The following is a 54,343-nucleotide window of genomic DNA, read 5'->3' as shown; positions in this document are numbered from 1 at the left end:
TGTGCACATGCATTGTCCCAATCCCCCAAAAACACACGCACACACACACACACAAAACATACACACACACACACACACACACACACACACACACACACACACACACACAACACACACACACACACAAAAAACATACACACACATAAACACACACACACACGAGACACTTTGCCATGGCCTATCATCATTCGCATCACCTCCGCTGAGGAGGTTACGTTCTTGCCGGCGTTTGTTATTTGTTTCTTTGTTTGTGTACTTTACAAAATAATTCAAAAAAAGTTAGGAACGGATTTGGATGAAATTTTCAGGGAAAATTTTCAGGGAAAATTGATAGTGATACAAGTAACAGATGATTACAATTTGGCAGTGATCCAGATCATCGTCTGGATCCAGGGTTGTTCCCTTTTCATTTTTTGTAGGATTCTTTATCATTGGGAAATATGGCCATTTTCAGCATAATGTCAATAAAACTGCACAATAAATAGATTACTTGGCATCACCATCACTCTTTTGTACACTGTATCATGATGATGACCATTAATTATCTTTTATTACACAGTGAGAACGTACGATTGTGATTATCAAGTGTGGAAATCACAATAACGGTGAAAATGAGGTGCTTGGAGGAGGTCTGCGCTCTCCAAGTGTTCTTCTGTACGATTGTAATATATTCATTACAGACATGATAGAGGCACTGTGGTATAATATTTAAAGCCTCTGCGATATTGAATTGAGATAATCTGATGTTCCTTACGGCGCAGATGTAAGAATAAGTAAGCCTAGCTGGTAACATTTTGGTAATGATCATGACAAAGCTTTGCAGATGAGCAGAGCTAGGGGGCTGAACTGCGTACACGCAACCTGATGATATCTCCAGTAAAAAAAACCAACAACAACAACAAAAAACAGTAAAACAAAGTATGCACTGTTAGCTCACTACTATAGCATAACACTGCAATGTCATCTGCGCAGTTTAATTCGTTGTTGTATCTGTTAGAATTCTAAAATTTGTGTCAGACGCAATGAACCAGTTTTTATAACCGTAGATAATCAGTTTTTCCAACATATGAAACAAACATGATGATGCATTTGAATTGTTCCTTAGGCCCCATTCCACTGACTATCGGAGGCTCATCTGATCCCCAAAATGCAAATATTTTGGCCTAACGACGAGTTCCAATGAAATCTGACCCGACAAGCTTCAGAGACTCGCACCAAGACTCACCGAGGGTGATACCAATGCCAGAAGATCCCCAGAACCAAGACTCAGGCCCTAATCAACCTACCAACCTACACTTAACAGTTATCGGACACCGGCTGGACACTCCCGTTGGCCACACAACACAAATCTGACACACATCCAACTAACCTGGCACTCACCGGACTTGACTCAACACTTATCCGACACTGCCTCGACTTGCGACTGCAAATGGCGCCGATGGCGAACTAAGCTCTGAGCTTGGTTCCTTCATCGGACGATCTCGCTTCGCCGACATGTCTGACACTGACCTGATAGTTGACCAACACAAGTTGGATTCATCAGACTGTGATTGGATAGAGGCTTACTTCGTCTGAAGCAACAAATTTTGCTTCAGACGAGTGACCGGTGAGAAAAATTTCTGTGGACCTGGCATGCCTGGGTTATTACAACATCTTCTCTGCGAACCATCATCACACGTATGGTCTTTCGACAGTCTAAATATTTACAATCATTCTCCTGGCTATAACCGTTTTTCATTGTAACAAATCAGCTTGCCTTTATCAACAATTCTCGAAAAAGAAAAGAATGAAAATGTCGCTATGACGACTGGTATGCCTCCGCCACATCGAATTATTCTCCCACAGGCTGATAGTGCATCTTGACAGTGTGAGACGACAGTTGAGTTGACGACATATTTGAAAGTGTGATGGCACAACACCAAATGTATTCAGTGTTAATACATGACTCGAACCAGATTTCACTTCTGATTGCTTCAGATTTTTCAGAAAGCAAGTATACGGGAATTTGAATATCTTCACTTGACCAGTGACTCTTGCCCTTTGACCCCAAGGCCCAGGTCTTTCTTCACAATAATAACTAACTGGTAATATCCAATTTACATTACAACATTTTTGAGCTACTGTCAAAACACGGTAAAAATGGTGGCATTTTCACACTATCATTGAACCTTTGACACCATGGCCCAATTTTTTCCCTTTTAGAATATGTATGTATTATGGTGTTATTTCAGCATCAACAATTTTTCTGATTTTCACTTGACCTTTGATCATTAACCTTTGACCCCATGACCCAAGAATTCTCAAGAGAAGGCATTGTCACGCAGTACATGCATGTATAAAAAGTTTCATGAAGATCACATGAGCGATGTCTAAGATATGGAAAAATGGCATTTTATCCTTTTCACTTGACCTTTGACCTTTGACCTTTGACCCCATAGTCTAAAACTCTCCCCAGTGGTTGTTTGTATATCATGGTATTCCATGCATTCACTAAGTTTCATGAAAACACCGTCAGACGTTGCAGAGATTTGGGGGAAATAGCTAAATCAATTTTTAAGAATTTGACCTTGACCTTTGACCTTGATTGTGTGCATTCAAAAGTTGTTAGGCAGAACTTCATCCACTCATACATACATATTATGCCAAGTTTCATTCGGATACCTTCAACATTTCTCATATCACACTGTCCACAAAATTGATTACAGACGGAAGGACTGACTGACGGACGGATCGACGAACGGACAACCTGACAACATTTAAAATACCTCCGACGACACTGGGTGGAGGAGCCATAAGAAAAACAGAAATTTCACAGTCACAAGGAAAGACGAGATGTTTACGATGAAAATGAAAATTAAACAGGGGAATAACGTACATCTTGTAAAAACAAAGAAAGAGTAATTTTACAATGTGACTGTACAATCATTAATTTTTATTTGGTATAAAGATGGGTCGCGTATGGAACTATGTATAAGCACTACACTCATTGGTATTATAATGTGATATTGCCCAAGAGGACCGCTACACGAACATATTGGTGTTTAAATGCACAAACACTCACCTGTTTATGTTACACTTACACCATGTGCTCTAGTGCATTATATGGTCCCTGTTTCCAAAATGAAACACGGAATCTGACCGTTAAGTATCTCTGTGATTTGAGAAGCTTGAGAGTGAGTGCCGTGCCACTGAGTCGGACGAGACGAGATAATTTCTAAACTTCGCCCACCTCAAGAGGTCGAGAAGACGACATCTCATGTCTCGCCTTCATGTTTTCTAGAACCCGAGCAGTCAGGAGGACGAAATCTCCGGATCTGAACTTTCTCCAACCCTTAAAAAAAATGAGAACGTGCGGAATCATCTCGTCGTCCTCTCGGTGGTACCTTGTACCTTAAAGATTAACGCATACTGTGTATCACCCAGCAAAAAGTGTTGCACTGAACTTTGTGATGATTGAAGATTCCGATTATTGCCATTCCCCACATCACGAACCATTACGGTATGAACTGTTGATGACATTCGTGTAACTGCGTTAAAACTGGTTCTAAAAGGAGTAATCCCTTTTTAACCACGACAAATGACATAACTGTATGCATGTACAATGCACTGATGAAAGAGGTTAAAGGGATCGTATAGTTTTGGTTAATACCTAATTTCACATTTCTAACATTTTTGGTGAGATAACGAGAAACCTTTAATGAAATATAAAAGAACATGTAATTCCCAAAGGAATTCACCATTCATTTGATGGAAATTGGTTTTGAAATGGCTGAGATATCTAAAACAGAGTGATTCGAATAAAAGGTGGGATCCACCTTTTATTACGATTGCTATGTATTACTTTGTTTTTAGATGTTTCAGCCATTCCAAAACCAATTTTCATCAAATAAATTTTGAATTCCATTTAGAATGGTATGCTTTGTACTATTTCATTAGTGGTTTCTTCGGGTATCTCGCAAAAATTTAAAGCCCAATCCTCATCTCCGCCAATACTATACTATCTTTTTAATGTTGGGAGAGCTTTGTGACTCATGTGACACGCACACTGTATCCTATGAGGAGTTACACAGACAAAATAAACGTGTACAAGTTGAACCATCGCAAATGATGACAGCACTTCTAGTAAGGTCATACTCTACTAAAACTGTCTCCTTTCTATAACTATTTGCTTTTACATCAAAGGAAAAAATAATAATTTGGAGTTAGGTGTCACAAAACTCTTGCATAAGTTGTTGTTTATCAAAGATGGCCCAAGGCGTTATTTGAGTCTATGTCCATAACTATCTCCTATTATATACTTGTAAAATCACGTGGTCACCAAAGTTTTGCCGATAATGTTGTGCAACATCACCTTGAAGATTGTATGATGTCATTCCTGTCTAAGTAATGCACTGACGGATTAAATCATAATGTGTAACACTGTTGGTGTATTCTGGCATACTTGTCCACATTTTGACACTGCTTTAGTAAATCATAGTTTTGCAATGAGAGTGAATGTGTGTAATATATGTATACATTCATATATATATATATATATATATATATATATATATATATATACATATATACATTGATGCACATACACATATACATATATGTATACATGATATGCAGAAACATATATGTAACTTGCTTGCTGTGATATAATGGTTTTAAGTTTACTTCACGGCACATGCAAAGCCATGCATGATGTACATCTGAACTACCACTAGTGACACATCGCAAGCTCACAAACAGAATCTTAGTAATATAAGGAGACAACTACAAAAATTAAATATATACAGTGTGGGTATATATATATATATATATACACTTGGTGATTCTATCCTTCTATGAATAGTGCTCGATATCCTCAAAGGAAGAGCTTTAGACAGAAGTATTGGAACAAGTTCACTCGGTTGACAGCAGGTTCATCTGTATTTATTGCTACTCGGAGTTTCATGTCACCTCCATGAGGCGCAATCATCACATTTTTGATTGCCTGATGATTGCGCCTCATGGAGGTGACATGAAACTCCGAGTAGCAATAAATGCAGATGAACCTGCTGTCAACCGAGTGAACTTGTTCCAATACTTATATATATGTATATATATATATATATATATATATATATATATATATATATATATATATTGAGTAAATTGTCCACATGTTGGTGCAACAATAACATCAAAAATAAAACTGAAACCAAGTTCATCCTGAAATCACCAACAGTTTCTTTCGGCACACACATTTTTGAGCGATTCGCTCTTTCTCAAGTGTTCTTGATACTGAGAGATTGTTCTCACAGTATCAGGGTTACTTGAGAAAAAGCAAACCGCTCATAAATTTGTGTGCCAAAATAAACTGTTGGTGATTACAGCATGAGCTTGGTTTCAGTTTTTATTTTTGATGTTATTACGTATAAGTACACATATATGTTATAAACATATACAGTATAATGTATATATATACTGTATATGTATATGTACATATCCTGTATTTATATACAATCTGCAAGGAATAATTGTCCACATGTCAGGGCTTTTGCTGTATTACAAATTATGCAGTAACTAAGTATAAGTTTATTTCAGCTCTTTATTGAAAACTGTACAAAATGGTAGGATGCATTCATACATTAATGACATTTGCTTTCCTTACATATATAACATTGAGGTTTTAACAAAAACTGAATGATGCGACATACTCCATGATATTTGGGAAATCTCTGGATATTCTAAAAACCCTGAACTCCTGGATTGATTTACTCCTAATACCGTATTCTCCGGTGACAAAGCCGCACCTCCGCACAGGCCGCACCCCAACTTTGGCGACAAAAAGAAGCAAAAAAAAATTTAAAAATTAAAAAAATCTCCCCCACATTGGCAAGGAAACAAAAGCGGTTAGTAGGTGATGACAATAGAAACAAAAAATACAAGTTGTCAACTGATTGCAGAACATTGCGTTATTGTCTATAAGATTGATTGAATCACTGTATGACATGGAGGTGCTCATTGGCACATTGCATAGTCCCTTACATGATTACTGTGTTGGTTCAGCAGCTTATTGGCTAGGTTGAACAGGCCACGATTTGGTTGTGCTGGCATATAGGCCGCACCCCAAGTTTTTTTGTTTCTTTTCTGTGAAAATTAGTGCGGCCTTATTGCTGGAGAATACACTATTCACCTCTTTTTTCCTTCCTTTTTGTTCCTACTGTCCTGTCATTTCTTCATTGTGATTTTTCTGAATAGTGCACCCCTGGTACACTGAACACAGTTAAAACAAAAATTTTAGAACAACAAAGTAAAAATTCAGGCTGCGAAAGTACTATTTATATACATGTATCTTTATATACTTTATTTGTTCAGCTATTCTAAAATTTCGAAATAACGAAAGAAAACTACCGCTCCTGAGGCCTTTGTAAATAACAGGAGTAGCCTGTAACTTTGATTCATGTTATGTTTGTTTGTTATCATTAAAGTCATGGTCTTGCTGAAAACCTATTCACATTTGACTGCAGGGATTTAATCATGAATACACAAATAAACAGACAAACAAACAAACCAAATGGCTCTACAAACCACATTAAATTGCCAGGGACTTGCCACTTCTGGACATAGTACAGAAACAAGACTAGTAAACATGGCATAGCGTGTGTGTGTGTGTGTGTGTGTGTGTGTGTGTGTGTGGGTGTGTCATTCACATGTTGTCCACACACTGATATTCGACACGGTTGCGCATAAAACTCCCCCTCCCCCCCCCCCCAATAATAGAAGTGACAGATACGAAATTGATGTCTACATAGCACAATCGACTGATCCTTTTAAAAAAATGTAGTTTCCAACATTTTACCACCATCTCATCTGTGAAAGATAACTTTCCCCACAAAATTAACTCTAAAGGTGCTCCTTTAGAAATGACGAAGAGAGAATATTTTCATACTTGGCCAGGAAACTCCAGAAAACTTACAACGACTCACAAGTTAGATGGAGAAGAATCATCATGTGAGCTTTACCAAATATCGGAGAATGCTCACATGAGAGCACTTTCTCTATGAATCGATCTATTTTTTTTTTTGGTTCAACATGAAGTTACTTTCACATGGAGATGCCTTGATGTGCACGGAGGCACAATGCCAAGATGTGTTCATAAAAGTGTTGGGGGGGGGGGGGTCTGCACTAGGGGGACTTGGTCAACTTTTATGCAAAGAGTGAAAATATGAGTGTTCTGCCATTTTCTGCTGGAAACACCACATAGCATAGTTACAACAGTGAGTGTACAGCAACGGGATTACAAACAAGAGAATGCATTCGTTGACAGACTCACAGATCTACTGATGTTCCTTCATGATTTGCTCTGTGCAAATTATCCCCATATGTTTGCAAGTGTGAGTAAAATCTTTCTCTCATACCTGTCAACTCAAGGTGAGTTCATTGATGTATGCACAGTTTAATAGTTCATGTCTTTATGATCAGATCTCCTGATCATTCAAGTTGAAGCTCATCTGTACTGGTATTTCACTTGAAATTGGTGCTAAATTTCTTATCTTAATGCATACTATTTATCTCTGGCATTTTCAGTTGCTACCGCTACAGCTTTCATCAGCTGGCTGACCCGTCTTTGCCTTGATAGTGATCACATGGCAGTCAATGAGCAGGTAGTAGACTTTCGGACAATTAAATCACCCTTCATCTTTGTTGAGAGATAAATAGTGTGTCGAGATCAAAAGTTTAACTCCAACTTTCCGTCTCTTGATCAGTTTAGTCAAATTCAGGAAAAAACTAAGAAGCACAAAAAGCTGCTGAAAACTGCTTATCCAATAGAGGTGAGCCAATGGAGTAAAATGGAGTCAAAAGGGGCCTGAGCTTTCGGTCCTAGCAGAATCTTTGTCAGAGGCAAAAGAAAATCTTTCTTTTTGTATGAGAAAATCATTTTTTGAAAAAAAAAAAAATCCTTTTTTTTAATTTGCTTCTGACGAAGATTCTGCTAGGATCATAAGCTTAGTCCCTTTTTGACTCTAAAAAAATGAGTAAATATATAAATAAAGAATTATCTTGTGAAAAGGGAAAGAAACATATGGGGAGATTTTAGTGAATTCAGTTGTCAGAAGAAGAAAACTTTTGAAAATGAAGCCAGTCGTTTCCTGAGATTCTACCATAAATACCAATGCTCCTCTTGACTGATGTTTCTTTCTACCTGAAGGAAGAAGTTTCAACATCATAGGCTGGTCACACTTTAAATCCTTGGGATTCAGATCACATAGAAGGTGTCTGCTTCTGATGTGGTATAAATTCAATAGTCTACTTCAAAGTTTGTGGTGCAGGAGGTCCATGTTGTGGAGCCTTCTGCTCCTGCTGTGCCTGTCTTATTGCTGATATCAAGTGCTGCTGCTGCTGTTGTTGTGGCGGCTGTGGTTGTGGTTGCTGCTGTGATGTGTGAGATTGCTGCTGCTGCTGCTGTTGTTGTTGCTGCTGTTGTTGTTGCTGCTGCTGCTGTGGTTGTTGCTGCTGATGTTGTGAGTGGTGCTGAGGTGGCAGGGGTGCCTGCATCAGGCCCGCTCCGCTGGGCTGGGCCGGTGCCACACCTGGTGCCCCGCCCGCTGCACCTGTTGCCCCTGCCCCTGCCCCTGCCCCGCCCTGCTGTTGTGGTTGCTGTTGTTGTTGCTGTTGTTGCTGCTGTTGTTGTTGTTGTTGCTGTTGTTGTTGGCTCTCCAGGTGTGACTGTTGCAGTCGCATCCGTCGGCGAGTGTAGTGCTGCCAGTGTAGAAGCTGCTGGTCTTCAATAAACTTGACACACTGGGCATTGGCTAATTCCCTCCTGAAGTGCTCATACTGCAGGAGCTCCAGGAAGTGAAGACACTGGGGAAATCTAAAGAACATAAAGATACGAGCGTACACTCTTGTCTTTCATGTCAGTCACATCTTACAATGAGACATCTATTTAAAGTGATTCAAAGTGCACGAAAGCCAATGATACTGTATCTAAATGACATATTGAAATGAGGACGCACCTGAGTAACTGAATATGCACAAAAGCCTAAAATGTAAGTTACATCTTATATTCAGAATGCCAATGAGTAAAGTGATCACGCACAAAAGAAATCTTTGCAAGTTATGATGGTTAAGGCTACAAAAATGTTGGCAAAGCATCAAATACAGCTTCTAAAAACAACCTCAAAACTGCACCAGAGCAATAATGTGGTGGGGATGTCTCTTTTCCATTTTGTTTTTTGGAACATAATTATTCCAGTTTCAAGAGAAATAAAAGTTTATATTGAAGATGTATGTTCAAATAAAACATTATATGTATTGAGTGTCTTGTAATCCTTAATTCCACATATATCATATCTGGAATAAATGCTCAAAACCTAAACAGGCCACACACTTTTTGGTTTTTGTTGGTTATTGGTAGTGACATAAATTCTCAGTAGCCAATATCAATCTATGCTTAAGCTGCTCATATATTTTACCACGAAACAACAAAAAGCAGTTAACAGCATTGTTAAAATATGATACAAAGTCTTACTTGAGATATTTGGCATATATGGGCTCCTTCCAGTATTGTAAGTACTGCAGATAATTGACAAACTTCTTTTCTTTTAAGTACCCTCTTTGAGCAAGAACTGCAAACAAAATGATACAAAAGAAAACATACACAACTGATTAATTTCCAAGGAAGAGAAATATACAGATTCATTGGCACATAACTTCCAACTACCAGTATAACACAAAGCATTTCAGTTCATTACAAGTTTTTGTATGAGATCATAGAGGAACCAAAACAAAGTTTTCACTAATTAGCAGTCATGTCTATATGTGACCCTGCACCTCAAAACAAACAAAAAGTCGCAAGACATGAATTTTCAGTTAAGACCATATTCTAAAAGAGCAGACTTTACGCTTTAAAATGATGTATAACTCAAATCAAATGGACTCTCCTAACCTATCTAAATATTGGAAAGAAAGCACAAACTCAGGAAAAGTGTGAACTGAGAAAAGAGGCTCTGAAGTACAGTGTCTATTCAAGCGCTTAATCTTTACCAAACCGTGCTGGCTGTGCCATGAATGGGACAAAAAAGAGGAAGTAAACCACCAGAGTAACAACAATGAAGGGATTATCAACTTAAACTGAAATTAAGCATGCCTCATTAACACATTCTGTCCATAATTAATGCCAACTTTCAAAGCAGTAGCACTATCCTTTCAAAAGTTATTAGAGTTGAAAGTGAAGAGTGTGTACAAGGTTTTTCAGAAATGAAAAAGGGATTCTAAAGACACACCCAATCACACTATTCTACCAAAAATGTTCGAGATAAACTGCTAAAAAACACACTTTCCTGCCCGTTTTATGATACCAAATTTTAGCATAATGTAAAAGAAGACTCGCTCTTTCAGAAAATATGAAAAAGTCAAGTTCGGCTAGGTTGACCCATTTCACTTATTTTCAGTCCTCACGTAAAATCAGTGTGTGCGACTTTATGTTCGTTTTGAGGTGCACGGTCACATATATCAATACAAATTTAAACTTTGGCATATCAACACATTTCTTTTAATATGGGTAGCAAGGTTCTGCAGAGCATAGGTGTTAGGGAAGTATATAGTTTGCCCTTCTCAACAGATTTTATGTAAATGATGTACAAATATGCAGACGTAAATTACAAAAGCCAAATCATTGGGATGCATAACTCCATGGCAGATGTGAGATCTCTTCATGCAATATGATAAGACAAGAAATGTATCATGCCACAATGTCTGGCTGCCTCACAAACGACACTGGTATCACGGAATGTGAGAGCATGTCTCTTGATCTCTTTCTCTGAACCGTATCGTATCTGGAGATCCTAATCACTTTAGGATGCTATCTTCACAGTAAAGATGTATGTATTGTGCAATTCTTGTACATCATATTAAAGTATTTTAGCTAAAGCTGACATAATCAGAACACACAGTGCATGTTTAGATATCCATAGAGCAAATCAAACTCACTTCACTGTCTAAGGAACAAGTGCATTATGTAGTTTATCCATCGAGTCATTTTCTTCTTTGACAAGGATTTACATCTTCATGAAATTAGTAATGACTGGTGATCTATTAAAAGTAAAAATATTTATAACTTCCAGAGTAAATTTATGGTATACACATCATTGTGCACTCCAAGCTGTATAACACAGTTGTGAGAATGTCATACTACACAATTCTTTGCAGGGAGTAACCTCTAGAGGTAACATGTACATAATGTTTGATGCTGAATAATGCATGTTGAAAAAAAAAACAAACAAACAAACAAACAAAGCACTCACAGTTGAGATAATGAGGGTTTGCCAGACACTGGACAAATTCCAGTTCCACCTGAAATCGAATTTGCTCCGGATCTTGTAGAGAATCCATTCCTTTGAAGACAGAGTCAGAGAAGAAACAGACATGAGTGGTAACACTCTGAAGGACCTATCACAACAAATCAACAGAAAGTCAATATCTGATACATGCTCATCCTGTGAACAAGAAAGAGCACTGAGATCATGTATCATAAAGAATATTGCTTGGATGCTCTACTCTCAAAACACTGAATGGTGAATAGTTTGTAAGCTCAGATTCATTTACTCATTGCATGTAGCTATCATTTCTTTAACCCAATGAGGATGGGCTGATTTTGCTACAACAAGCACTTCCCATAGACACCTGCCTGAGTATACTTGAGACTTGTCCTCAACGGGTTAAAATCATACACTTATCAATAAAAAGGAACATGCTACTCCTTGTTCAAGTTGAAGTTGACTTAAAAAGACTCGGAAATCAAACAAACAAAACAGAATTTATTCTAGTAAAATCAGATATAAAACAAGGAACTTGTGAATGTTGAATGCGATGGCATGCTAGGAGACAATTTTAATATCAAATTCTCGATCCTGTATAAAAAGTCCATTTGCAGAATAACATTAAATGATGCTGATGATGAATAAAAGCATCAAGTATTCCAATCAGTCCCCAATCCCTTAAAAACGGCCCAAAATTTTCCCCTCTCTCCTTTACTCAATGTCATTCAACTGTTACATTCCAGTAGATCTGATTTATTAATTCAAGTTCAACTAAACATCTTATTTTATTCATTGCAATTTAAACCTCACACAGGTTCTAGACTCTTAAAAAAAAACACAAGGCAATCAATTCAATCTGGCACAAGATAGTTTTCAGTCGACAGAGCAGAGCAGAGAGAGGGTCTGGGGAGCATGATCAATGATCTACAACAAGTTAAATACTCTGAGCTTTGAGTCACTTTGAATATTAAAGGGATTGTACAGAGTCAGCCGAGATGGGGTTTAGGTCTAGACTCTAGGTTTCCAATGTTTTTCATGAGATTTTTTTTTAGAAAGACCGAATAATAAACCTCTTATTTTAGTCTTAGGAAAAGTTAAAGAGAATATAGATTTAATTCCAAGAGGAGTCCTAAGTTTATTGGATAAAAATTAATTTTGAAATGGCTGAGATATCCAGAACAAAGCGATCCTTTGTTTTACTTTGTTTTTTAATATCTCTGCTATTTCAACACCGATTTTCATCAATCAATGTAGACCCCTATGCTCATAAACATTTCTTAAATTGGTTTCTATAAAAGTAGGCTGATTTTTAGTCATTCTATTTCTAGATACCTGACTCTGAGTGGTACTGCAATATTGGTAGGCTAGTATTTATAGTAAGATTCTACTTCCCAAAAAGTAATAAAAGCTGATCAGAATCCTCACCTTAACCAATACTAATTACTATACCATCCCCTTAATTCACAGGTAGACTAGAAGATTCAAGACACCTAAGAGCCTATGACTAACGTTACGTGTATGATAGTAAACCTTACACTTTACTGTGCTGAGTAAAATTAACACCTTTAAATATAAAGTTAGACATTTCCACGCACGCATAAATTTATAGGTGGGACCGAGGCTTGACCATGTACGAAAAAGATATCCAAGTTTTCACCATCAAATAGCAGCAATTGATGTCGGGCATACCTGCAACATTGCAAATACACAATTTATATAGCACAAGACCTTGAAACGGTGAATGATATAGAAAATCTGGACACAAACCTTGATTTTGTTGCTGTGAATTCACGGACATTGTCGACAAAAGAAATTACTCAAAAATACTGTAGCGCCATCTACGTTGAAATATAGAATAACTTGACAGAAAGTGACGCGGGCCCAAGCATGTTTACAAAATATTTTCAATAATTTTGACGGAATCTGTGGTGAAAATTGATGATAAGATCGTAATATTCAAGCTCCATCAGAGTTCTTGTGAACTGAGAAGATGAAGCTGCTCAAACCACCTTGGGTTAATCATGGAGGTGAGTTGAATACGAGATTTTATCATTCATTGAAACCTTGGCCTTTGCATGCATTTTATACCCCGAATTCACAGTCCCATTCAGTAAATATGCTGTTCTTACCTTGTAAGCCCTAATGCAGCATGAAACATGCAGACACATAACCCAGGCCACGGCCACGGGCCACCCACCAGCACAGACACGGTACACACTCGCACACGCGCACAGCTTGCCTTGACAGAATAATGATTAATCATACTGTACGCTCCACAGATCGTAGTGGATGGAGGCCGGAGGTTGCGTAACAGTCAGTCCGCAGCCATGGCAGCGTGTGCGATAATGAGGCACGAACAACAATTTTATTCAGAATCACGTTTACGCAGTTTGTGCCCTTGAGACTGACGAGATTTCGCGATACTTTGCGAGAGTTTTTGCAGAGGTCGCAACAGCACTAACTGCGACCAGCCCCAACACGCAGTGTTGGGGCTGCGCATTGTAGCAGACATGATCATGACAGGCGAAGTATAGCGCCTAAAAATCAATATGAAATCGCAAAAATTCTGCAATATGAAGACTTACAGGTGAAGATGTAATGTTGAAGACTGACTGCGTTCAACTTTTGGTTCTGGCAATAGTCCCTTTCTGCTCGGTTTGATGAGTTAAATGCGACTCGGTCGAGAGGAACTCGGGAGAACTACATCTTATACAGTCAATGAATTTGAGATTTGTGCGCATGCGCTGGCCGTCAAGTCGTGTAGCTTTGTGGCAAGGCCTTATCATACGGTTGGCAAACCCTCTTGCTGTATATTGCGTTGCTTTCTGGGTGGGTGCGCGCGCGCAGGCCTTGTCAGAAGGCTAAACGCATTGCGACTCCGCCAGCACATGAATATTTACGTGCGCAGTGTACTGCATACTGATTTCGAAAATGGTGAATGGGATGGGGAGCTAGGACTACGGACCCGTATATGGCCGTGAAAAAAACGTTTTTTCAGGATCATTGGACCAGTGTGAACAAGAACAAGGTGAACGAAGGGTATTAATTAGATAAGAATCTTATGTATACTATAAAAGTACGTTTTTTCCTCGTGATATTCGAAACTTACGGAGGTGCGAAAATCTTTGACAGACTGTGTATGTTTTTCAAGCTTACCGATATAGCACTCTATTGACTCAGGACGCTCCCACAGTGTGTAACTGTGTATACGGGAGCGTCCCGGGGTTACAACAGCACTAGCTTTCATAGCTTTCGCAGTGCATTGTTTGATCCAGGATGGTTAGGTAAGTTATAGAGCTGATTATGCACATTAATTTGATACCTAATTTCCCTATTTTTGATGTCAATATAGTAGTCCATTTTAGCATCAAAGTAAACAATTATTTTGCCAATGTTCAAGAAGCTTTTAGATCATAGTTTGATGTTTTGCTAGTTCCTGACTGGTATTGAAAATAGATCTCCGTAATTTCTTCGATTTCACAATCGTGAAACTTGAGCGAGTATGATCAATTAAAAAACGAAGAGGGGCACCATTTTTAAGGTTGTGAATTTTCCTGTTGAAAACAAGGCAAATTACGTTTTCTTACTGGAAGTGGGGTAGTGAATGAACACGCGTGGAATGTGTTGTTGATACCCAGACAATGGTCGTGGACAATGGCCAGGATTGGAATGTTTCATGAGGAATTCCACTATCGCAGCTAGTCTCTGTTCATTCTGAAATAAGTGGTGTGTGCAAGCACATGGAAACATGTGCTTACTTCTTTCATGTGCATGCATTTCACCCTGTGTCAAGAATTCAGACTAGCAGTGCTCGGGGCAATCCACATGAATAATTGATTAAGCATTCATGTGCCTTGCAGCAGAGCTCGGGACAGGTGGCAGCCAGGTCCATTGTTCAGGGTCATTGTAAGTTCACACTCACATACACATCATTGGTTCCTGTGTAAAGTTCAAGTTTTGTATAGAGAGTGAAAATTCGATCACAATCTGGAACCTAACATTTAAAACTCACAGCATTGAGTCAGCAGCCAATGGATACTACGCAATGCGACACGCCGCGTCTTGCGACAGATTTCGACCAATCACAGACCCGGAATTCCGGTGCGAATGCGAGGATAATCTTTTTAAACTCGACGCTAGACATGTCTCTGAATTTTGCTAGTTCCTGACCCGTATTGAAATGAAGATGGGAAAACGTGCCCTTATTGTGATACTATATACTTTAGCGGACATAGTCTTCACCATATTTTAGAGGGGCATGAAAGATTACAGGTTATTTTTTTAGCGTCAAACGTGAAGGAATATTTTTGAATACAATACCGAACGTCGAGAGGGATTTTGATATTCTATATTCCTCTTTTCTGTTTATTTTGATCATGAGCATATTTGCTTATGTTTTCTCTTTCAGTCGATACTAAAAGTGTCGAAAACTGACGAGAAATACTCATTCTACACGGATTTATTCATGACCATGTATCTGCTCATTACGTATGCAAGCACCGCTCAGCCGTGCATAATACGACTTGAATAAATACGTGCGTTTTCGCTCGCGCTGCGGACTGACTGCTAACAAATTCACGATCCAAAGTCAACTTCATCATGTTCATGGGTCTATAGTATTTGTAATCTTGAGTCTATGAGAGGTTTATTTTCTTTACAATTTACAGACCTCGGGTTTAACTCGTCTTAACTTGTCAGGCTAAGCCAGACGCAACCTGAGTCTCTACTGCAGTGAGTGCAGCTCTGCTCTCAGCTCTGCTCTGTCTAGCTGTCAAGTTATTGTGTAATTTATAGACACGAGATTTTGCTAGTCTTAATTTAACTTATTAGCGGTTATGTTTATTATAGATTTAGGGGGTAGATCTATCAATATGTCTATATTTCTTTGAATGGTTCATCACATGATGATGGCAGTATGGTAACATGAGATGTACGTACAAATGTGTGTGTGTGTGTTAAGAGGGATATCAGGATGCAGCCCCCCCCCCCACCTGTTTCAACCTGTTCAAATGTAACATAGAATCTAGTAGAAAATCATGAAGAAATTTTTGTGATGATAGCCAAAAGTAGCGGAAAATCCTGAATATTAATGTAGACTGTCTATTGCGAACGTTTCTGCTTTACAGTACATGTATTTGCACAAAAATACACTGTACATGTAACTATAAAAATGATAATGCACCTTCTTTTTTTCATTCCCACAGATGGCTCTGATGATCTACAATTAAGATAAATGCCAAAGTGGTTACATGTACAGAGGAATGCATGTGAGGATGTCAGCAAAGTTGCACTGTCAAATCTATCACGTTTAATTCTATATTTCTCTTACTGCAGGGAGACCCATCTTTGGGGTCGATGTTCACCCAGATGGAACAAGATTTGCTACAGGAGGACAAGGTATTTCTTTTTCTCTCTTTCAAATCAGTCTTTACAAACACTGAGCGAAAAAAAAAAAAATAATGAATACAAATGTGCTTGGTATGGTTGATGATGGCATGGATCTTCATCTTTCATCCAGACAATACAGCATTAACATGTGCTGCCTTACTGTCGTAAATATTGATTTGACATTGATGAAACACTAAACCACAGATGTAATGTTAGTATTTGTTTCTCATGGAGGTATTGTTCTTCAAAAGTATTTTGAACTTGTAGTCCAAGTGTGTGTGTCAAATGTACATTAGTTAGCCTAACCTGAAAAGTTTTATATAGTATGTAGCACTTTGCTGTTTGGATCAGCTCCTTATCAAATACAACAAATTATTTGTTGTTGGTGACTTTGGGCTGAGAAGAAAGAAATGACTTGAAGACGAGAACTACATGTAGAGGATCTGCATGTTGTCATTATTATGATAGGTACCTTCCTTTTTCCCTCTTTATTCTAAATCTTTGTCTGTGTTTTTGTTTGCATTTTCACCAGGTGATGACTCTGGGAGAATCATAATCTGGAACATGGCGCCAGTCATGAGTGAAAAGGATGAAAAGAATGAGAATGTTCCCAAACTCCTGTGTCAAATGGATAACCACATTGGTAAGTTAGAATGTCAGCTCTGAGGGTCTTTGTTTTTTTCTGGTGTTGGCATCATGACAATTACATTTAGCATAAAGGTCCTGTTTACATGTAACTTTGGGAGCAGTGATTGTAAAAAATGTTCAAGATATCACTTTTGATACGTAATGTGTAGGTCAGTTGTATCACAAAACATCTTACATATAAAAATTGTTCAATAAGGCCTAAAATATAAGGAGATATCAATATTATCAATATTTTTCTCATTAAACCATAACTGTAGACAGTTTAGTCTGGAAACATCTTTATTGTAACTATTGTTCACATTTTGTATATTAAACAATACTTAACATTGATTATACTGTTTCAAATTTTTACATTGGTTTTTTTTTTTTTTGATCCCTAACTCACATTTTAAAACTATTTTGAAGCACTAATACTTGGTTTTTGTTTCATCTGCAAATGGTAAATTATGCGTCTAAGTTCTTCACATGTAATGAGAGCAAGTGTCATGTGTGAACCTGAGTTAGCTACAACTAATATGGGTGTATGTGTATATTAATGCAAGTGCAGTAACATGTTCATTGTTTAAACTATGACGAATATTGGTTCTTTTATTAGGGTTGTTCACAAAGTTACTTTCATACTTAACTATAGCATTGCAACATGTAACTTGTAATCAGTTAATGTTGTTGTTTCTGGTATTGGTTATGACTGTCTTCTGGTTTTTATTTTGTGACCATTTCAGTAGTTTAGCACTTTCAATAGATTTCCATATGTAGGAAGAACAGTGGAAATTTTGACATGCCTGTCCGAGCACAAGGTAAGAATTGCCTTGCATTATGATGGTTGCTTTTATCTGTGACTTCAAATCAATATATTATTTGGATGTAGTTGGAAGTCATTTGCTGACATCTCTGAACTTTGACCCCTTACAGCCTGTGTGAACTGTGTTCGTTGGTCAAACAATGGCTACTACTTGGCTTCAGGAGGGGATGACAGACTCGTCATGATCTGGCAGATGATGGGGTATGTGTCATAATAGGAATCTTTAGATGATGGGGTACGTGTCATAATAGGAAGCTTTAAGTCTGCTATGCGAACGCTTACATGACGATTGTGTTGGTCGTTCTCTCTCCCTACGTCCTGTTGCAAAGTAGCTTAAAGCCTGTCGCACACTACGACTCATAACCTTACGACTGACAGACTTTGGATCCGAAATAAATCACAGTATCCTCAGAATAAACACTGCTTATTTATTTCAGATCCAAAGTCTGTCAGTCGTAAGGTCGCGAGTCGTATAGTGTGCGGCTGGCTTAAGATTTCGCAAAGACACAGCCTACGTGTATGAAAAGTAAAATGGTGCCCCCATACATAATGGTCATTACATCATGTAGTTTTTTGCATTGTGAATTAGAGCAGATGCTGAAATGGCTCAGAACCAGCGTGAGAGCTCAGACGACGCAAGAACCATTCTGATTTTAAGTGATTTTAGCCATGCGCAGAACAAGTTTTTTTTTTCCACCTCTAACATCAGCATTGTGAAAATCTGAAGCTCCCTACTGTGTGATGTGTACAGCAAGGTATTAGTTTGCAAGCGGCTTTGCCATGACGCAAACTCTCTAGAGACCCAATAGTGTGGGGATTCCATGGAGTGGGAAGGCTGGCCCAGTTTGAATGTATTCAAGAATCCCTGTAATGAATTGTTTATAGCCTCATCACCAATCTCTATGCAAGAACACACAGCCAGAGTCTTGACTGGAGTGGGCCGTTACCGATGAGCATACTCTTCATTGCATGTATTTGCTGACCAGTGCTGTACATGTTTTTTTAATGTACCCTGGTGGGCAGCAAATAAATCAGGCCATGCATGAATCCCCACACTAACAGGTATTTAGTATTAAAGACAGCTGTATGGTAGTAGTGAGAACAGATCTTTATGTGATTTCAAAAATGACTGTGTTTAAGCTCTAGTGGATATATCCACCAGATGAATTTATTTTGTTTTGTCATTTAGGAGTAATGAAAGAATAATCAAAGAGCAATTGCTGATGTTTTTCTTCAAAAAATAATGTATTTCAATCCCTGTATATGTGTGTGTTATAGAACTTTACAAAAGTTTACACATGCTTATATGGAGATGCTCCCATAGAAGTGTATCTCCCATTTCAAGATGAATCAATCAAATTAATCAGAAGAAGTGGCCAAGTGAACTTGCATCAAGCAGAAAAAGAGTGACAGCTTAAGGAAAGAAAAAAAATCAATTCCAAACAGATACAGAAAGCAGGAGTGCACATGACTGCAGTGTATTTGCAGAAATTATGTACAATATTGATATTTTTCAATATTTTTGTACTTGGGAAACCCACACAAAGTAAAAAACACCACTGATCCGGCATGCCACTCTTCTTTACTGTGATTGTCCATAGGACAGGGACCTCGTCTGTGTTCGGTTCGACCGTGAGAAACGTGGAGCAGTGGAGGTGTGCCTACACCCTACGGAGTCATGAAGGAGGTGAGCCTGGCCTTGGGATAAAGTGATTGACAGATCATGAATCAATTATTATCAGAAGAAGATATAATGGACAAAATTTATAAATACCCACATAAAAAGGAAGGTAAAACATTTCATGATTGTATGAAAATGTTGGAAAAGGGGAGGAACGCTAAAAAAAACACAGTATTTGCAGGGTGCATTCTCCCAAACATGATTGTACAAATTACATAATTGATTTGCTATTGCATAATACAGAAGTGGAATTGCAACACTCAATCACACAATCTAATCAAGATTTTTTTTTTTTAAAGATGGATGCAGAGGAGATGAAAGCATCCATTGCTCCAAAAGATGTCTCCATCAGAATCCAAATACTCTTCTGTGCTTCTCCTCGAAGTTGAAATGTTTAGAATTTATTGAAAAAAAGAAAGAAGGTGAATATTACAGCTAGAGAATAAAGTAATGGTTAGTGATTTGTGCAGAACTTTGCCTTGAAGTAAAGCGAACCAAATACTGAGATTTCATGTCTTTTATCGAGGTGAGATGAAAGGTAAAAAGAAATGCCATACCACTTTTGTCGAATTGTTTGATTTTATTTTTATCATCTCATAGTGGTAGTAGCACAGTGAAGGAAAAACAGAAGCAAACCATGGTTCTGCTATGGCTTTTGTAACCATGTTTCTAGAGAGGGTTTCATGCGTAACCAGGATATGATTTGCTCGAGCTAACAAAACATTGGTCACCTGATGTGGATTCATTGGGTAATCATGTTATGACTTCCTTCATGTGATGCTCCATCAGGGAACATGCGCCAGGAGACCCATCTAATCTAGTTTGATCCTGCCTTGATAGGAAAAGATTTGTGGCTGATCTATTTCACCGGTCTCGTAAGAGTTGTGGTGCGAGTATAAAGACACCATGAGAAAAAACAGAAATCAAGTCTGAGTGCAGTTTGCAAACAGACCATCATCTGTTCTATAACTTCAGCATCTTACAAACACAACTCACACTTTAAGATTTCCTTTACACCTCTCCTTAACCTCACAGAAGCACAACGGTAAGTATGAAACATATATATTGGTATATTAAGGAATGGCTCGCAAGACAACTAGAGCCGGCCGTTTATTGTCAGTATATATGCATATAATGACACGATGCATTTGTGTTCGCTTTCAACATGTAATATGACACAACTGTGTATTGGCGATGATAAGCCCCTAATAAGCCCTGGGTAAAAAACCAGAGATAAAACTCAATGAGCAAAAGACTCAGGAAAACCTTGTGGCTCATTAAGGAGCATACATTAATACCGAATTATTACAAATGAATTAAACTGGTCGTGGTGAAGATGCAAGCTAGAATGATTTTCTACACACGTTAATGCCACTATTGATATGCCCAACATTAAACACCTTACTCTGACAAGCCATCTGTGGCATTCCTGATTATTCATATGTCCGATTCTCTGGCTCCGACAGAATGCGTAAGCATGAATACATTAACAAACAAATTAAACAACATTTGCCTGCTATTCAAACGTAACGCAGGCAAAGAATATTCTATTGCACTATTGCTGACCCCAAAAATAATTAATGACATAAATTGCTGTAAATGTTGTTATCACATGGACCAAAAAAAAAAAAAAAAGGATTTAGACAAGGATTCCACGGAGTTACTGATGACCCTGTATACTAACAAGTACTGACATAAATATGGGTACATGGGCCTGTTGTGGAAGTCTTTTGGTCCTTTCTTGATATGTTTGCATCACACAATTTGAGAAGGAATTACTTCAGCACAAGTCTGTTATTGTCTAAATCTCACAAATTTTCAAAAACTGTGCTGAGTTTCCCCCTTAAAACAATGTTGACGGGCTTTTATTTGATATGAAGAAAATGGAAGAAGTGATGTCCTGTTTTCTTTCTTTTCTATGACATTTGCAGATATCCTGGACGTGGCATGGTCACCGCATGACCTGTGGCTAGCTTCATGTAGCATCGATAACTCGGTCATCATATGGAATGCTGCCAAATTTGGAGGTGAGCACAACGATCTCAGCCACTGGGTCTAGGCTTCAGACAGTGAAGCTAATTAGAGTTTGCTGTTTTCTGTGTGTCATTCAACAAGATCATGTCAGAATTCATGATGACAAGCATTATCATCTTTCCCTGAGTTTGCAAATCTCTGCGCAAAAATACTGTAACACCAGAAATGTTCGCGTGCATTTTTTAATTTGGCGAATTTTGCGAAAGCCAAAATTTGCTAAATTAAAATGCCCGTGAAAGTTCTTGTCTACACTATATGCATTGAATGCCAGTTGCAATTTGCAAAAATTTCATGCCCCAAATATTTTATGCTGTACAGTTCTGCCATCTAAAAGTTATTCTTCAATTCATTTTAGGATACAAACTAAGAGAGAATAACTCAGGCTTTGTTTAATTGTTGTCATGAAGTATGGAAGGACTGTGCAAAAAAGAGAGAGAGAGAAAGAAAGGACGTTTATTATCATGAGTCTATTTACCTACAAATGAAAAATGCTTAATTTATTTCAGAACCACAACAAGTGTTGATATTTCTTTGTCTCATTGTCTCGTTCAGAAATGATAACCGTGCTGAAAGGTCACTCAGGGTTGGTCAAAGGTGTTTCATGGGATCCAATCGGGAAATATGTGGCATCACAGGTAAGTTTCATAAGCGCATAGGTCACCATGAAGGCTTATGCAGTGTAACTAGTAGAATGTGTGAAATGGGCCTTCAAGCCAGAATGATATTGTACATTATAAGGTTTTTGGCAGGACCAAAGTAGAAATTCTTTTGACTTAAAAAAAAAATAAATAAAAAGGGAAAAAATCCATAGCATGTAGTTAGACCTTCATTAGAGTACAGTCAAACAGGCAGAGTTTCACTTCAGTTGGACTGAATGAAATGTACAAGTCTGTGAAGTTCAAAGTCTATCAAGTTTTTGTGAAACAATCATTTTTTGGGTGTGCCATAGGTAATAACTGTAGCAAACAAGTGGTAGTATGAACTGACAGGAAAGTAGGTTCCCCAGAGTCTTCACAGAAGGAATGCTCTGACCGTGCACACATTCTTTACTGAAGTATGATTTCATGCAATGCTATGTGCTTCAGGTGATTCAGTGGGTCTCTCAGGACCCCAGATGTAAAGGAGGGAAAAAACAGAGAGATACAAGTAAGACATGATCAGAAGAATATGACATAGAAGCAATTCCTTCATTTATACCATGGAAAGAAAGAAGTTTTTCATATTAAATCCATAGTACTGACATGCCTTTCTGATGGATTAATCTTTTCTTTCACAAAGTCTGATGATAAGAGTGTGAGGATTTGGAAGACATCGGACTGGAAGGAGGAGGCAGCGGTCTTCAAACCATTCGCTGAGGTGAGGTCTCCACTGAGAAGCATCAAACAATGTACTGTACACGCCATATATTTAGCGAGTCTAAATTTTCGCGAATCGGGACTTCCCAACGATTTCGTGAGTGGTTGAATTCGCGATCAAGGAGTACTCTACTGAATGGTGAAATGTAAACATGTGCGTCACATTCATATCGGGATCAGAGTCATTATTTTTGCATGTCTTTAATTTCGCGAATAGCACCTGACTCGCGAAAATAAGAACCTCGCAAAATATTCGGCGTATACAGTAATAAGATGAAACTTACTTTTCTTTCCTCGGCTTCAAAATGTAACCTTGGTGTATCAGGTTAACTCCTATTATCAAGTCTTCTTCTTTTTTTTCGGTATATGAGCAAAACGTATTGCTAGTAACATTATCAAATCACATGCTAACATCCATAAGTTTATCTTTGTACTTTGCAGCAATGAGGTTGATAAAGACTTAGGAAAGAATTACCATGGTACCACATAAATCTTCCTCTTCTGTCTTTTTATTTTTTTATGGGGGAGATGGGTGGGATGATGTGCAAAACAAGAAAATATGTGTCATTTCTAATGTTGATATTAACCCCTTGAGGATGGACTGATTTTGCTTGAACACAAATTTCCCACAGACACCAGTCCGAGTATACTCGGGACTAGTCCTCAACAGGTTAAAGGAGGACACATAGCTTACAATGGCAAATCTAAAAGAAAAAAACATTAAAGGACAAGTTCACCTTCATAAACATAAGGAGTGAGAGAATGCAACAATATTAGTAGAACACATCAGTGAAAGTTTGAGGAAAATTGGACAATCGATGCAAAAGTTATGAATTTTTAAAATGTTTGTGTTGGAACCGCTGGATGAGGAGACTACTACAGCTTGTGAGTCATATGCGTACAACAGTATAAAGAAAATGTAAAAGAAAATTCAACATATTTTCACTTTTTTCGCATAATAAAAGAGCTCTTGACTTGCCTCTTTCTAAAGGCAGGGGGAATAATATTACCCATAACATTTGTCGGTAACGAGTCAGGGGAATGTGTACTTTTTTCAAAAGATGGCATTTTGTGAAATTCTCTTTATATTTTCCTTATATTGTTGTACGCATGTGACATCTAAGTTATTCGTACACTGCAGTAGTCTTCTCATCCAGCGGTTACTGCACAAAAACTTCAAAAATTCATAACTTTTGAAGGGATTGTCTGATTTTCCTCAAACTTTCAATGATGTGTTCTACTAATATTGCTACATTCTCTCAATCCTTATGTTTATGAAGGTGAACTTGTCCTTTAAAATCACTTCCTTTTTTTAAGTGATGCTGCTTTCCATGCAAAGAGTCAACATGACTTTATTTCTGTCCTCCCTGCACTACAGTGTGGAGGTACTACCCACGTCCTCCGGCTCTGCTGGTCTCCCGATGGTTTCTACCTGGTCTCCGCCCACGCCATGAACAACCGTGGCCCCACCGCCCAGATCATCGAGAGAGAGGGGTGGCAGCCTACCATGGACTTTGTGGGACATCGGAAGGCAGTGACGTGTGTGGTAAGGAGCCAAGGGGGTGCAGAGAAAGTTTGGTAGAGGGGGGCAGTTCTGTTGGGTGTGGTCTCAGTGAGCAACCCTTTGTTGTTGATGGGGAGAAGAACAGACCTTAATAGCTCTTATGATGAGAGAGATAATGATGAATGTTAATGAGATGCAAAATAAATGCAGGTGTGAAACACATGTACAGCAAAAATCATAATGATGATGATAATGACAGCAAGAAATGACACTGTCGATTATGAATGTTAATGCTGCTGGTGCTAGTGATGATGGTGATGATAATGATGATGATATTGGTATTTATACTGATGATAGTGATGTTGGTGCTCATGATTAATGGCTACGATAGTAGTAACAATGATAGTGATGGAGATAATAAGGGAGATGTCATTGGTAGTAACACTGATGATGATGGTTATACCGTTAATGAGAAGGATGTTGGAGAAGATGATAGTGATGATAATGATGACAGTGAATACTGTGTCATTGATAATGAAGATTGTCATGGTGATGTAGATGACTATGGTCAGATGAAGAAATAAAGAAAGGAGATGGAGTAGAAGGAAGTACAGGACAGAAAAAACAAATGTTGATTAAGGTGTCATCTCCAGAAAAGTGACATCAGTGTGAAATGTAAAGCAACAAATGAATGTTATCGTAAATTCTTCTCTTCCTAACAGCGTTTTCACAATAGTATTTTCACAAAGCCATCCAAGAAGAGCTCAATAAAGGTGAGGCCTGAATCATCTCTCTTTACGTTTTTATGTGAACAGACATTTATGGTGAAGATGTATTTCTTACTCTAGGTTAAAGGGGATAGCTAGTAACTGATCAGTGGGAATCAGTGGGAATGCTGGAGGATGATTGTTCCAATCCTTGAGGGATTCATTTAAGAGTACATTATATATCTATTGTTGTGGGAAAATTATTTGCTTCAGAATGGTCTCATATTCAAGTAACGTGCAGTTCAGTGTTTCCAGGTTAGTGTGCCTGGTCAGTGACGGGGCATTAATCTGCACATTACTTGAATATGAGACCTTTCTGAAGCAAATGATTTTCACACAACAGTAGATATACAATGTATAATGTACTGTACTCTTAAATGAATCCCACAAGGATTGGAACAATCATCCCTCAGCATTCCCACTGATTCCCACTGATCGGTTACTAGCCACCCCCTTTAAACTGACAGTTTTTGTGAGCCTTATCCAACCAAGTGAGATATTGATTCCCTTGTAACACACCCACTAGATTGTGAGGAATTGCTTTGTTGAAAATGTGTAATGTCAAACATTCAGATACAATTAAAGGGATCTACTAGTTGTGCATCTGCAGAATTGCACTGCAATAAGAAAAGTTAGTGTCATATGATTTATTTTGTCATCATAGCATTTACACTGTTCCGTAGCCTAATAACAAAGTTTAATCAGTTTACATGTGCCCAAATTTACCAGTTAGAACTTGATCTTTGTTGAGTGCTTTTGAGTATATTCAGATTTTGAAATACAATTTATTTATCAAGTTGACTTTGATAAATAGAGTAAGAGAAAATGGAGACAGTAGTAGAGTTAATAATCGAATGTGGTTTTGACCACTCACTGTTGACTGAAAACACTTGAAACTATAAATTTTTGTAACTACCTCATTTTAAGGTAGTTTTTTTTTTTCATAATACCTCCATCATACCATCTGTTTGAGTCTACTTTATGTGTTAAAGCCAGCCAGACCATGGTTTTGCTTTGCGAAGATTTCAGACCAGTAAAATGGCGGGAGAAAGGAGCATAAATCTGGATTTTCACAAAGATGTGATGAGAGAATAGGTAGATGTGAGGGAAATTGTCTGAAGATTATAAGTTTTGGATATGCACATGTTTGCACTGCAGGCTCACAACTACAGTATCTGTGCTATAGGAAGCAGGGACAGAGCCATATCAATTTGGGTAAGTGTCATTCAGATTTCAAAATCAGCAGTTTACCCACTTCAAGGAGAAATGATATTGTATAATGCTTTTGCTCAGAGGATTTCAAACTTTATCTGTACTTTGTGAAATCTCTGCAAGATATGGTAGCCATCTTCTGCAACCAAGACAGCCTCCTTTTCACCAATTTGTTTAGGAGTAACATTTAATCAAAACAGAGGTCATATCTCATCTTATGATTGCTCCCAGGGTTTCAAATTAGGAGCTACCACATTGAGACTTTTAAATGTGAATGTGTTGCATAACTAGAATAACTCAAGCAGTGCCTGTGTGCCACCTCTGCAGCAAAGACACAGGAGAAAATAAAAAGAATATCGACTTAAAACTGAATCAGTTTATAAAACATTCAGGAGAATTGGGTAACGGATGAAATCAGATTAGAATTAAATGTATGATTGAATGGTGATTAAAAGGGAAAAGGGGGCTTCAATGAAGTGATTGAAATGCAATGGAAACTTGAGGAATGTACTGTAAAATTGGATATTTTCGCGCGACTAATTTTTCGCGCTTGGCCGGGTAAGAAGCGTTTCGTGTGAATTTAGATATCAAGTACAGGAGCATATGGCACGCGAAAATATTTGCGTGCTTTTATGTTCGCACTAGTTTCCGGTTGCGCGAAATGCACGAAAATTTCAACTCCGCGAAAATTTCCACTTTTACAGTAGTTTGTGATAGGACATCAATGATCAAAGATGTCTCGTGAAAGAAAATATGATCTCATGACCACACGAGCAGTAATAGCTTGATATGTAAGCCTGACAGACCATCTAGAAATCTATTCATCTTTTCCACTGTAATGTCTTCTTTTGTCCTGCTGACTATGTTTGCTATGTTTGAATGATGACGGCAACAACTTTGTTGTTTTTACCATCCAGATGACATCACTGAAGCGTCCACTTGTGGTCATTCATGATCTGTTTTCAAATTCTGTCATGGATGTATCATGGTGAGTTTTTATCAAATCTTTCATACTTTTGTTGTTGTTTTTGTCTTGCAGACATGTCTTACATTCTGCCTTTCTAATTAGATAAGACGAGGATACTTCAGAAGCACCTGCAATATAATTTATGGTGTATATCTTGAAGATGTAGAAATATGATTGCAGTTTGATTTGCATGTTCATTGGAAGGTATATATCAGTACTTGATAACAGAATGCAGTACAGCTTGCTGCAAGACATAATGTGTGAATAAGCTATTTACTGCAGGATGCATTTATCCTGTCAAAGTCAGTAGAGTCACATTTCTATTGCTTGATGTTTATATCTTAATATTCATTTACTATTCATTTTCTGTTTCTCACAAGGTAGAGTAACACTTGTTCATTTGTGTTTGTCTCGGTTACAGAATTTTTGTAGAGCCTCTTCATTGCTAAATCTATTACTGTTCCTTAAATTACCAACACATCTAAGAAGATTAAAGTTATTCAAATGCTTTTTCCTCAAATTGGCAGAATTTGTCCATCTATGTATTTCTTATATTTAGCAGATGTAATAAATTTACCCACCTCTATCTAGTCTTTCTGCAAGTGTTGCCAATTCACTGACATGACAAAGTGATAATCTCTGCAGAAAAAAAAATCCCCAAGGAGTTGATTGGTTAATGTTGTCTAACTGGGTCATTGCTGTTACTACAGGTCGAGGTCAGGTGGGGATTTGTTGGCGTGTTCCTGGGACGGCACGGTGGCGTACTGCCAGTTTGGCATGGAGGAGATTGGGAGACAGCTGACAATAGAGGAAAAGGTGTGTCCCTATGGCTTTTTGCCCCCTTCTTCCTCATCAGAGTGAAAAAACAAGAAAGATGCGACGAACTGACATGCCCTCCAGCCTTGGACAGAGACTACTCACTTCTTACAAGTGATGTTCACTACTGTGGAAGTACATTTTAAGAAATTTACCGTGCTAGCCAACCATTACACATTCCACAAGACACTGTGCTTACCTAAACAAAGAAAGAGAGAATGGGAGCCTACGCAAATCGTATGTCGTTTGTGTGAATGCATCATGTTTAATTGTTGAAAAAATGTGCCGTTCGTATGTTGATATTAGATGTGTAGTCCTCAAAAACGTCTCACTTGTTCGTAAGACGTTGCTTCTCTTCAGCTGATTTCTGTCCTACTTTTGTGACATTGTGAAATGAATCAATTTGATGTTGAACTGAATCGAAGTGAATTCAGGAGGAATGGAGAGGAATGAAATGAAGAAATTTGAATAGAACTGAATTGTATCTACTTTGCCGTTCTCCTTCCCAGAAAAAAATCCACGAGGGCCTGTACGGCAAGGGGGTGCTGTCGACGAACCTGGCGTCGAACACTATCATCGAGAACCCCGCCATGCTGCAGCTGATTCAACAGCAACAGAAGCAGAAGGAGGAGCAGGCAGCCCAGCAGAAGAAGCTGTGTACACCCACCAAGAGAAACCTTCCTGCCAACAGTGTGGTGGAGGGCCAGCCATTTGTGAGTTTGAACTGTGACCCCACATTGGGTCAAAGGGTTACGTGAAACTGGGCTCCATTTCATGAAGTCATCACATAAAAGTCTTTGCATAAATCTCAGAATGGCCAATTGGCTGGCATGTAGATATATGAGACTTTCAAATCCATTTCCGGAAGTCTTTCTCATAAGTGTGTCTTTTGAGCAAAAAGTGTCTCATAAGACTGCTACGAAATGAACCCTTGGTGAAAAGGATTGCAAGGAATATTTCATGTCATTTATTCCATTTATTCATTTTTATTTTCTAACAAAACATATCATGCTTATAAAAAAAAAAAGCAATGTATGTGTTCTAAGTATGCTAAAATATAGTATAATCACGTTGATATGATAGGCTGTAGAGCAAGGATGCATGATTTTTACTTTATAATGTTGAAAATGGAGGGGGAGCTAAAAAGCAGGGCTTGCATTGTGCATTCCTTAAAAGCAATTATTGTTAAGATACTGAAGAATGTTGGCTACAGAGAAACACTTAGGCAAGGTCACCTTCCTATATCATGGAATGGGGGGGGGGGGGGGGGGCAGTGTCATGCGGTGTTGGTTTGTAATTGTGGGATTGAATTATGCATTTCCAAATCTGTGTATGCAGGCTTGAGACGGAATCAACTATGATTTTTTGAAGAAAAGAGAAGGTATTTCATTACATTGTTCCACATACTCCTGCCTGTGTTACAAATCCTTCTTATTCATGGATACTGTAGACTGAATTATTCCAAAGTTACATGGTACAGTGTCGCTCAAGAAAAAGTCCCCAAACCTAACTTTCACTTGTTCGTGAAAATGTGTAATCAAGAGGCCCATAGAAGGATGAGAGTTATCCTGGTCTCTTTGACTGACAAAAGGCAGCTTGAGTGGCTTAACAAATTTATGGAGTACATGACTCCTCAATTGAAAGACACTTGTCCATCTCAAACCTTTAATTCTTCACTGTCAGAAGGTCAAGAAACTTCAGCTCATCTCAATTCTCCTTATCGCATATTGCCGATATCAAGCGGTAACACCTCGTGATACCGATATCTGATCGCTCGCTCTTGGGACGTATACTTCCGGTTTTGCAGCTGTAGAAACATCACATCCTTCATGTATGGATATTTTCCATAATTTTGTCGTTTGGCATCATTGGCCCAGCATTCGGCCGCTTCGCAGAAGAATCCCATTTATCAAATATAAAGTTACAGATTAGAAAATAAGTCTATTATTTGCGAAATTATAAGACAGAATGTGATACAATCTATGAATACCAGTACTTTGGCATTCAGCGCGCATAAAAGCGTACGTTTACACATCGCGCATTCATAACTGGAAGTTTATGTCCTAAGAATTACAGACAAAAAAATTTGAGCGCCGCACACGTTCAGATTTGGAGAGCTGTATGCGATAGGGAGAATTATAATCCCTAAAATGAATAGGAATAGTAATATTTTATTTCCTTGACTATCTTGCAGCAATGTGAAGACAAGAGTCTGAGGTGATTACATAGTTTGTTCTTGTCTCCCCAGGATGTCAAGAGAAAGCAGATAGAGACACGGACGACAGATGGTAGACGGAGGATCACCCCAATCTTCATTGCTCCTCAGGAAGGCCCATTGTGAGTGGTCCCACAATCTGATATCATATGAATAGTTTGATGATAATAGAATTAATGAGAGAAGCATTCTGAGAGTGCAGACCTCTGCCAAGCAGCTAATTTCCATCTATATCTGCAAAAACATATAAAAATTGATGGATCACTACCAAAATGTAATCATCTGTTCCTTGTGTCATTATCAACTTTTCCTGCAAGTTTCATCCCAATCCATTAGCAACTTTTTGAGTTATTTTGCATGCAGACAAACAAACACATAACCTCCTTCCTTGGCAGAGGTAAGTGATACTTCGGTATGTAGTCCTCTTCCGATGTGACAGAATTCTCAATGTGCTTTACATCCAAGATAATTCTAGATGTAGGATACAAACTTTGCTTGAACTGTACTGAACTTTGTTGCAGATAGACTTGGGGCTGTCATATAGTAGAACATCTAAACATGTCATGTTCTCTTGTAGAAGATAAAGTGTGGTAGGAGAGAGAACGCTCTGTCTTTCACATAATTTTCCTTGACACAGACTGAAAGGTCTTTGCTGTGATGTAACGATGTATGTTATCCTCTGAATTCTATGCAGCCCTTTGTATCATGATATGTATTACATTACCCATTGAGGACAAAATGATTTTGCTATACACAGAGTTTCCCATAGACACCTGGCTGAGTGTACTCGAGGCATGTCTTCAAAGGGACATCAAAATTGTTGATATGTGTATCTAGAGAAGACACATTAACTCATGTGGAGACACATTAACTTGTGTGGAGGTGTCGTAACTGAGTGGATAAGAGCGCTCGTCTGTGAACGACATGAGCGTGGTATGGTTCGTGGGTTCGAGCCCATGCCAAGCCCGACACGTTTGCCCTTCAGCAAGGCACTTTATCCACATTGCTGCTCTCCACCCAGGAGTATAGATGGGTACCCGGTAGGATGAGAAAGCTTATGTTGGTTGATCAGCATGTGCGCGCCTGTAAAATGGCTGCGACTGGCTGGAATGCTCCCCAGGGAGTGGAGAATGAGCACTGTTAGTGCTGGTTGGAAATAATGTATCCAGTGACCGGGGTAATAATAGTCTGTAAAGCGCATTGAAACCCTGAAGTGTGTGTGAAATGCGCTATATAAAAACCAGCTATTATTATTATTATTATTATTATGTAACATAGTAGCATCCTGTTGATATGTGTACAGAGTTCCACAGAATGCCTGAGCAGATAAAGGAACAGAAATGTACTTTTTAACCTGTTGAATACTAGTCCCGTCAGAGTATACTCTAGGCATATTTCTGTGGGAAATGCGTATTCTGGCAAAATCAGCTTGTCCTCAACTGCTTAATTTTCATGTGAAAGGGGAGGGAAATTAAAGTGTGATTTTGATATTTTATTTGCAGAGGTCCACCAGCCCCGTTCACGGCCACCACAAACTTGGCATTTACTGAATCAGTGACTGTGGATGAGTCTAGCAGAGCTTTCCAGGAGAGTACCGAGACGTCAACGAAGCCAATTAAACAGGAAGTGGTGGAGAATGGAAAGCCACAGGAGGAGGCCATGGGAGCAGAGAAGGTATGAATAGATGGATGGATGAATGATGAATGGATAGATGGTAGGGATGATGGATGGAAGGGTGAATGGATGGATAGATTGATGGATGGTTGAGTGGCTGGATGAATTGATGGATAGATGGATGGATGAATCAATGGGAGAATAGGTAGATGGATAGATGGATGGATGAATAGATGGGTGGATACAGAAATGGATGGGTTAATGGATGAATAGGTAAATGGATGGGTCGATGGATGAATAGGTAAATGGATGGATAGATTAATGAATGGATTAATGAACAGATTGATAAATTTATGAATAGTTGATATGAAGGAACATTTAATAGATGGCAGGCAAAATTATATTAAGGAATGATTTGCATGATGATGAATAAAATGATGGATTGCCAGATAGGTGGATGAATAAGTGAATGGATGGATGGATTTATTCACAAATGGATTGATGGATTATATCAAGGCATGTTTGCTAGATGAATGAATGAAATTGTAAGTAAATGGTAGTATGAAGTGCTGGATTGATAGATAGATAGATAGATAGATAAAAGAATGGTGGGATGGATAGAAAGTTCGCTCAATTTTTGACGTACCATACTGTACAGGATGTACAATATGTTATGTGAAGTGATTGTATGATTTGTTTGTTTTGTTCTGTGACGTTTGTTTTTACCATCAGGCCACGTCAGCGCTGGACTCCAGGTTTACAGAGAGAGCCAAGGTGGTCACTCAGCCCACTAGGTAGGAATTCACAAGATGACATAATTTGAGGAATTTGGCTCATTGCAATCCCATGGTACTAAAATTTGGAATTCTGGCAGTTTGGCTTAGGTGGATCCCTTTCCCTTTTGTTACTTTAGTTAGTGTCCATGACCAATCCATGTTGGAATAATGATGTATTGCTACCATAAGAAATAACGTCTGATATTTTCGCTCAGAAGGAATATCCAAAATTGTGACATTTATTCCTTTGCTATGTAGGCCTATGGACTGGATAGTAGTGATTGTAGTATGTTTGTTTTTTTCTTCATTTTTTAACCCGTAACACGCATTTCCTATAGACACCTGCCCGAGTATACTGGGGACTCATAGACACCTGCCCGAGTATACTGGGAACTCGTCTTCATCGGGTTAACCTTCAAGGGGTCACGTTCATGTCGACTCTTTTCTGTTGGAATGCCACATTCCATTAACATGAAAGAGTGCCATATGTGCTTGTTCCCACACTAGACATACAGTCACTTTCTATGGCTATTTCTCTGTGACAGGTTGTGAATTGTATGCTTGACTGATTCCATTGTGTGGGTATTCCCCTAACGTTCCAATTTCCTTTGTCCGCCTGTTAGGAAAAGCTTTTGCTATAGTCAACTGCTATCATTTATCTTTTGTCTCTGAGTAAACGTGGCAATGGTGGTGGGTTGGGACCATGGCCCTGGATGCAACTCATTGATGACTCTATGAAGGGGTTAGAGTTGTCTACATTTTTAAATGCTAATACGTTACCAATGATTGATGGAATTGAAGTTGAAGTAGAAAGAAGCAGTTTGTGCCATGAAGCGACTTCAGCAACCAGAGCAAGACTTGACTTTTCTCCATCCTAATTTGCTGCAATCCTGCAGGACTGAAACCGCAACATCTTTCCAGAAGGAGACTCTTTCTGTGACGCCCGTTACCGTCCACATTCCGCGCCGCAAGGAACCGGAGCCTATGCGGAGTTCCACCACTGCCACTGCAGCCGCAGCCGCCGCCGCCGCTGCTGCAGCAGCGGCGACGCCCCTCGCTGCACCAGCGGTCACCCCAGCGCCCACTGCCACCGCTGGCTCGGCCCCACCCGTGGTGAAGAGGGCCAGAGGAAGGCCACCTGGGTCTGGCAGAGCAGCGGCAGCGGCTGCGGCTGCCTCGGCTGCCGCAGCTGCTGCTGCCGCTGCTCGGGCCACTCCTTCCGGAGTTCCTGTGAGTATGGCCAAGAAATGCATGAGGCTCTCACCCAAAAGACTTTGGCCCTTTTTTCCCCTTTATTTTCTCCATTAAATATTATTTTATGATTACAGTTAACAGAAGACATTTCAGGGTATATTAGGGCAATTACCCCCCGAGGGCAATTACCCCCTGGCTAAATACTGGTTAGTGGTAAGGTTAGAGGAAAGATTAGGGTTAGGGTTAGGTTTAGGGTTGGAGTTTTGGTGAGGAGTAGGACTAGGTTCAATATTAGGATAAGGGTTAGTGTCAGGGCAATGGTCTGGGGTAATTGTCCAGGGGGTAATTGCCCTAGAACCATTTCAGGGAAACTTGTGAGTTAATCTCGGTGTAGGATAAAGCGCATTCCATTGTGTATCGTTCATCATATTAGTACTTTAGCAATGATTAGCACATGATGTCACTGACAGAATCTTGATTTGAAAGGTTTTTTGGGGGGTGCATATCCCAAGTAATCCCAAGAAAAATGGTAGAAAAATTATAATAGAATGTATGACACATATTTGGATATTTTTTTGGTTACATAAGTGATGATCATGGTATTATGACTCATCATAAGTCACCATGCATTTGCACTGCATAGTTTGTCTAAAGAATGGCTTATCACTAGCTAGCCACTAGCATCTAAATAATGCTTCTGCCATAGTTAAATCTTTCAGATCTTGTACCTTTCCTAGAGAGAGATGACAATGTTCATAGAGGATTCTTGTATTCATTGAGTGTCACTCATTGAACATAAATTGAGACACATGCCTCACATATAAAGTTGAAATGAAAGCATAGTGAATTATCTGACTGTCACAGTTAGTTTTCAGTCTAGGTAATGAAAAAGATAAAGTATTGTAGAGTATTTTGGGCAAAGAATGTAATTTGTAGTCACTTGACAACTTCTTTTACTGATTTTTTTCTTCGCCGTCAAGGGTTTGGCGGACAGAGACCCAGCCAGGTTTGGGAGGCGAAGCCTTCAGCTGCCCGCCCCATCGGTCAGCAAGCTACTCAGCACCCAGATGATGGGCAAGCAGGCTGGAGGGGAGGGGCGGGTCATGGTGGAAGTGGACAATGAGGTCAACGCCGGCAGTGAGTTTGGAGTCCTCTGTTGACTTTTGTCAATACGTTGTCTACTTTTCTTAATTAGTTTTTATCTTCCATCATATTTTCTTTGCTCTTCAGATATTTTGTCGTGGTTATGTCTCCTTTTATGCCATTATTATATTTTCCCATGTGTAGTTTTGTATATTTGTTTGTGCTTGCTTTTGTTTGTCTTTGTATTGTAGAAGTCTTGTATGCCCCATTTCATAATTGTATGTCTGTTCTGAGTATGTCAGTTTGATAAACCTTAAAGTTTAGATTTGTTGCCTGAAAGGTCAGAAGTTAGTAAAAGTCAACCTAAGAGATTGGATCTAAGTGCTTATTTACGTCGATGTAGGGCAATTTGTCAATCAGTTGCAATGATGAAATTATCTTGACATGATATAACAAAGTTCTTGTGTGTCAGATTTCTTGTAGTTCCTGTCTTCTAAGTACAGGTATGTTGGAGACCGTGGGTGGGTGTATTTTAACATTTCCAATGTTAAAGGGATAGTATAGTATTGATGGAGATGAGATTTGGACTTTTAACTTTTTATGAGATACCAAAAAAACACTTATGAAATAATGCAGAGCATACCGTTCTAAAAGGAATTCAAAGTTTATTTGATGAAAATCGGTTTCGGAATGGCTGAGACATAAAAGAACAAAGTAAAACAAAGCGATCATAATAAAAGCTGGGTGCCACCTTTTATTAGAATCACTCTGCTTGAGATATCTCAGCTATTTCAAAACCAATTTTCATCAAATAAACATGGGATTCCTCTTTAAATTACATGCTCTTTCACATTTCAAGAGAGGTTTCTCATTATCTCACAAAAAAAGAAAAATGATAGAAATCTGAAGTTAGGTCTCAACCAAAACTATCCAATCCCTTCAACTTTTGTCTCTATCTGTTTGTTTCAAGGAGTCTCTGTACAGAAGCTGCGCTGTATGAGAGGCAGTCAGACACTGTGGGAAACAATCCTGTCCAGTAAAGGACTCTCGGTGGCAGCAAACAAGTAAGGAGAAGCAGACAGCATACCTGTTGATGGACAGAGTTTGACAAACTTTGTTTAAGTTGTTCACTGTTCATTTTGTGTGGAAAAGAGAGACGTCATAACTCTGGCTCTATCTTGAAAACATACGCACACGTATCGCTCATGCATACACACTTATTTGCCCATGAATCGTGAGCATGAAAACTAGTTATTAACCCAGGCTTAATTATGACTACCCATCGTTTACAGGGCAGAAATACGTCGCGTGAAATACACTTCATTCATCAACAAGAAGAAGAAGAAGAAGAAAGAAACTCTTGTGTAGCATTCATTGAATGTTCTTAGAAGAATCAGATGAACCTATGTTTTAATGAAGATATTAAGCTAGACTGTGTATTAATGATGCAATCTTTTACTGTTAAATTTGTTTCGGAATGCAAAATGTAATTGGAGTTAATTACTCGGTGCGATTTCAGTATGGTTCTAAAGGTAAATCATAATGCTATTATGGTGTTTCTTTTGCCCTTACTTGCTAATCTTACTCTGTGCACAGAGGTAGCATAATATTGTTGTTTTGTTTTGTATTGTTTTGTTTTGTTTTGTTTTTACATGCAACTAGATAACATAATATGTAATGTACAAAATAAATGGTATAATCATTTAAGATTGCTTTTGTGACTGGCTCTTTTTTTTCCCCCATGACCAGTAGTATAAACTCCCTCCATCATTCTTTTTGTCATACAGCAATATGATCTGTGTAAACTTTGAAGACAAGACTCTTGGGGTTTTCTCGCCGAGCGGGAGACGTCTGCTGCCCTCATTAGTCCTCCCATCGGTAGGAAGCAGCATAAAGGTCAGAGGTTACCACATCATGGCCATCACAACGTGTGGAAACTTGTTCGTCTGGTGAGTTGCTGGCAACTGTGGTGATTGTGGTAGAGTTGTACCGTATTGATTGATTGATTTTATTCCTGCATTTCTTTTACATGCATAAATGTAACACTAAGTCACTTGAGCAAAGTTTGTTTGAATCTAATAGGTGAAACAGATAAGTGATTAATTAAAGTGTATGACATTATTTATTGATTATAAAAAACAAAGATGAGGAAGTGTTATTTCATGCATATTCGAACTTAAAAATCACATGTACCTGCCATTCAAAAGACAGATTAAGCAACTCTACATACAGCAGAAATACAGGAAATCATTATCATAAGCAAAGGCTTGAAAAGTATAATGACCTCATTTAACTCACTCAACAACGATTGATAAAACTATCATGTGAGTTGAAAGAAGGTTTTTTCAGATGTCTCATGGATTTATTCAATACAGCTTTTACAAAGACATTGAACACGGGCAGTGGAATCATGAAAGCACTGTAATCTTTTTATATGGCAATTTAAAAGATGTATGATAAAAGCTGTCATTCACAAAGTCAGTGTAGATGACATCTGGTTTTCATAACTACACAAGCTTTTGTTGTGTTCTGCTTTTACAAAAAAAAAAGAAGAAGAATAGTAAAAGATGAGGTCAAATGCCAAATCTATAGATACTGCAATGTGAAAAATGAAAAATATGTAAGATACACTCCAGCCTGTCCTATAGTACATTTAGCCTGGAAGTTGGGCCTCTAATGTGCAAGCAATTTGAGATAGACTCTGAAGTCGTCGTTGACGTGAGACTCTGAAGTCGTCGTTGACTTGTAAGTTTTCCATCCTTCAAAACGGATAGATGGGGCATCCAATTTCTTTTATGCTGATAGAACACAAACGTCAAGTGTGCTTTGAATTTACTGAAACCCTCCCAAACTCTCAAACTGTAAATGAGGATCTTTACAGAATGGGAAAGAAACTGATATTATGATGAAATTTTATGTGATGATGTTTGTTTGACTGTTGCAGGGATGTTAGAAAACAGCAGGCTGTGGTCAATAAGATCTCTCTGGAAACCATCATCACAGGTGAGGCAGTGTGTGTTAGTGTTTGGTGTTGGCTTCTGTGTCTGTGTCAGTGTCTGTCTGTGTATGTGTCTATGTCTATGTCTATGTCTGTGTTTATGCCTGTGACTGTGTTGATGTGTATGTCTGTGACAGTGGTTGTGTGTGTATGTGTGTGTGTGTGTGTCTGTGTGTGTCTGTGTCAGTGTCTATGTTAGCATTTGTGTCTGTGTCTGTGTGTTTATATGTGTCTGTGTCTATATCTTTGTGTATGTGTGTATGTGTACAAGCGTCTATGTCTCTGTGTGTGTTTGTATATGTGTCTCTGTGTATGTCTGTGTTTCTGTCAGTGGTTGTATCTGTGTCTGTGTCAGAGTCTGTGTCTGTTAGTGTCTGTGTTAGTATTAGTGTTGATGTTGATGTCTGTGCTTGTGTGTGTATGTGGGGGGGGGGGGTAATCTGTGGTTTTGTTTGAGTGTATACATACATGTATATGTGTGTATGAGTGTTTACCTGTTGATATGTTTGTTTTTGTCTGTATCTTCGTTTCTGTGCTTCATCCTTTGTTTACATCAGTGCCACGTGTTGTGTGCCTTTGATATTCAAGATGCTTTGCGTTGATGTTATGCAAAGTTTCTCTTTAATTTATGGAATGTGGTAAAAATAGATACCCATAACATGATAACTTTGTGACTTTACTTCTTTGATTGTTGGCAGAGCCCAGTATTTCTATCTCCAAGTCCCTCCTGACTGACCAAGGAGTGCCGGTCATTGGTCTGTCTAATGGACGTTCCTACATGTACAGTAGCCCTATGTGTTGTTGGTAAGTCTTCAGCCAGACTATGAGGTTCAAATTTACAAAGGTAGTTTAAATCAAATATCAAAGGTAGTTTAAATCAAATATATGGTTAAAGTGTAGTCGTTGGACTAAACCAAGCATGAAATAGGCGTACCTCGCACGTGCGTATGTCAACATGCAGTCGTTATTGGATATCTGTTGGTGTACATGATGATATGTCATGTGCATTTGCACAGTTGAAATTGCATAATCCGTCGACTAAACGTAAACTACCTTTGCGTATTTGAACCTTGCGTGTTCTGGGACAGATTACGGTACTTCATTGCTTTGTAAGTTGATATGATTTTGTTTTTGTTACCACATGAGCTAGAAGGAACTACTATTACAACATTTTGAAATTGAAGTCCAGTTTTTGGAATAGGATACATCATGGGAGATCTGTTGAGCTTATAAATTCTTCATCTGTATGCGCAGCTGAAAAGTGAATCACTGAGTCATCAAGGACCGATTCCATGCGAAGACCAACTGATACTATTAGAAAAGATAATCTGTCACAGAGAAAATTGGTGTGAGGAAGGACTAGTAAAATAAAGATTAGTCATAGGAGTTTTGCTGTTGTTTCAAATCTCTAAAAATGGCTTTGTTAGTCATGTGACAGTCTATTTTCCATATGCTCTTCATTTCCTTTTAGGGTAATCATTTTGATCAGTCACATGAAACTTATTAAGGCTTTTTCCATAGTGATCTCAACTTCGATCTAAATGTTATACATCCTGTGCGTCCATTTTCTTCCAGGTTACTGATCGATCAGAAGGAAGACTTGCTGCGGCTAACCTCAGACCACCAGCCCTGCCAGCCAGCCCAGACGGGCACACACTCCGGAGGTCCCCTGGCCCACATCCAGGGTACACAGCAGAGGTGAGAGAGTGTGCCCAGAGTGGTTGGAATTCATTGAACATCCTTTGCATGCTCTACTTGCTGGCTGCATGGAAGCAAGTTGCAATTTGTACACAGAGTAGTTGGAATACTTGAACCATGATTTCCCCCCCCCCAAAAAAAAAAGGTGGTGACAATGACGATGATGTTGATAATAATAATACTAATAACAGCGATCGTAAAGATGATGGTGATGATGTGAAGTTATGGTAATGATAATAATGATATGTTGAAATCAAATTGTCATCAGCATAACTTCATAGCACAAATTTGTTAATTCGTGAATATTAAAACTCATTACATTTGATTGTTCTCCATCCTGGTAGATGGACACAGGTACTTACCATTTGTTGGTGTGATTATCGCAAAGCTATAAATATGTATGTTGATGGTGGGATATTTCTCGATACCCAATTGGCGTCGATATTCCTAAACCTGTTAACACCATACCACCGATTCACCATCTCTCGCCAGACCCGGAGGTCAAGCGCGGAGTATGTTCCCCGGCAACCACAACCTGCAGAAGTCTGCCACCATGGCGCATCTGGAGAACCAGGTGTCTGCTGCCCTCGCTCTCAAGTCGGCCAAGGAGTACCGCTTCTGGCTGCTGACCTACGCCAGATATCTGGTTCAAGAGGGTGAGTCCTGGGTTGGCAAGAGTTATGTCAAATCTTAACCCGTTGAGGACCGGCTGATTTCCCATAGACACCTGCCCAAGTATACTCGGGACTCAACATGAACGGGTTAAGAGAGGGTCATGTAATTTTTGTGTGGTTATACATTTAAGTGAATGTTGGAATATCTGTGTTCATTCTCTGTTGGTTGATTTTCTGTATATACATTGGGTGATTTCAAGTTCAGTGCTAGTGCTAGTGCCACATTGTATCTCAGCACTAGCACCGGCGATAAAACCGAACTTGAAATCACGTCGGTGTTGGGAGTTGACCTCAAAATTATAACGTATTTCCGGTTCCTGGTGCTGGGCTCGGTGTTGAATGTCGTCTGCTGAACAGAGCTCCGCTGTTTGTGTTAGCGATTTACGTGCTTTTTCCCCATTGACTAACACTAGCCCCTAGGGATTATCATTTTCTTCATTTCAAGTTCGGTGCTGGTGTTAGGGTGGGATTTCACGGAGCACGCAAACGATTTGCGAAGGACGCGAATGACAAAATCCAACATTCGGAAAAGTTTTTCTCCGAATGTGTTCCGACAATGAAGCCGAAAACTATTCTTGCGCAATTTGTGCGAAGTTCCCACGACGTATGTGCGATTGTCGTGTGTATCATTGCTAAAGTACAGCATGTTACGTACACGAAGAACAAGCGACGGAAATGCGAACAACGAAAAATTTTCATGGGAGAAAATGTAGCAAGGAGAGGTGGAAGCAATAAAAAAAAGATCAACTCAAATCAGCTTTCTTGAGTTGATTTTTTTTCTTTCCTCTATTTCTCTTTTCGTTTTCTCTCATTTCTCTATCGTGTGTTTGCCTACATTTTTTTCCCCTAGGACGTATCTCCACTAGTAAAGCATTTGATCTTTTTTTTTTTGCAGTTCCTCCAACACATAATCTCTATAGTTCAAATGAAATGTACATACTTAAGATTGATTTTAAGTATATTCTGCGAATTTTTTTTTGTATATCAAATATTCTTTCTCTTTGCTAGTCTATAATTTCTTTTGTTACTATAGTTGTTAATAATTGTTTGATGTTTAGATGTATGCTACGATTTCTATTTGCAGAAAACGTACAGGGCATACATCCCCCAAACGTGCGCTAAACGTTCGCGAGAATGTCTCAAAAGGTACGCGAACAGTTTGCGATTACGTCGTAAAATGATCGGAAAAACTTCGCAGATTTTGCGTAACATACGCGAGACATTCTCAGAAGCTTCGGAGTCTGTTTGGGGTTTCACGAACATTTTGCGAACATCGCGCGTGTCTTGCGAAGGTCTTGCGCATATGACGAAGCTTTAAAGACACTTTCGAGAACAATTCACGAGCAAATCCGGACTAAGTGTGCGGAAAAGGTTCGCGAAAAATTTCAAACTTTTTTGAAATTCTCGCCGAAGTAAAAACGACATTCGCGAACAATTGACGACGCTTCCGAACCCTCACGTTTGTTTGGCGATCTTTTGCAGACTAAAATGCGAATGCTGGATTTTGCCATTCGCGTCATTCGCAAATCGTTCGCGTGCTCCGTGAAATCCCACCCTTAGCGTTGCCGTGCGAGACCCGTATTCACTTCCATAACAGATGCACGTTTTACGTGCAAAGTCTATGCTTATGCAGTGGTCGCCCAAGTAAAGAACACGAACACTCCATACATGGCTTTATAAATCTGAGCCTGGGAGCCAAATTAAGATAGTTGTATTTTGGGGAATGGATGAAATTTGTGTCATTTTAATCCGTCTTCCTCACTATGTGTCTAAAACTAAGCAGTATGGCTACATCTTTTAATATTTGACTGTAATCACGCGCCATTACTTTTTTCGTCGCGCAAGTCCCGCGGAGCCCACAGTGCTGTGATTCCAACACCCAGTGCTGGTGATCGATAATTTTGATCGGTATCGCCTCGTTAATCTGACCGTCGGTGTTGGAGCTCGATTTAACGCTGTTATTTGGGAGCTAGCACTAGCACTAGCCCTAGCACTAGCACCGAACTTGAAATCACCCAATGTATGTAGAAGAAAAAAAGAATGATCTATGACAATGATAGTTATGTGATAAAATTGGACCCTCCACCTCAAAAAAAAAAAAAAGGGAAAAAATAAGTATAGAATAATAGGACTTTTTGTGTATTAAGAGAAGTGCCTACTTGATTTCCTCACCAAATAAGAACACTCACCCACATACACACACTATATGCACCCTATATTTAATCAGAAATAGCTATGTTATGTCTGATTGATATCATATCCAACTTGGATTCCTATCACAGAATGCGAGGGTCGTCTGAGAGAGATTTGTAATGACCTCCTCGGACCATTCTACAGGGGAGACCAGGAGGATGACCACTGGCAGACCAGTGTGCTGGTGAGTGAATGATGGTGATGATGATGATGGTGGTGGTGATGGTGGTGGCGCTGGCGCTGGCGCTGGCGGTGGCGGTGGCGGTGATGGTGATGGTGATGATGATGGGGATAGTGATGGTGGTGGTGATGGTGGTGATGGTGATGGTGTTGGCAAGGCGATGGCGATGGTGATGGTGATGGCGGTGGTGGTGATGGTGATGATGGTGATTGTGATGGTGATGATGATGATGATGATGAAGATGATGGTGGTGATGATGATGATGATGGTGATGATGATGATGATGAAGATGATGATATTGTTGATGGTGGTGATGATCATGATAATGAAGATGATAGTGGTGATGATGGTGATGGTGGCGATGACAATACTGCTGCTGATGATGATGATGGTGATGATGATGGGGATGTAAATGATGGTGGTGATATGGTGATGATGATAGTGGGGATGATTGTGATGGTGATGATGGGGATGCAAATGATGGTGGTGATGATGATGATGATGATGATAATGATGATAATGATGTTGGTGGTTACGTGTGATGATGAGGGGATAATGATAGTGATGATATTGATGTTATGTGATGCTGATGAAGTTTGTAATGATGATTATAGTAGTGTTGATGTTGGTAATGTTGCACAACGATTGTAATGATGTTGATATGAATCATGTGTGATGATGGTAATGCTCAAGATTATGATTATAATCAATCTTTAAATTAAGATGCACTTTTAGAATCCCATGGCCTAGCTGACCAGTCAGATTAGTCACCAAACATTTATTCTGTCCTCCTCCCACTCAGGGCATCTCCAAGAGAGGGCTGCTAAGAGACATCTTACCTTTCATCGGGACCAACCTCAAACTCCAGCGCCTCTACACAGAGTATGAGGAGCAGCTTAACATGGTTCCTAGGTGATACCGTCAAGTCTGGATGAATTCATCTCTTCTTCTTTTTTTGTATGATACCCCCTTTTCCTCTTTTTTTTTCTGTTTTTTCTGTTTTGTTTTTTTAAAATCTTTTGATAGACAGAAAAGCTGTGTTGATATTTCAGGTTTCAGAGCTCAGATCCGCAAAGCTAATGCAGTTTAATATGCAATGCTTTGAAACTTGGAGCTTGGAACGGATAAAGACACTGAAGATGTTGATGGCAAGGCCATACATAAGCAAATTTGTCCAACACTACGAAGTTTGCTGCAGGCAACGGGGGCAGTTGCCAGGTGTGGCATGGCTGGTGGTGTGAGGAGATGTGCATGATGTCATGCTACATCATGAGGATTAGAACGGGATCCAGGAGGGGGTCAGATGTAACGAAGGGCGTTACTCCACCCCCCTGGCAAAGCCAATGTGATTAAGGAGAAGATACTTAAAGTTTCTTTTATCTTCATACAGAGAGTGAAATTGTTTCACACAACTAAGAGTTTGACAAACTTACATCAAAGGGAGACACGCTCACACTTAACCCTTTGAGGACGGACTGATTTTGCTACAACACACATTTTCCATAGACTCCTGCCCGAGTATACTCTGGACTCGTCCTCAACGGGTTAATCAAAATATTCATAACAAGTGTAATGTAAGCCAGAGCTTCTGTGGAATGAACATCAATCAAGAGGTCAGCAATACGAAGGCATGGGTGAAACATGTAAACACAAGTAGCGCAGTTAAACTTTGCACGGCACAAGAGTCTCAGCAAGCCATGCATGCACAGCAAACACACAGCGTGCATCTTGTGAATAAATTATGCAAATTACATGATTCATGAAGGCTGTTGGTGGGCGTGTCTCCTGGACTGCAGGTGTGGATGTATATATACATATACAATTCTATTTTCTATGTACTGTGTGTGGATTGTTTAGACACTACACCCCAGTGGTAACTCGAGTTGTGGTTACTCACACAGTGGGTGTATTCAGGGATTCTACAGTCAACCTCAGAATGATGTCACTCAAATAGCGCCCTCGTGAAGGCATTTTAAAGTTGTACATTCAAAGTTGTACATTTACACTTTCAGGGGTGACTATCTGGTATATATATCATATGGTGCATTGATATAAGTAGTGTCTTCAGAACTTACTATATGCACCCAGCCAAATCTTTTCCTCTATGAAAATGGTGAAACATATCTCTGCTGCTTTTATACCAGTTTTGACATACGTACATAACATTGATACCTATGAGATAGCGGAATGTATCGACACATCTGTGAACTCTACTCATAGAGTCAATTTGATGTACCCAATTCACATTTGTCTCTAAGTTGAGGAGACAATTAGTGGAGAGGTTTGTCTTCTGGGACGATTTTTGTATAATTAGTTTACCAATCAATGGCCTGCATATGAACACATTCCAGGCTAGCCCACAAAATGTTGGCCCGTCTTGGGTCATGGAAGTCAATCATATCAACTCTGGTCTTAACATTGACACAGCAGACACGGAAAACGGTTCTTGTCTCCATAATTTACTGCACACGGGCACGCTAGATGTGTTTTTCTCCTGGAGTCTCAGAATTGTGCCGTAAGTTCATCGCAGATTGAGGAGGCTCTAGCTTTGAATGTTCATACAAAGAAAGTAGAGGAGAAAACATGTTACTTTTCACAGAGTTTCTTGTAGACTAATCTTTCAGTTGAAGAGAATGTGTTCATAATATGAGCATCTGTTCACAGAGTTTCAATTTTCCATCATAAATTCCTCCACTGCTTACTCTCCAGGAATTCCTCTCACTGTTCACATTTTTGGACATAGCAAAGAGTGCTTGAAATCATCTTTTCCATGCACCCTCAGGTATAATTTTCAGCAAAAGGAAATGGTGTGAGTATAAACATCTGGTTAACTCACAGAATGTCATGATTGGCCATGTTATGGGCTTTGATAGTGAATCAATTGACTTTGATCTTGGCACATTGATTATATCAGTTTTGTTCGTTACTCTCAGAATATATAATGGGTTATAACATGCCAGATGATATTTTAGCTAACAATCATGTATTGCCATGACTTTGATGTGCCCAGTCATTTCAGCATCCGTCACATACGATGGATTAACTGACCTCACTTCTTCTTCTTCTTCTGATTAAGTCTGCCTCCTTCAATAGACTGAAGATTCTTGCAGACTGGAAGAATCGAGCTCAAAAATTTCTGGTCCTTTCTGAAAGGTTACAGGTTCAATCTTGTCTAGCTCTTCAAACCACTCAATCTACATCTCTAGTGGCTTAGAACATGAGGGCTCTGAATATCTCTATCATCTGAATAGTTTTTAACCCGTTGAGGACGGGCTGATTTTGCTACAACATGCATTTCCCATAGACACCTGTCCGAGTATACTCGGGACTCGTCCGCAAGGGGTTAAGCTTGGTAACTTGTGTAACTTGTCAATGTTATAGGGTCTTTGGCTGGACCTAAAGCTCTTGATGTGATCATGAGTTCCAAATTTAAGTGCTGTGGATGATACACATAGCTGTTATTCAAAACTAGAATGGTATATCTTTCAGTTTTGCTGTGTCAACTAATTTCAATCATTTGATTGATTTGATATCAGTGTACAGAGGACCTCACTAAAAGTCATAGATTTACTTCCCGTTTGTTTTCTGGGGACTTTCATATTATTTCTATGTTTTATTTTGTTTTGTTTTTTCTTGCCAAAAGTCAGGAAACCAGTGTCCGGTAACAGTGGATGTCATAAACTGTGTGAGAGGAAATTTGTTTTTCTTCTACGAGAATCATTTGAATCTGATTGAATCACTGCAGCAAGTGGTTAAAAATTTTTATTTTTTTAAAGACCATTTAGATGTCCTTCAAACAGAAATAAAGAAAACAGAAAAATATGCTGCTCTCCAAATAACCAAAATATATAAAGGGTAGCATTTTTCAAAGGCTGTTTCCAGAATATTGAAATCATATGCCTTCCAACAAAAGAGTTTTGCTTAATTTGTAAATTAGACAAGATTAGTTTGCATTGATTGTGTCTCAACATGAAATGCCATCTTTTTTTTTACTATAGAAGTATTAAAAATGAAGGAAGCTCAGGAGGTCCGACAGGATTCCATGTCTCCCAGTCTTGATTGAGACTAACCTATGGGTAGGGGTGGTATATGTCGCAGTAAGTATAATATCTGCCAATGGCTGAGGTACCCACAGGGCTCTATGGTGGCAGAGGTGTTAGCCTTGTTTAAGACTGGCAGATGCAAGTGCTCTCTAGAAAGTATATTGATGGGAAAAACTTAATTCTCGAAGCCAGGCAGAGCAAGAACAAAAGTGGAAGACAGCATTAGACTAAGATTACCATTCAAAGGCCACAAACAAACCAAAAAGATGAGAAAGAAAATAAATCAAGAAAAGAAGGATTATCATGTTGAAGGAAGAGCAGAGAAAGATGGGAGGAGGTGGATGAGAATAGGATAAGTGACAAAGGTTGTCATGGCAACAACATCATGAGCAGTCTCGGTCTAGTCAGTTTGAGCAATTATAAGTATTTCTTATATTGTAACAGATGTTATCCCAATTAACCAGGAATAAAGGGTGCAATGTGAAGTTATTTAGAAGTGGAAGTATTGATGGGGTCAGGTGTTGGAGGTCAAATGAACAAAATGCCAAAGCTTTACTTTAAAAAAAACAACATGGTACATGTATTACCATGGTAATCAAGCCATCTGATTTCACTTGATGGGAAATTGTAGTAAACATGGTAAAATCCTAAGCACCAACAATAGTTTTCACACACTGGTTTGACAACCAAATTTTGAATGAACAAGTTTATGGGTTTTTTTTAGTTTTACATTTTGGGTTGGAGATTGTCTGCTTCTCTGGTTATCAGACCTTACGTCTAGCATGTGGCAGAAAAGAAATGAAAGTACATCCCTCTCAGAAGTTGGGGAAAATGTCTCCTGTTCTTCTAAGACACTACATCAGAACATCTTCTCTGTGACTCTTGTGGTAGGGATGAAATAATTATTTATGATGGACCGATATCACCAGCTCACATGCTCAAGGTACCATCATGTTGCTCAGGTCAGAACAGGGAGTGAGGATATATTCACAAAATGAACTAAGTGACAATATTTGAATTCATCTGAAATTCATGTTGTAATGTTTTACCCGGATGTGGACATAAAAGCATTGAGATAATATTTTAGAAGGTGGCATTATCAGCTTCATGACAGGGACGTGTTCAGTCTATGTCTTGTTTCAGTATGAGTATGGAATGTCAATATCTTTTTCCGAGAATGAAATGCCCATCATTAGAAATAAGATGTTGATGAAATGAAATGTCAATGAAATGTTTCTTTCAAGCAACACGAATATTGTACACATCCTGAAAATGTATAGTGTAATGGTGTGTTTGTTTTATTTCAAGTTCAGGTTGAGAGTCACTGGTAGGGAAATCATTTTTAATGCCCCAAAGATTTGAGGCAGAAGATTTGTACGTCTGGCTTTGATACAACTTGGAAAGTAAAAGGAAAGGTACACAGGGGGAGGATGGATCAGAAATTCAGGGATTTTGCTTCCCTCATGACTTACGGATGAAATTAATGGTTTTTTGTTTTTTGTTTTGTTTTTTCATGATGATCATGAAAACTCAAATACGGCCTCCAAGGGGTACAAAATGAATTGTGCATTCACAAATTTATTTGCTATGATAGAGAGATACTTTGTATGTAGGGCAGGCACTTCTTGGTCAATTTGCATGTACTGTAAAAGTGGATATTTTCGCTGGAGTAATTTTTTGCGCACTGCCAAGTAAGATGAATTTCACTTGTTTTTAATTCTGCGGAATCAAGACATTGCATAGTGGCACATATAACAAGTAAAAATATTTGCATGCTTTTATTTTTGTGTTAGTTTCTGGTTGCGCGAAATGCACAAAAAATTTCCACACTGAAAATGTCCACTTCTACAGTATAATGAAAAATGTCACTGGCAAAAATCTGTAATGCACATGTATAGTTTGTTTGTTTTTCTTACTGCCAAAGTATGCTTTGAAAAAGCACCAATCTTCTTACCAACTCCAGTATTTGTGACTGCTTTTTGATGTTGATTCATGTAAATCAATCAAGATGTTGGCCAGACAAAGCTTACATTTTGTTTCTTTTTTTGTTTCTTTTTTTTTTTTGGTCTAGTCACAATTTGAAATACATTTTTCCACCGTTGTATGTGTACATAGTTTTGTAAAATAAACAAGCCAAAAGGCACAGCAGTCGATGCCTGTGTATGTTTTCTGTTGCATAACCATGCAAGAGGAAGAAGTTGTGAGAGAGAAATGTTAGGTAGCCTTGCTTTAAAGGGATTGTATAGTTTTGGTTGAGACCTAATTTCAGGTTTCTCACATTTTTTTGATGAGATAATGAGAAACCTCGTATGAAATATGAAAGAGCATGTAATTCCATGAGGAATTCAATGTTTATTTGATGAAAATTGGTTTTGAAATGGCTGAGATATCCAAAACAGAGCAATTCTAATAAAGTGTGGGACCCACATTTTATTACAATCGCTTTGTTTTACTTTGTTTATTGATGTTTCAGTCATTCCAAACCCGATTTTCATCAAATAGACTTTGAATTCCTCTTAAAATGGTATGCTCTGTACTATTTCATAAGTGTTTTCTTGGTATCTCGCAAAAACTTAAAAGCCCAATTTTCATCTCCACCAATACTGTACCATCGCTTTAAAGGGACCATAATGTATATACATAGGAAAATGAGAGTCAATTTGTTACACTTGTTTGCATAATATCTCTGCACTGGAAGTTACTGAAATATGGCCACATCAATATTCTTTTTTTCTTGGTTGTAAAATAAGTTTATTGCGTCCATACTATTACATTTTGTTATCGTTATGGTTTGTCGTTGGACAAACAATACACAGCACAGAAAAACGCTACTGGGCATTCATAAAAATAAGTTAGTCATGTTACGTAAATATGTCTACGTCATATCTCCATTTTTGCAAAGTACCGTAATTTACACATTGCAAACACTTAACATAAAAGCGACAGGAATACACCCTCAGGAATGTTCCACCTTACTTTCTCTGTTATTTGCAACATATAAGTATGCATAGTACTTAAAAATGTAAGCTATAATATTTGCAGAGAAAACATGAAAGGTATATCACATCAGAATGAAAGTAATATATTATTTGTCTCTGCTCCTCGTAAAACTCTAAAATAATTTATTTGTGTACACTCTATCCCTTTATCTCCACCTAACGAATCTAGAGAAGAGTTTATAACTAATATCAGTTGAAGACTATGCACCCAAAATATATCATGATATTGTAAAAAAAAAAATAGATTTAATGCAGCTGTCTTAGATATCAAAAGGGGAACAGGATTGGGTTTTCACAATTTTGGCACAAAAATACATGTACAATGTTTCGGAATTATTTTCTCATATATCTTGCTAAAGACCTCCAGAAACAAAACAAAGTAAAATCAATTATCATCATCTCGTAACACAATAAGATATCCAGATAGAAACAAGCGACCAATTCCGGTGCATCTGTGAAAACTCCCCCCACCCCCAATACCAACAGCAATTTTAGACCAGAAATGATGTAGGTAGCCCGCATTTCAACCCTTCCATCTTGTAGCAAAAGTTTGCCGTAAACATAGAATTTGATGTGGAAATAGTGTTAGTTGAACTTTTCAACAAACATGCTAGCGGGACCTAACTAGATCAATGTTTAGAAACATCAGTCTTAGATATTTGAGTGTTTAAAATGCAATGCCATGCCATGACAACTAGGGTAAATCTGTTTAAAAAAAAAAAACAGAGTGGTACAGGTTTCATGAAAATAAGATCTAAAATAGCAAAGTATAGGCTGCCGAAGTTTTTGCTTTCACAAAGCTGTGCTACAGCTCATATCAGTAACTATAACAATATATGCAAATTAGATGATGTTATTATGTAATGGCCTCACAAGACTCCAGTTAAAGGGATGGTTTAGTTTTGGTTGAGATGGAAATTCTGGTTTCAACTTTTTTTTGTGAGATGATTAGAAAGCTCTTAAATTGCATGAACACGATTCCAAAATGAATTAAAAGTTTATTTGATGAAATTCGGGTTTGAAATGGCTGAGATATCCAAACATTAGCAAAACAAAGTGGTCCTAATAAAAGGTGGGCCTCACCTATTAGTAGGACGGCTTTGTTGTAGATTTAGTCAAATAAACATTAAATTTTTAGAATCGTATGCGCATTAATATTTCATATAAGTTGTTTCTAATTATCTCGCAAAAAAGTGAAAATCTGAATTTTCATCTCAACCAAAGCCATAATATTCCTCTAACATTTACACAAATCTTCAATGCCTTTCCTATTTTTAAAATGAAATAAGAAAAATGACAAAAAATGGAATTTATATAGTACTCAATATGGGCTATAATAAGCACACTGATGCAAAACAGAAAAGTTGAATTAAATATAAAAAAGAGGAAATATTTTACATATTCTTTGCATAGCATTCTAGGCTTGTGGTATAACTTTTCAACACCCAGCAATGTTGTCAAGGGAAAGGATTGTAGTTATTGAATAATGAAACACATTTTGATGAATTTATATGGTGTGGTTCTGACCTTATGGGTAAAACTTTAACATTTTATGTCTTTCACTTTTTGTGCGATTCCGAAGAAACTTTTACCTTTCTACTTGCTTTGTTTTTCTCAACTTTTGCACCTCCACGCATGCAATGCAAGATAAAATGGTCTGTTCAGTTCAGAAACTATGATTATGTTTTGTTTGTCACTTGCATTAGAATTCTTGGCTGCCCTGAGCAGAGCCTAATGTTGTTTTACAAACTTAAATGCCATGCAATTGGTTGTGATACCAACACAGACAACACAGAGAATAATATGCAGCATATCAATACAACAATAAATGTGAACAGTTAGCATATAAATACTCTGATCGATACGCAACTCTCAAAGCAATACATGTACTTAAAATTCCATCTTCTTTCATTTTCTACTCTATCTTTCTTAGAAAACTCAATGATTTTTAGCTGTATTTTTTGAAAACATTCTGTCATTTCCCTCTCACACACACACACACACACACACACACACACACACACACATACACACTTACACACATGCTCTTTCTATCACGATTGGTTGATCAAATCTACGTCCTCATTTTCAGTCACATTTTCCTCTGTTTCTTGTACTCGTTCGATTTTTCATGTTCCCGTTCTATTTCTTCTCGTATTAATTGTACTGCTTATTGATACATTAACACAACGTACATTAGGAAGCACACGATTCTCCACACTCTTCAGATGGTCTAAGGGGTAAGCATGTCTTTCCTCTTAGCCTCGTCACTCAGTATACCGCCATCAACGTCTCGTGGTGAGTACACCTCGAAGGAACTTTCGTCGTCAAGGCAACACGCGCCAAGGTTCACCGTGCCGAGATCGACTTTCGCCTCTCCCATGTCACCAAGCGAGCATCTGATTGTTGGGGGAAAGAAGGGAAAATGGTGATAAATAGAGAGAATAGCCGAATTCATCCATGTCCATATCAAATATGAATTATCATCAAGCACAACGTGCAAGATTAAGTACTACCATTTCGAACGGTATATATATACTTTCTACACTTTTGACGAGTACAAGTATCAAATAAAGGTCCTTGCTACAATATTAATCACATTTTGTGTCATGTCAACATTTCATGCTGTGATACTGGATGATTTCTTTTTTTGTATTTCATCGCTTCAAAGTGAAAGAAATTCAGATACAATTTCGGTCGAATTGCAATATCACTAGAATAATAATATGGAAATTTCACTGACTATAAAAGAAGACGTTTTGGGTTCATAAATCTCCGGTGATCCGTAAATGCTTTTAAAAAAATCACTAAAACTAAAAACTACCCATTCAAAACGAACATGTTTAGGAACCTACTTGAAACCGTGTGTACATGAAGTATCGTGACATATTAACAACAGAAACTAAGCAGATGTCAGTTTGAAAAAAAAAACACAACAGCACACAAACGGATGAAGAAACAAACAAATATAAAATCTTACTGCATACCTTTCAGTGGGCGGCTGAAGAGAGACAGCGCCGACCGAAGACTGGGCAGGTTGGTGGGGCGGCATCCCCGACCAGGTTACGATTGGTGCGGTGTGAACCACCGGATGCGACGGGGCTTGTATCACCATCAGCTTTCTATAGATACATTTCGGAAAGAATCCAGTTATCAAATAACTGTGAGATACGGACTGACATCATCTACCAATCCATCTACTACACAAGTAATGATGCAGACAATGTAAAGAATAAAGAGTGACATATGTATACATTTATTTTATTTTTTACCCACGCTTCATCCAAATTCGCTTCAAATTCTTTTTGTGATGTGGTCTTACCACTCTAAAAAAAGACAACCAAAAAAAAAAAAACCGTTAATCGCGTTTGCACGCCAGTGTATGAAAAAAGTAAATAATGTCATCGAAATTTTCATTCGTGAGGAGTTAACATCGATACAACTGACTAAATTTGTAATCATGCTACTTTCAAGCTATTGGCAATAAAATTGAATAGTAAACCTAGGACTAGAAGGCTGCGTAATTTGGGCGGTAAGAGTGGGGTTCAGAAGAAAGGGATAGTACTGCGATGGGACCTCTGGACTTACACCTTTTGCCGACCTTTGGTTAGAACCAGCACCAGAATGATGACTGACGTCACAGCCATGAAACAAACCACGATGACTATGATGATAATGACTGTGTTCTGGGCGTGGCTGGCTCCCGAATCTAGCGGATCTTGAAAGGATCAGGATGGTGATATGATTATTTTGTTTGGTGATGATGATGATGATGATGATGAAGATGGTGATGACAAAAATGATTAAGATTGTCCTTATGATCGCTATTACCATTATTATGATAATTTATATTTTCATTGTCATCGTCAGTTAATATGATTAATGACATCAATATTACAGCGTCGTCGCATTTCTACTCCTACTGGTGCTACCATTATCGAAGCTGCATGCTCTGTGGAAATTATTCAAAACCAGATAATATATGGGAAACCACGTATCCTGAGAGCTCTTGCATTTCTTCTCTTCTCTTTATGAAATATCTCCGTCATTTTCTGAAATCTGGAAGACATGTATTCTTAAATCCCTTATGACATATGCAACGACAACAAAATCATGTAGGTATCGTTTCGTTTCAACGGCAACAAATAACGCCCTCTCGATGTCAGCACCGCCAAGAAACACAACTAATGCGTTCATTACAAGAAAA

General features: G+C 38.5%; 2 protein-coding genes across 2 annotated transcripts; one reads left to right on the top strand and one right to left on the bottom strand.

The window, feature by feature from the left end:
* Positions 1 to 8,121: 8,121 nt before the first annotated feature.
* LOC139735041 (uncharacterized) lies at positions 8,122 to 13,092 on the bottom strand. Its single transcript, XM_071645815.1, has 4 exons — positions 13,062 to 13,092; positions 11,280 to 11,369; positions 9,506 to 9,602; positions 8,122 to 8,848 (listed from the first exon to the last, which is right to left on the bottom strand). The coding sequence occupies exons 1-4, from the start codon at positions 13,090 to 13,092 to the stop codon at positions 8,281 to 8,283; spliced, it is 786 nt and encodes a 261-aa protein (XP_071501916.1). The 3' UTR covers positions 8,122 to 8,280.
* LOC139735040 (protein HIRA-like) lies at positions 12,989 to 44,148 on the top strand. The gene is made up of 27 exons (XM_071645814.1): positions 12,989 to 13,321; positions 16,629 to 16,691; positions 17,215 to 17,325; positions 18,243 to 18,333; positions 19,734 to 19,819; positions 21,745 to 21,840; positions 22,400 to 22,482; positions 23,126 to 23,203; positions 24,581 to 24,748; positions 25,429 to 25,479; positions 26,632 to 26,688; positions 27,603 to 27,673; positions 28,363 to 28,468; positions 28,978 to 29,181; positions 30,717 to 30,805; positions 32,186 to 32,357; positions 33,030 to 33,091; positions 33,970 to 34,303; positions 35,248 to 35,404; positions 36,321 to 36,414; positions 37,138 to 37,299; positions 38,295 to 38,353; positions 39,047 to 39,152; positions 39,924 to 40,046; positions 40,539 to 40,702; positions 43,003 to 43,097; positions 43,897 to 44,148. The coding sequence occupies exons 1-27, from the start codon at positions 13,285 to 13,287 to the stop codon at positions 44,008 to 44,010; spliced, it is 3,033 nt and encodes a 1,010-aa protein (XP_071501915.1). The 5' UTR covers positions 12,989 to 13,284; the 3' UTR covers positions 44,011 to 44,148.
* Positions 44,149 to 54,343: the final 10,195 nt, after the last annotated feature.

Source organism: Diadema antillarum, unplaced genomic scaffold, assembly GCF_040938485.1.
Source record: "Diadema antillarum isolate AM-2024a unplaced genomic scaffold, OU_Dant_1.0 seq00000562_RagTag, whole genome shotgun sequence".
In the NCBI taxonomy this organism is placed as follows: domain Eukaryota; kingdom Metazoa; phylum Echinodermata; class Echinoidea; order Diadematoida; family Diadematidae; genus Diadema; species Diadema antillarum.
This window is presented reverse-complemented; position numbering and strand designations above follow the sequence as displayed.

Excerpts from the sequence above, each read along its gene's own strand:
- LOC139735041 (XM_071645815.1), bottom strand. The coding sequence starts at position 13,092 with ATGTCCGTGAATTCACAGCAACAAAATCAAG. Across the intron at positions 11,370-13,061 it reads TTCACAGCAACAAAATCAAG|GAATGGATTCTCTACAAGAT; the intron begins GTTTGTGTCCAG and ends CTGTCTTCAAAG. Across the intron at positions 8,849-9,505 it reads ATATATGCCAAATATCTCAA|ATTTCCCCAGTGTCTTCACT; the intron begins GTAAGACTTTGT and ends TATGTTCTTTAG.
- LOC139735040 (XM_071645814.1), top strand. The coding sequence starts at position 13,285 with ATGAAGCTGCTCAAACCACCTTGGGTTAATCATGGAG. Across the intron at positions 22,483-23,125 it reads GGAAATATGTGGCATCACAG|TCTGATGATAAGAGTGTGAG; the intron begins GTAAGTTTCATA and ends TCTTTCACAAAG. Across the intron at positions 38,354-39,046 it reads TCTGGAAACCATCATCACAG|AGCCCAGTATTTCTATCTCC; the intron begins GTGAGGCAGTGT and ends GATTGTTGGCAG.